At 35.9% G+C, this 72,089-nt stretch overlaps 1 protein-coding gene across 2 annotated transcripts; it reads left to right on the plus strand.

Moving 5' to 3' along the window:
- The first annotated feature begins 8,110 nt into the window (after nucleotides 1-8,110).
- LOC149550371 (sorting nexin 2B-like) lies at nucleotides 8,111-53,023 on the plus strand. Of its 2 annotated transcripts, XM_089793399.1 has the most exons (7): nucleotides 8,111-8,304; nucleotides 8,423-8,622; nucleotides 9,039-10,263; nucleotides 11,714-11,923; nucleotides 12,088-12,348; nucleotides 24,542-24,628; nucleotides 52,472-53,023. In XM_089793399.1, the coding sequence occupies exons 3-7, from the start codon at nucleotides 9,232-9,234 to the stop codon at nucleotides 52,577-52,579; spliced, it is 1,698 nt and encodes a 565-aa protein (XP_089649525.1). In that variant the 5' UTR covers nucleotides 8,111-8,304; nucleotides 8,423-8,622; nucleotides 9,039-9,231; the 3' UTR covers nucleotides 52,580-53,023. The 2 variants fall into 2 exon arrangements, with proteins under 2 accessions (XP_089649525.1, XP_089649524.1); XM_089793398.1 differs by lacking the exon at nucleotides 8,111-8,304 and having other exon boundaries at nucleotides 8,342-8,622.
- The last annotated feature ends 19,066 nt before the right edge of the window (nucleotides 53,024-72,089 follow it).

The raw sequence follows: 72,089 nt of genomic DNA on the forward strand, positions 1-72,089 counted from the left end.
TCTTTTGAATCTCATAATATAATTTTTCATATTTTCAGAGCAAAACCCTTACCTCTTATAATTTGTCTTTTCTTCTTTATGATAGGTTCTTGCATGCAGGTGTTCTTTGGGTTTAGTGGATTTGTATTTCTCAAATATTTCATAGATTTTCACTCCAATAGGTCCAAAAATATCCATATGAACCATCTCTAAAATAACATCAAAAGAATAGATCTTGCTCTTGAAACTAGACTTTATCATTTTTCCCAATTCGCAATGTTTACACATCACATTATCAGGTTTCTTCAATCTTAGTAATCCTCTTACTTTCTTAATCATACTAATGCTTACCAAATTGTCAAAGTTCACATGACCTAACCTCCTATGCCATACCCAAATGTCATCACATTGTGCAAACAAGCATGCATTATTGGATAGGTCTAGATAGAACAAGTTACCTCTTCTTTGGTCTCCACTTCCAATCAGTTCACTAGAACTATCATATATTTTAGCTTTATTGTGCTCAAATTCAACTTTGTAGCTTGAATTATTCAATTTTACCACAACTCAAAAAATTATAGTTAAGTCCTTTAACCCAATAAGCACCATCACATCTAATCTTACCAGTCAATCTTATTGATCCTTTACCTTTCATAAGACATGGTGCATCATTACAAAACTTAACACTACCTCCTTTATAATGTTCTAAGGTTTCAAACTTACTTTTATCACCAGTCACGTGATGTGAGAAACCACTATCAATTATCCATTTATCACCTTTACTCACATATGAAATAAGTACAATTTTTTCATCTTCATAAGAATCATCTTTCATAGCAACATAAACAACTTCTTCATCATGACTATCAAAATCATCATCAACCTCTTCTTCAACAATATAACAAGACTTCTTACCTTTTCCCTTGTAGTCTTTGTATCCTTTGTTGTCTTTTCCATCTCTTCTTCCTTTGAACTTTTTGTCTTTCCTTTCATACTCATCATCCCTACCAGGACACCTTGCATCAATATAACCAACTTTATTGCATGAAAAATAGATTACAGGAAGTTTATTTTGAAATTTCCTTTACCTCTTGGTAGTCTCCTAGTCATTAATGCTTCAAGGTCCTCCAGATTAGCATCAAAAGATTCACTCTCACTATCCTCATACTTCCCTTTCTTCTTCTTAGACTTACGTAAAACCAACTGTGACTTGAAAGAAGATTCAATAATAGGGGCGATAAAATTATCAAAATTTGACAATTCAAAAGCAGCAAGTCTACCACTCAGACTATCCAAGGTTAAGTCATTACTAGGAGTACATCTCATTTCTTGTATTGCAAAAACTCTAATAATATAAATAGGAAGTAAAGTTCTTAGTACCTTGTTGATCATAGTCTCATCACTGGTCTTTCCTTTAGATCCTCTAGTAACATTCAAAACTTCTTTCATTCTTCCAACATATTGACCAATGTTCTCACCTTCTACCATCTTCATGTCATCAAAATTTCCTCTCAATCTTTTTGATTTGGCTCTTAGTACATTCTTATCTCCTCCATGGATCTTGACCAACTCTTCCCACATCTATTTTTGTAGTTTTTCTATTATATATTCATTTTCTAAGTAGTATATTGTTGAATCTCTAATTCCAACAATGTGTAGCCTCATCAAGCTTTGCCATGCAGGGAAGTTCTCCTTATTCAACTTGTGTACCTCTTTCTATACATCTTGATCTTTAGCTTTAAGTCCCTTCAAAATTTTCCTTACAATCAATTATCCTCAAGTCCTAATGTACAAATTAAACTTTTGAATACTTCAAACAACTTAGATCTATTCTTTAATCCACTCAGTCTCTATAGTAACTAACCAATAACATAAAGTTGTAGTCCACTAACTCAATAATAACTAACTTGCCAAATGTAAAACTTTAAATAATAAAACATCTCAAACATTGTTCGCACAAGTATAACACCAGGATTTAATGTGGAAACCCAATTTAGGAAAAACCACTAGTAACATGTCACCCATTTTTCACTCTTTTGAAGTGAGCTCTATTAGGAGCCAACCATGTTAAAGGTTACTATACACACTGCTAGGTGTGACCCTGTTAAAGGATTTAAACACCATGTTAAGAGTGGCCTTGTTAGAGGATTTAAGAAAAATTGATTAGAATGTCACCTTTATTAAAGTATTTTAAAATGATTGGCAAGTCAACCTTGATTAAAGGATTTTAATTGAAACAATGGTTAGAAAGTAACAAGAAGTTGATCTCATAAATACAAATCACTTTGCAAATACAAATGACAATGTAGCTCACTTGCTAACTCATTGATTGAACCCCATTCATGTCTCCATCATTGTCTATGATCTACTTGGAAAATCCTTCAAGTAATCACTCTTTACTTCAACTTTTATCCTTCTTCACAACCTTCTTCTCAAGTTTGCCAGTCAACAAAATTAACAACTTCTTACCTCTTCTAGGTTAATTGTTATGCCTCCTTAAATAGGTAGCTTTTATCTTTGACTACTTAAACACCACCATTGATCTTAAGGTTAGGCCAGATTCATCGAATCCTTCCATCATTTCATTTCTTCTTTCTCCCTCTAGAAACTTCTCAAAACCTCTCTTAGAATCCATGTCTAGAAACACTCAAACAAAGTTTCTCAAACATTAAATTCTTCAGCTCATCAATATTTATCCTTCATACACTTTGACCAATATGAAAAATTCAACTATTTCAGCTAGGAATCTCAATTCCTTCACAAAGTAACAAATGTTGACACTTGGTCAAAACTGTGTTCCTTGGCCTCGGTCATCATTAGATAACTTGGTCATAACTAGCTTTCTTGCTCAACTTCTACTATCTTTGCTCAGTTTGATACTCAATCTTTACTGGTGCTCAATCAATATTATATTTTCTTGGATTTTACCATTCACTTGGTCAACACTAGCACAACTTGACTTCAACTATAAACTCCTCAATCTTCTTCTTTGTAGCTTGGTTTAGCCTACACATTTGGTCCTTCATTGATCATCTCTTCTAGGCTTTAACTCAACTATCTTCTCCACTTAGTGTTATGATTAAACAACACATTATCTTATCAAGATCTAACTGATCAAGTGCCCATTGAAATTCCATATAACTCAACCTTTCCACTAGGTCTTCTTGTTATTTAATCTTTTCAAATTCTCTTCATCAATCATCTTGATATGACACTCTACTCAGGTAGCAACTGTCTCACTAGTAAGGTTTGACATTAATGACAATATTGTTAGAAAGTAAAGTCCACCAAGATAATTGAGAGGGAGGGGGATGAATTAGTTATCTAACTATTAAAACATTTATCAACCTCATTAATCCTCGACCATGTGAACAATATAACAAACAACCATAAGAAGACATACACAGACAATAACACCATATATGTTAACTACAAAAACCCTTGATCATAGGGAAAACTCAGGTGGGGATGGTACCCACAAAATGATGTACTAATATAAAAGTTCCTTATAAGAGGATGAACTCTGTTAGGAGCCAATAAAATGCATTTGGTATACATTAGTCCCTTTTAGGATACTTTGAATCCCTGTTAGGAGATTCTAACCCTATTAGGAGTTGTGCCAACCTTGTTATGATTTGTAGAAGGTAGATGGACCCACTATCCAAAAAGCTTCATAGGAAAGATTACCAAACTCATTGTCCATCTAGTCAGAATAATGGAAATCAAATAACTTGAACTCCTTCTCTGTCCTCTTGAACAAACCAAACCTCTTCAAATCTCAATACTAGATTGACAACTTTATATCCAATAATCCCTTGAATCGCTTACATGTATTTACCAACTTTGTATATCACTTGTTCACATACAATAAATCTCACACACACACTTCATCACAAGGAAAATAACTTTCTTTTATACCATATCCTCAAAATAATTCCTTCATTCAGCCTTGAGGCTTTCCTAATTAATTATAATAGGACCTCATTAAGATATTACAATTCTTTGCATCTTTTCAAAATTAAAATGCACTGTCACCTCATTGTAAATACAACTTCTCATACGTGTGACCTCGAACCTTGTGCACTCACTGACATCATCATTAGGTTGTCTACTGTCATTATCTAACTTTTCTCATCATGATTCTATACTTGTTAAGAGATACAATCCAAACATAAAAAACCACTTATCACATACTTTGTCTCCACATTATCCTTTATAATCCTTGAATAATTCTTGCATGTCTTTGACTCTCTATAGACACACTTGTCCACTTCATCAGGACACATTGTAGAACATATCCTCAACTATGCTTGAACTAATCATCAATACATGGTCCGTATGACCTCATTATTTGTTTGCTACTTTGCCAATCTTTATAGAAATAATACTATGTTGACTCAATGACAAATACACTCGTGAATGCAGCATGTCAATCATGCTAATAAACTCTCCAATGCTTAGGATACTCCCCCAAAGGAATACCATCAACACTCATGCTATCATACATAACAATTGTTCCTATTGTAGTTCCCAATAGAAAAGTATTACATAATAATAATTTTGATTTTATTTCAGGAATGGTTACTCAATTACTTAAGAGTGTTCGAGTCCTACACAATGATGAAGATGGACTTCTTGGACTTGAGAAAGTTGGAATTTTCCACCCCAAATATCAACAGATCGAGTAGGAAAAAAGGAGCATTCGTCCTACTAGGACAACCAAAGGTTGATCTAGATAAGGCATAGGACTATATTATGATCTATAAGAAGGAGGACCCCTAAGTAAGCTAATTTAGACTTGCCAAAATTTGGGATGTATTAATCAATTATGTAAATTAAATTATGCCATTATCTGGTTTCACTCCTTTTTTCTTTTAGACTTCCTTAGCTTTGGTTAGCTCCTTGGCGGTCTCTTGGTTAAGGCAATTTTGTTAGTTTTGGTTCTAGCTTTAGTTTTCTAATTTGGTCCCTTATAGGTTTCCCATGTTTTCTAATTTTTTCATTTTTGTCTCTGTCTTATTTTCCCAACTTAGCCTTTTTTGGCTCGTAACCGTGTTTGAAGATTTTTCCTTGGGAACTATATAGGTCTCTCCTTTTGCTCTCGGACTTGGTGCTCTATCTAAACAAAGGAGATTATATAATGTAACTATACAGATATTAATGAAATTAAATATTAAGAAATATGATTTGGTGTCTATCTCAAATGAATGAATGAAGTAAATCTCATCTTCACTTATCTTTATGCTCTATTCAAAGTGATTTCTACTGAGTTTAAATGAGGTGACAAAATATTTAGATACTTTTCAATAATTTACAATTTGAGATAATAACTAATATTTACACTGATTGTTTTAATTTAACAAAAACTCTCACTCAAATTAGCATTAACAACAATTGTATAACATAAGGAAGTTCTTCGAAAAATGATGGAAGGCTAGTATATTATCATATTTTCAATCTTTCTCCCACTAGACTTGTACCCTTATTTGACCTCTCTCTAACCAAGTAAATCACCATCCTAACATTAATTGAAGTAATCTTATTCATATTATGACATTATAAATTTGTGCCACTCAAATCATAGGACCAACTCTTGAGGGCAGTTAATTGTGAGGCTTTCCCTTGGGTTGATAACAAGAAACTATGATTCTCCTCAATTTCCTTCAAATGTACACTCTACTATCTAGAAGTTTAGTTCAAAAGATTGTAAAATGAGTAGATTATGACTCTCCCCTATTTTTGACATACTTTCTATGCATAACCAAGAAGACCAAATTAATAAGGTTGTTAAAATAATAAGATAATCGATGCATAACTAATTCCTAAATAGTATATTTCAGATTCTTCTTCATTTGTTGGATAAATCAAATAGTTAAACTACGGTATTAGTTTCAAATTATGGTGACAAAAGCTAGGACTTTTCATACAAGATAAAAGCAACATACATCATCAACCCATTGGAATCTTAGACTGTAAAATGCCTAAGGAATAATGAGGATCAAAACCTAATCCCAAACTTGAGTATTAATCCCTCACTTGGATCAACGCATAACAAGGTATACTTTAAACTCTCTAGAGCATTAGTAGCATTTTATTAGACTTAGCTATTAAACTAGAGATTAAGAACTTCTAGTCACCCAAATATCCTTTACTAGGATTTCCTCTCTCACATCTTATTATGTATTTTAAAAAAATGAACATTAGCTTTCAACAAATATCAAAACTTAAGTTGGGAAATCATGTAAATTATAGCCAGATTTTGTAATAAATTGTCACTTCTATCCTAAATTGTATTCTCAGCCCTATAATAATAGACAACAATAATCTCTATACTTTAATTAAATTTAATAATACAAAGGTATATCAATAAGTTAAGAAAGATACAATTAAATAAACAAAAGAATATCGTTAGACTAACCTTTAAAAAGGGCCCTCTTTATTTAAAGACTAAATCACTAACTCTTTTCTCGAAAATAATCATATCTAACAAATTGAATTTTGAGACTACTAATTTTGAATGAGTATGAAGTTTTGTTGAGAGATGCAGAGTTGCAAGGGAGTGCTTTGAAACCAACACAAATATCTGCAAAAGGCTCTTTACAATGCAAACTTGACTTAAGATTCAAATGATAACTGACTAAACCTAAGAAGCATGTAAAGGAAGGAATGACTTCCTAAGTCCCCAAACATGAAAGGAACAAGTGTCAATAATTATTCCAAACTTAAAAGAACCCAATGTTTGCAAGATACCAACAATGTAATACTTGGGTATGCCCCTTTTATTTATTTTATCTGTATAGGACTACTGTCCCAGGCAAGACTGAAGATTTTTCTTCTTCAATCTTTCCTACTGGTGCCCATTTGAACGAAGAATTTTGTAAAATTTTATTGTTTTAATGAAATTTATATGGCTTTGGCCTTTTACCAACCATAAAAAAATACTGATTTAATTTAATTTAATTTTTGAAAAAAGTTTTAGTTTTCCTTGTCACTTAATGTCTAGCTTTAACAATTCTAATATAACTTATTTGTATGTTAAATGTTTTATTCTAAGCACAGTTATAATGTTAATTATATTTTCACTTTATTTTATAATTTGAATCAATCTAAAATATTTTTGTAATATATAGGCATATAAAGAAGAACATGGGAAAAGAGAGAGGAAGAGATGAAGTAGAGAAAATCAACATGAGATAAAAGAGAAAGTAATGAGAGGGAAAGGAGAGGCGATGCTAGAAAGGAGAGGTGGATAAGAAGAAGATATAGAAAATTAAAATGAGAGAAACAAGAAAGGAATGAGAGAGGTGGGGAAGAACAAATATGTGTGTGTGTGTGTGTGTGTGTGTGAGAGAGAGAGAGAGAGAGAGAGAGAGAGAGAGAGAGAGAGATTCTACCCCCCTTTCTTTCTATTCTCATTTGTCTCTCTCTCCCCTCTTCCTCTCTCCATTTATTCAACTTTTTATATATCTCTATCTCTCCTTCTTCTCTATTTTTATATGTTTACTTCTATCTATTTGTCTTCTACTCCATCTCTCTATCTCCCTTGCTCTCTTTATATATCCTTTTGTTTCTATTTCTGTATCATGCCATTGCACCATCTCTCCTCCTACCTTTTCTCTATATCTCAATAATTTCCTCTCCATCTCCCATATTCTTGTTTTGATCTCCCTCTCTCCCTATCTCTATCTATTTCTATCCTTCTTCTCTTTCTCCCTTTACCTATACCTCCATATCTTTCTATGTATGTCTCTCTTGCATTATTTCTTCATATTTTTTCTTTTATGCCTCCATCTCTATGTTTGCATTACTTTGTCTCTCTCTTAACTTATCTCTCTCTACCTCAAGATATATCACTTTCCATCCCTCCTTTATCCATATTGTAAATATACCATGAATTTATGGATAATAGAACCTCATTATGTTCTTAATAACTTCATTACAAAAACCACTTCATTTATTGTACAAATATTTTTACACATTGTACACTAAAATACCATTGCTAGTAAGAACATCACAATCTATCAATAGATAATATCTCAGTACTTCTCAATAAGCAATAAAAGTAATATAATTACTATATTTATCTTTAAAAAACTTTCCCCATAAATACCTCAATAAAGACTAAATATTTAATTGTATACTAATTTATAAAAATGAATAAAGTCATACTTCCACGATGGCCCCGAGTGAGAAAGCTCCTTTCCCAACAAATGAAGCAACTAATTACTTACTACGGATTTAAAAAAATTCAGGCTAACAGTCAACCTTATCGATAACAGAAAACTTAATAATAATACACTCTCAAACAAAGTTCTGAAAAGATTGGTCAGTATAAATCTATTTTACCTCTGTTTATCACCACGTGCTTTGCAAATGTATTGCTTGATAAAAAACTGATTAAGCACAGAGGGTTTGATATCATTAGTTATATATTTGGCTGCAGATTTTGTCTTAGAGACCAGTGCATGGCCGCGGAAACAAATTCTCATTCAGAATGTCTACAGAACGAGCCCAGATATCTCGAGTTTGGCGAAAATTTGAGCTTTTCCTGGCCTGAATTAGAATATTTGTGCCCTTTTTAAAATTCAAGCTGTGCGAGGTTCGAATCTTCGTGAGGAATACTAGTGAGCCCTAAAATTTAAGGTTCGGGAGTTCATTTTCGATTTTTATCATCCTATTCTCTGGATTGTGTGTGAGAACTCATTATCTTGGGGTTTGGTTTGGAATTTATTTTATTGGAGTATCTGTGTGTTGAATTATGCTTATTGTTTTATTGAAGTTAATGAAGAAGGGATAAATATTAGTTTTATGAAACGGGAGGTGAAGTTGAGATGCTTTCTGCCACAAATTTTGAAGTCATTGAATTACTGAACCTTCAGAATTGTTGTTTAGCCTAATTCCCAGATGAAGTGGATTTCTAGAGCTGTGTATAATTAAAAGGGCATCTGCTTGGAAAAATATGAACTTTTTGACTTTTGCTTGTTCTAATCTTAATCAAGACTTCAATTTCTTTTTTATCTGTATTTTAATATTGTGCAATTATTTCAATCTTTTGCCAGAAATTTGGTGCACAGTAGCGGCAGTCTTGACAAATGTTGTCTATGTTACGCCAGCTCTCCTCTTTACTCAGTCTATTTGAGATTATAGGAAGCTAAATAGAAATTGGTCTCCGAATTGTAAATAACTGTGACACCATAAATTGTAAGTAGGTAATTGTATAATTCTGCCGAATCATCTTACTAACTGAGCAGAATGATGGGCTCTGAGAACGACGAAGCTCAAGAAACTCATTTGTTTACATCGCCGGATGTAATGGAAAGTCTCATTTTAGACCAATCTCCGCAGACATTTATGTCCATTAACAGTGATTACAGGAGTGCAATGACATCTCAGGATGATGTTCATTCATTCCCTCCCGAAGATCCCATGCTTTCAAGCCTAAAGAATTCTAATGGCTTGGATCGTAGAAGTTTCAGGGATGAAGCCTATGTTGAGCCTCCTTCATATGCGGATGTTGTGTTTACTCCTTTCGGGGAAGAGTCTGTTATTGGAAATGGCAACAGCACGAGAGATACGTGTGACTCGTTTTTCTCACAGTTGGACTCATCGAGTTGTTCCGAGTACTTGACAATAACAGTATCTCAACCTCAGAAGGAGCAAGAAATTACGAACACTCTTGTTCCAGGGGGGAACACGTATGTGACTTATTTGATTGTAACTCATACCAATATGTCCGAGTTTGGTGAATCAGTATTTAGTGTCAGACGGAGGTTTCGAGATGTAGTAACACTGGCTGATAGGCTTGCAGAATCCTATAGAGGATTCTTCATTCCTCCCCGTCCTGATAAGAGTGTAGTTGAAAGCCAGGTAATGCAGAAGCAGGAATTCATTGAACAGCGAAGATTAGCACTGGAGAAATATCTTTGCAGATTGGCTGCACACCCATTAATCAAGAAGAGTGATGAGTTGAGGTTGTTTCTCAAGGTTGAAGGAAAGCTAACATTAATCACCACCACAGATATGGCTTCACGAATGCTGGACGGTGCTGTCAACCTACCTCGACAGCTATTTGGAGAAGGTATTCCAACAATTTCTGCTCAGGATGTTGCTCAACCAGCAAAGGGAGGGAGGGATCTCATTCGAATATTCAAGGAATTAAAGCAGTCTGTCACTAATGACTGGGGTGGAGTAAAGCCTCTTTTTGTTGAGGAAGACAAAGAATTTTCAGAAAAGAAAGAAAAATTGCAGGATTTGGAACATGAGCTAATGGATGCATCTCAGCAGGTAGGAAGCTATCCTCGCATAAATTTTCATTTCTTTTATGTATTCATGACTATGACTGTCCTATTTTGTTTACATCATCACAATAGAATCATGGTCATATCCAAATCTTTTTTATGTGTAACAAAGGTAATGTGTTATGAATTCTTGTTGCATTTGCTTTATAGTTGTTATCATGTTTTCTGACAGCTCATCTTTAGATCTGGATAAAGTCAATGTGGGTTTTATTGACACAAATGGTTTCCGTTGCTGTGAAATGTCTACATTTAGTTTATTCCTTCTCTCATTTTTACTGTGGAACTTTACAACTTTACTCGAAGAAGCAATGCCTGATTCAGAAAGCTGTGGCAATTTAAAGATGTCTTCATGATTATTACACTTATTTTCATCCACTGTATTTCTATGTGAACTTGTTCTATTCTTTTCTTGAAAATTTGCAAGATCTTGACTTGCAGAATTCTTAGTGCATGTTGCAAGAGTGAAAACTTGTGTATTTTGTGCCTATTGTTTGGTTTCATGTGTTTAACAACTTCCTTGGTACTGTTACTAATTCATTGCCAATAAGCTTGTTTTCATCAGCTTTGTAGTCTGAGTTATTACGCCATTATTGGCAAAGCCTGTTGCTAACTTTTCTCCGTTTCCCCGACACTTCTTGCTTTTGTCCATTTATAAACATGACTGAACTGTCTGTCTTAAAAGGTAACAAGTTGAAAAATAGCTTGTACAAAAACTATAATTTGTAACTTGATTATTCCTTAGATTTCTCTATACTATTTTTCTTGTGTACAATTTCAATAACTATTTTGAGTTTGTTTAGGAGCTGACTAAACACGTCCATAAAAAGCATGAGCTTGAACAAAAAATTGAAATTTAGATCTTTCCAAACCCTGAGATTTCAGTACATCATTGTACTTATTAGCTAGTTTGCCTTTGCCTAGCAGCTGACTAAAGTAATTGACAAATATACCAAGCTCTAAAAGCAGAAACATTAGTGAAATATATGCATGAAATTTGTGAACAAAATACTAATAATTAGTTATGCAAAATGAACAAAACTAATTTATGATTTTCTGGTTTTATGATTGTAAGTCAAGTCATTTTTGACTAAATTCTACACTTGATGAGTGCATATGATCATTCCTGAAGAAAATTTATACATTTGTTTTGTATGAGGTTGTTAGCGATAAATATTAAATTGTCAAACTGCAAATGCTCATATTGTCCAAAGTAGGTCTATTACAGTCTTTTGCTATAGGAAAAAGAGTGGGACTAACACATTTCAGACAGGCTTTTTAACTACCTTTTAAAAAGGTTTGTTCTTGTAACAACATTATGCTTTTTTGTATTGCATGGGATTCAGTAGACTGGGATATATGTAGTCTACTTGTGAGTTGCTCTAAGCTTTGACTTATTGATATAAAACCAATTTTTTTTGTTGTTGTCATATGTGCAGGCTGAGATATTTGTAAAAGCTCAGCAGGAGATTGGAGAAACAATGGGAGAACTTGGTCTAGCCTTCATCAAACTTTCAAAGTTTGAAACTGAGGAGGCTACTTTTAATGCACAGAGAATTCGCGCTGCAGATTGCAAACGTGTGGCCACTGCTGCCGTGAAAGCAAGCCGATTTTATCGAGAGGCAAATGCACAATCAGTTAAACACTTGGTATTTGCTTCTATGACTACCCTGTTATTATTTCATTATTTAACCAATGTAGACTGTAGCCTCTTGAGCATTCAAAATTAGTTTCCTTTCTGAAAGCACCGATGCTTCTTCTTTGTTGCTATTCCAAAGATGCAATGACTTTGAAAATTGCATTTTCACTTCAGGATAAGCTGCACGAGTACCTCAGCTTGATGCAGGCTGTACACACAGCATTCTCGGACAGATCAAATGCTTTATTGACTGTACAAACTCTCTTATCTGACCTTACTTCAATGAATGCCCGAGCTGAAAAGTTGGCTGTTGCTTCCTCAAGAATCTTTGGAGGTGATAAAACTAGGAATCGTAAGATAGAAGAACTAAAGGACACAATAAAAGTAACAGAAGAGGCGCGAGACTGTGCGGTGAAGGAATATGAGCGCATCAAGGTTTTTCTGTTTCATCATAAATGCCCTTTTGTCACATAGTGCATATATTTAATTGTTTTAATCTTTTGAGCTTTCGCATGTTAATGTTTTTTGATTCAACAGAAAAGACAAAACTAGGTTGAGAGATCCAAGGAAATTGGTAATTTATAAAAAAATATATTTATAGGTTTGCCTCTCTCTTGAAACTCTGAAGCTGGGATTAGAAGTAAATCAATAAATGGCGGCATGTATGTTGGAACTAGTGCAGGGAATGATGAAATACTAATGCATAATGCATTAAAATTTCCTTCTTAGATCTATATATATATATATATATTTCTTGGCGAAACTTTATATTTATATTAATAGTAAAACTGGCTCAAAAAAGCTCCCCGAGAAAAGAACCAGAAAGAAAAACTCCGGCCATTGCCAAGTACAAATGGATGCTGAACATCCCAAAGTAGCAGATTATATCCCCCAGCCTAAAACCCAAATAACAATTTGGATTGAAGAGACCCCATTCCAAGAACTAAAATCCAGCCCATTAAGGAAAAATACAAGTTTAACAATACAATACAATGGCATTAAAGATCCAATCTCAAATAATATGATATAAATGTCAAAGTAAACTCAAACCGCTGAAATAAACAATTCGCGAGGGGAAGACAAAAACTGCCAATATTGCCTTGAAAGTCATTATCCATGATGTAGAATATGAGGACAGCAAAAAATCATAAGTAGAATAACCAGTCCAGTCCGTAACCCTGAACTAAAAATAACACAAAAAAACTCCAAGAGACCGGTGAGATCAAAATAGCAGCATATAAGAAAAATTATGAATAGAGCATTAAATATCAAAACTTTCCATTGAAAGTAAATGAAGGCTGACTTAACATAACAGGATGCAAAATCAGAAACAAATATAAACTACTTGTAATGCCCATTCAAATTACAATAAAAACTCATCCAAATGAAAGAAAATGCAGATAGATCATTAAGAAACCATAAGTCAACCTGAATCAAAAAATGAAGTAACTGAAAGGGGTTTATGGGTGTTCCATTGCATATGCAAACGTGTTCTCCAAAATGAGATCACACACATAAACATAGAGAAAAAGTAAAAGACAATGACTAAAACGAGGACACAAAGATGTCCATAAGATCTTCCAAATTACCATATACGAAGGCCTTCAGTGGAGTGGAGGGCACATTCAAGTAGGATTCCCACTCGGAGTCCGATACAGAAACAGGAGGGAAGAAAGTCTTATGCAACCAGGAATGCTCCACAAATTACAGGATGGCACCATCTGAACAGCTAAATGCCCCAAAGCATCCTCAAACTCATCCTTTTGAAGAACATTCACCAGGGGCACTAAATTAAACCACTTCACAAGACAACTCAATGGGTTTGATAATCATGAAGAGGCAACCAAAATAAACGAAGTAGAGATATCGTGCAGATCTGCCACGCCATTAGAATGCCCAAGGAAAAAAGAGATTTTGCCGCAACACACTAACCCACGGATGCAATATGTGGTAGATTAATGACACATCATAACTTTGAACACTACCATATAAGCCCGATATTAATGAAAGATCAAAGAACATGAAATCAAATAAGCCTCTTACAAGAATCCAAGACTAAAAAGTGCACAAGGGAAATAAAATAATTTTCCTAACAAAGCTTAAAAGACCAATACTAAACAACATAGAAAATGGGACGTGTAATGCCTTGCCCGGAGATCCTTGGAACAAGGATAAATAAAAGCTAATATATATATATATATATATTTAAAACATGGAATTAAATAACATCAATATGCAACCGATCATAAGATCGCAATGAAAGACTTAACCAACCAATCCAGGCTTCCAACGAATCTCCAAGCGACACTAAAACCAAAAACGACAATGCTATTGAGGTTATCAATCACAAACGAACCTGGAAGACCCACTAGAGTTCAAGAACTCCATAAAGGGTAGCCAAGTCACCTCTCAAAAAGTTCCAGTCAAGTGAAAAAGTGCCCGCTGGTCGCCCGAGCAAGTTTTCTTACAGACCCATGCGATACTTTGCACTATAGCCATGCGATATTTCTCACAATAGCCAGGCGATATTTTAATACAGCCATGTGATACTTGTCCTGTATCTTACGAGATATCTCACCACTACTGTGCAACACTATTAGGGGTCACGCAATAGAGTTGGCTATAGTCGTGTGATACTCTTCCACTCAACATTGCTGTGTGATACTTTCTAGTATTGTACGACATTTCTCCTTAAGGCGTGCGATATTTTATCAATATCGCCCAATGCTGAAGCACTGTCACCCAGGAATACAAGGAAACATTCCGAGGAAAAGAATAGAGTTAGAACCTCCACACCAGGGATTATTTGATCCAGAAACTCGAGGCAAGGACACTCGAAAGCATGAAACACCAGACGGAAACACAACTATCCATCTAAACCATAGTAGCATAAGAAAACATGCGGAAAGCAACATCACAATGGACATAAACAACTAAACTCGTGCATGGTTCCTCCCAACTGTAATAGCTTCATGAGACCTCAAAGGCCCTAGCCATCCCCCGCGCGTACCATCCCAAATTGCCAACTAGATAGTTAGAGTTGTCTTATGAGGGCATCACTACTACAACGTAATAACATCACAAACCAAGAGGATCTAACATGCTAATCCAACAAAGCATAGATACTCCAACTAATAGTGAATCACATCATCTAACCATATGCTAAAACATCATAATAAAGGAATGCATCAATGAAACTAACATCATCTAAACATGATATCCAAGCATTCCAATTAAAGCATAATTCACAAGGAAACATACCTCAAAAACCCTGATAAACCAAGTGAAACATCAAGCATCGGTCGCAAATGGAAATAGACCATCTCTGTACATCGGTCCGGAGCAGTGGTATAGATAGCTACGTCTCCCAATCACATGGAACCTGTAGGCCCACTCCCACTGTGCTAATGGAGATAGTGATCCAACCACAAACGCACATAAAGCAAACATTCATGGCTAACACTCATGCCAGACAGTAAAGAGGACTACAACCAAGATCATGAGACAATGCAAGTACAATAGGTCTTGGTCAAACACTCTATGGGTCAACTATGTAGGGACTCTAGTGTAGTGTAAGTTGCTTGGCATTGGAAAGCTCAAGCTAAAATTGATGCGGAATGAATCCCTCAGGAAACCATCACACCGGCGTGGAACGAATCCCTTGGGAAAATCATGCCATGCCTTTGGAGACACCGTACAGGCATTCACTTATCTAAGTTATGTTTTATTACCCATTTATTAATTTAGTTATCACTTGTTAGAACTTCCTCATGTTACCTTGTCGGGAAACAACCGGGATAACCAGAGAAGCCACTCCACATGCCTACCCTACATACCCATGCTCATATCACAATGAGTGCTCAAAGGCAATGCAAGTTCCCAACCCAACCCTAAATGAAACAATCCCTCAACCGGCCTATATCTGGGAGTTTGGGTCTCGCAAGATCTCGTCAAACACACGCCCACGTGCTCGTGTGTGGGCACAACCAACTATACGAAATAATCAAGACTATACAAGGGTTGAATGAGAATAAGAGACACAAGTGACAAATCACTCAACATAATACAAGATCGGGAGTACAGATGTAGCACGCATCCCAATGCAACATAAAAGTGCAATGGTGGTCGGATTGACATCCTACGAATAATCTACATCCACGACCAACACCATGCCAAGAAAACTCAAGAAAACTGGGGGATACACAAATCGAGGTGAAAACCTCCAAAATCCCAACGTTGACGAAAATAAAAAATAAAACCCATTCAACCCAAGGATGAATGAGCCAAAAAAATTCAATAAAAAATTGGTTAGAACACTGTATGCAAAAACGACCAACATAATGGTGCGAAACCCCAAACCCCCATCATGAAAATCAGGGAAATGCTCCCAACTGGGTAGAGCTAGCACTCAGAATACGGAGGGGAACACTAGTTCTCAACCTCCTAATAAACAACTACCAAAAATGGAAGCAGAAACGGAGCTGAAACAGGGAAACAGGAGAGCCCTACTTGACAACCAAAAGGGAAAAAATGAGATTTTGAACAATAAAATAAATATCACGCAAAAGCTGCTGAGAATACAGCAATCCAAGGTCTCCTTGAGCTGGATCCAATGAGACCGATCTTGTTATGAACCCACGCCTGTAGCTCCTACAACGAACATAAACGCAATCCTACAGAAGAGGATTTAGAAATTGCTCTCAAATTTCTTATTTTAAAAAGTGAGAAGTTAGGAATAAAATTCCTTTTTGGATACTTATTCACGTTTCAAGTGAATAAAGGATTAGGGTAAATAACCAGGTCACCTAGTTAAACCAAATGAAAACACGCTATTCCAAGTAATTGAAATTCATCTATGACAAAGCTATTGGGAATTAAATTAAATAAAATAAGGCCCGAAATTCCCTTAAACCAAAATCAAAGAATTCCTTAATAACTTTCGCGACAAATGCGAACCTCCTAATGCACGAACACATTCACAAGTCTAATCACATAATACAAATGAGTCCAGATTTATTAAATCACTGGAGGGTTTAATTTAAACAATTAAATAGGATACGTCGACCATACAGGGACGACATTGGTTAGATATGAACAACTGAATCACTAACTCCATGTGCCACTGCCAGGGACATAAATCCTACACACTAAAACACACGATCAAGTGCAATTGCATATAGTAACATAGCCGAATCAATAAATGCATTAAATGACTTTTTAACCATTTATTTAATTATGCTGAAATAATCCATTTACATCACTCACTTTCGCATAAAGCATCACAAAGCAAGAATGAAGTAAATAATTATAGCATCAAATCCAACATATAAACGTAATCAGAGGATATGTCCAAATACTAGATAACCAGATATCATCATAAAACATACTGTCATCTCAAAAAGGCATTATCATGCAAATATGATCAATTGAACAACATAGTAATCTAACATCTATGATACTGGAAATCAAAATATTAACATCTGACCATTAAGTCATCTCAAATGTAAAATAACATGGAGTATCAAAGTATCTCGCAAACCAAAACTAGATCTAGGCACAAAATGCAAACACAGGAGGCACTACAGGACGAGGAAGCACATATTAATGGGCTTGAATACTTTATGATGTGATGATATCCAAAAGAGTCGGGTAGAGGTGAGGGTAGAACAGGGTAATTGAGGCCTCAATAATAATATCATCCGCTCCTAAATTTGCCAAACCATCCACAAGTGAGTTCCCTTCGGGATATGTATGAGATATATAGCACTCAGGAATGCTATCCAGAATAGGCCAGATTTGTTGAAGAACATAATGAATTGACCAATGTGATATACAACGATTGATACACGCATTGATGGTAATTGCGGAATCACCCTCAATATGGAGAGGTGAAAGTTTCAAAGATTTAACTAGTACTAATCCATTGAGAAGGGCTAAAGCTTCAGCCATATTGTTTGTGCTTGATTGAATAGGGGATGCCTTGACTGCTAAAATCATCCCTTTATGATCCCTAATAACCATACCTATCCCAGATTTTCCTAGGTTCCCTCGGGAAGCTCCATCAAAATTTAGCTTAAACCGACCAATTACTGGAGGGATCCATTGAATGCTGGACCTATTTGAAGTAACCCTAGATGGACTTAATGTTGTAGGTAGACAGGGAAACAAGAGACCTTTCCATTGTGCAATTAAATTAATCTGACGGTGTCAAAACATGATGACTTGTGAACTTATGAACATTAGCATTAACCAATTCAATAATGCTCTTCTCAAGAAGATTGAGCACATTGTTTATATTGTAGGCAACTTTTCTGAAAATTCTCCTATTCCTCTCCCACCAAATAGCCCTGACAACTGAAGCAGGAATGCATTTCCATAAAGAGGAGAACATTGATTTTGGAAGAGGGGTTGGCCAGGACTGAAACAAATCTCAAAGAGAATTTGGTAAGGGCATAGGGAAGCTGAGTTTATTAAGCACAAACTGCCAACATGTCTGAGCAAATTCACAACTTAGAAGGAGATGATCAACAGATTCTAATTCTTTGTGACATAAGACACACTGAAAAGCAGCTGCAATATTAAGTGTTTGCAATCTATCACTAGATGATAAGTAGGAGATGATTTCCACAGCTAGTCAAATTGTGATGTGAATATCAGGATTTAACTGTGTGATTTTGAGTCAAACTCGATGACCCATGTTTCATGAGTAGTGATTCAACATGAATCCATCTCTCATGAGAATAAATGGAACACTTAGCACTCATTGGATCTAGGTGATGCTCACAGGGGTGAAGCACCGGGATCAATTGATGAGCTTAAGGGGCTTTCTAATGAATGGTTCATAAGGCACAACACTTGGTGAAGGTTTTGCAAATGGGGTTGCAAGCTTTGGGTTTAACTGTGGAGGAAACTCTGTAGTTAAGCGCGCTCAGGCTGGAGTAGTACTGGGATGGGTGACCTCCCGGGAAGTCCCGGTGCTTCACCCCTGTGAGCATCACCTAGATCCAATGAGTGCTAAGTGTTCCATTTATTCTCATGAGAGATGGATTCATGTTGAATCACTACTCATGAAACATGGGTCATCGAGTTTGACTCAAAATCACACAGTTAAATCCTGATATTCACATCACAATTTGACTAGCTGTGGAAATCATCTCCTACTTATCAATTGATGAGCTTAAGGGGCTTTCTAATGAATGGTTCATAAGGCACAACACTTGGTGAAGGTTTTGCAAATGGGGTTGCAAGCTTTGGGTTTAACTGTGGAGGAAACTCTGTAGTTAAGCGCGCTCAGGCTGGAGTAGTACTGGGATGGGTGACCTCCCGGGAAGTCCCGGTGCTTCACCCCTGTGAGCATCACCTAGATCCAATGAGTGCTAAGTGTTCCATTTATTCTCATGAGAGATGGATTCATGTTGAATCACTACTCATGAAACATGGGTCATCGAGTTTGACTCAAAATCACACAGTTAAATCCTGATATTCACATCACAATTTGACTAGCTGTGGAAATCATCTCCTACTTATCAATTGATGAGCTTAAGGGGCTTTCTAATGAATGGTTCATAAGGCACAACACTTGGTGAAGGTTTTGCAAATGGGGTTGCAAGCTTTGGGTTTAACTGTGGAGGAAACTCTGTAGTTAAGCGCGCTCAGGCTGGAGTAGTACTGGGATGGGTGACCTCCCGGGAAGTCCCGGTGCTTCACCCCTGTGAGCATCACCTAGATCCAATGAGTGCTAAGTGTTCCATTTATTCTCATGAGAGATGGATTCATGTTGAATCACTACTCATGAAACATGGGTCATCGAGTTTGACTCAAAATCACACAGTTAAATCCTGATATTCACATCACAATTTGACTAGCTGTGGAAATCATCTCCTACTTATCAATTGATGAGCTTAAGGGGCTTTCTAATGAATGGTTCATAAGGCACAACACTTGGTGAAGGTTTTGCAAATGGGGTTGCAAGCTTTGGGTTTAACTGTGGAGGAAACTCTGTAGTTAAGCGCGCTCAGGCTGGAGTAGTACTGGGATGGGTGACCTCCCGGGAAGTCCCGGTGCTTCACCCCTGTGAGCATCACCTAGATCCAATGAGTGCTAAGTGTTCCATTTATTCTCATGAGAGATGGATTCATGTTGAATCACTACTCATGAAACATGGGTCATCGAGTTTGACTCAAAATCACACAGTTAAATCCTGATATTCACATCACAATTTGACTAGCTGTGGAAATCATCTCCTACTTATCAATTGATGAGCTTAAGGGGCTTTCTAATGAATGGTTCATAAGGCACAACACTTGGTGAAGGTTTTGCAAATGGGGTTGCAAGCTTTGGGTTTAACTGTGGAGGAAACTCTGTAGTTAAGCGCGCTCAGGCTGGAGTAGTACTGGGATGGGTGACCTCCCGGGAAGTCCCGGTGCTTCACCCCTGTGAGCATCACCTAGATCCAATGAGTGCTAAGTGTTCCATTTATTCTCATGAGAGATGGATTCATGTTGAATCACTACTCATGAAACATGGGTCATCGAGTTTGACTCAAAATCACACAGTTAAATCCTGATATTCACATCACAATTTGACTAGCTGTGGAAATCATCTCCTACTTATCAATTGATGAGCTTAAGGGGCTTTCTAATGAATGGTTCATAAGGCACAACACTTGGTGAAGGTTTTGCAAATGGGGTTGCAAGCTTTGGGTTTAACTGTGGAGGAAACTCTGTAGTTAAGCGCGCTCAGGCTGGAGTAGTACTGGGATGGGTGACCTCCCGGGAAGTCCCGGTGCTTCACCCCTGTGAGCATCACCTAGATCCAATGAGTGCTAAGTGTTCCATTTATTCTCATGAGAGATGGATTCATGTTGAATCACTACTCATGAAACATGGGTCATCGAGTTTGACTCAAAATCACACAGTTAAATCCTGATATTCACATCACAATTTGACTAGCTGTGGAAATCATCTCCTACTTATCAATTGATGAGCTTAAGGGGCTTTCTAATGAATGGTTCATAAGGCACAACACTTGGTGAAGGTTTTGCAAATGGGGTTGCAAGCTTTGGGTTTAACTGTGGAGGAAACTCTGTAGTTAAGCGCGCTCAGGCTGGAGTAGTACTGGGATGGGTGACCTCCCGGGAAGTCCCGGTGCTTCACCCCTGTGAGCATCACCTAGATCCAATGAGTGCTAAGTGTTCCATTTATTCTCATGAGAGATGGATTCATGTTGAATCACTACTCATGAAACATGGGTCATCGAGTTTGACTCAAAATCACACAGTTAAATCCTGATATTCACATCACAATTTGACTAGCTGTGGAAATCATCTCCTACTTATCAATTGATGAGCTTAAGGGGCTTTCTAATGAATGGTTCATAAGGCACAACACTTGGTGAAGGTTTTGCAAATGGGGTTGCAAGCTTTGGGTTTAACTGTGGAGGAAACTCTGTAGTTAAGCGCGCTCAGGCTGGAGTAGTACTGGGATGGGTGACCTCCCGGGAAGTCCCGGTGCTTCACCCCTGTGAGCATCACCTAGATCCAATGAGTGCTAAGTGTTCCATTTATTCTCATGAGAGATGGATTCATGTTGAATCACTACTCATGAAACATGGGTCATCGAGTTTGACTCAAAATCACACAGTTAAATCCTGATATTCACATCACAATTTGACTAGCTGTGGAAATCATCTCCTACTTATCAATTGATGAGCTTAAGGGGCTTTCTAATGAATGGTTCATAAGGCACAACACTTGGTGAAGGTTTTGCAAATGGGGTTGCAAGCTTTGGGTTTAACTGTGGAGGAAACTCTGTAGTTAAGCGCGCTCAGGCTGGAGTAGTACTGGGATGGGTGACCTCCCGGGAAGTCCCGGTGCTTCACCCCTGTGAGCATCACCTAGATCCAATGAGTGCTAAGTGTTCCATTTATTCTCATGAGAGATGGATTCATGTTGAATCACTACTCATGAAACATGGGTCATCGAGTTTGACTCAAAATCACACAGTTAAATCCTGATATTCACATCACAATTTGACTAGCTGTGGAAATCATCTCCTACTTATCAATTGATGAGCTTAAGGGGCTTTCTAATGAATGGTTCATAAGGCACAACACTTGGTGAAGGTTTTGCAAATGGGGTTGCAAGCTTTGGGTTTAACTGTGGAGGAAACTCTGTAGTTAAGCGCGCTCAGGCTGGAGTAGTACTGGGATGGGTGACCTCCCGGGAAGTCCCGGTGCTTCACCCCTGTGAGCATCACCTAGATCCAATGAGTGCTAAGTGTTCCATTTATTCTCATGAGAGATGGATTCATGTTGAATCACTACTCATGAAACATGGGTCATCGAGTTTGACTCAAAATCACACAGTTAAATCCTGATATTCACATCACAATTTGACTAGCTGTGGAAATCATCTCCTACTTATCAATTGATGAGCTTAAGGGGCTTTCTAATGAATGGTTCATAAGGCACAACACTTGGTGAAGGTTTTGCAAATGGGGTTGCAAGCTTTGGGTTTAACTGTGGAGGAAACTCTGTAGTTAAGCGCGCTCAGGCTGGAGTAGTACTGGGATGGGTGACCTCCCGGGAAGTCCCGGTGCTTCACCCCTGTGAGCATCACCTAGATCCAATGAGTGCTAAGTGTTCCATTTATTCTCATGAGAGATGGATTCATGTTGAATCACTACTCATGAAACATGGGTCATCGAGTTTGACTCAAAATCACACAGTTAAATCCTGATATTCACATCACAATTTGACTAGCTGTGGAAATCATCTCCTACTTATCAATTGATGAGCTTAAGGGGCTTTCTAATGAATGGTTCATAAGGCACAACACTTGGTGAAGGTTTTGCAAATGGGGTTGCAAGCTTTGGGTTTAACTGTGGAGGAAACTCTGTAGTTAAGCGCGCTCAGGCTGGAGTAGTACTGGGATGGGTGACCTCCCGGGAAGTCCCGGTGCTTCACCCCTGTGAGCATCACCTAGATCCAATGAGTGCTAAGTGTTCCATTTATTCTCATGAGAGATGGATTCATGTTGAATCACTACTCATGAAACATGGGTCATCGAGTTTGACTCAAAATCACACAGTTAAATCCTGATATTCACATCACAATTTGACTAGCTGTGGAAATCATCTCCTACTTATCAATTGATGAGCTTAAGGGGCTTTCTAATGAATGGTTCATAAGGCACAACACTTGGTGAAGGTTTTGCAAATGGGGTTGCAAGCTTTGGGTTTAACTGTGGAGGAAACTCTGTAGTTAAGCGCGCTCAGGCTGGAGTAGTACTGGGATGGGTGACCTCCCGGGAAGTCCCGGTGCTTCACCCCTGTGAGCATCACCTAGATCCAATGAGTGCTAAGTGTTCCATTTATTCTCATGAGAGATGGATTCATGTTGAATCACTACTCATGAAACATGGGTCATCGAGTTTGACTCAAAATCACACAGTTAAATCCTGATATTCACATCACAATCTATCACTAGTTAGGATCCCTTTTTTCAGGGTCAGCCAAACAAAACAACGAGCCTTAGGCAAAACAGAATTCTTCCAGCAGAAATTAAATGCTCAATGCTCTTCTTGATTACACTCTCAAAATTGAAGTACTCTGCACCCTTGCTTGATTGAGAATGCCCCATCATTTTATGGAGCCCAGAAGAGACAATCAGGTTTGTTAGATAAAAAAACTTCCCTTTGTGACAAAATTTGGTTAAACCTATTTGCAGAATCAGGGGAAATATGGAGAGAGGCTGAGTCCTTCCATATGACTTTTCCTGGATGAATAGAAACAGCCAAGACATAATCAAGGAAGGATGATCCCCTAAAACCTAGTAGGATATTCATGATAGGTTGCAATGATTCGTGAGACGCAAGGGGAGGAAATCCATTCCATGAATCGAACCAGAAGTTAATTCTTTCACCATTCTTAACTTCCCATGAAACAAATGATGTAATAAGATCCCTAGAACTCATCATAAAATCCCAAATAACAGACCCTTTAGGAGGATCAAGAACAGTAAGAGTCCTTGAAGGAGCCAAATTATCCAGATACTTTTCTTGAAGCAATCGACACCATTTCGACATTGGCTTCACATACATCTGCCATTCCAATTTGGCTCCAAAAGCCTTATTCCGATTAGAGAGATTGTGCAAGCCCACCCCACCAAAGCTAAATGGGACCAACATATCTGATAATGAGACCAAAGGCAACTTCTTTTCACCACTCATATTTGCAGACCATAAAAAGCCCCTAAGTAATGATTCAATTTGCTTAATAACTCCTTTAGGAGCCTGCAATATGGATAAATAATAATTGGGGATGGTCTTAGATCTAAATATTAATGTTTGACTGTGTGGTCAATTAGTGTTGTCTGGATAGATCATTTAGATAAGAATTTTCCATAGAATTTAAGTATCAGATGGCAAAGTCTGTATGACATGATGCTTCACCAGGTAATATAAATTGGAAACCCTGCTGGTTTTAGACTTTAGTTGAATTTTTTACATAATGCATTCAATGTCTTGTCATACAATATTTTGTACAATATCTATCTCATTTTTTGAATTTTTAGTAAAAGGATTTTATTTGATGTTACTTATGATAAACTCAAACCCTTGTTCTTGCAGGAAAATAATAAGAATGAACTTGAAAGATTTGAACAAGAAAGACATAACGACTTCTTTAACATGCTGAAAGGATTTGTTTATAATCAGGTATGTTGGATGTTTAGCACTGCTGCAACTGGATATATTTTCCTGCATGATTAAAAGTTGGGTTCTCGTTGTCATTGAAAAGGTGATTTTATCGTGGAACTTATGTATGCAATAAGTAACAGACATATTAATTTACTCTTGCAGTTAACTTTAGGGCATTGTTCGTAGTAGTACTGTTGGTGATTTTGTTTGGCTACAATTTACAACTAGTTAACACACTTCATTGAGACTCTCTGATTTTAGTCAAGGACTTATGGATCTGATTCCAAGTCAGGCTTGGCAAGTTTGTAGTTGAAACATGCAGACCTTGCCGAATCCACATAAAAAATAGAAAGATAATTCAAAAACTGAAAATCCATTAAACAAATTATTCAATATATTATAATAATTTATATATTTTAAATTTTAATTGCCAAGTTTTGGTCATGTTCAAGTCTAGTCAGAAAACAACTTTTGGAATTTTCACGGTGTCTGAATCTCAACACTGTGATTCAATTAACCTCTTAGTGTGCAAAATGCTCCATCATGGCACATGGTTTTCAACGTGTATACAATCTAGCATGTATACCATTAACAGGTGCAATACATGTGCCCTTATAATTGACAGGCATACCCATATCATATGAATGTAAAATCATGGTAGATTGAATGCAGTATTCAAGATTTATTTACTTTTCTGCATGAGAACTTAATCCACAGTGAAAAGCCTATTAGTCAATGACGTATGTTGCATAGATTTGCATTTTGTATATATTTTGGTTTTCTAGCTATTCAGTCGGCATCAATTTGCAGATATAACTGGTCATCTGACATCTGTGGTAAGTCCTTGGATATCTCCCATTTTTGACGATGTTTATGAAAGAAATAAGTTACAACAAACACATTATACTAATGTGTTAATGAGACTGTAAGCTATGACCAATCAAGATACTCTGAAATTTATGAGAATATCTTTATTAAAGATAAAAAAGAAACTAAAATAGATGTAATATAGAAACAGCTAGTTTGGCAAGATATCTAAATCTGAAAATAAATGCCGAGAGACATTCTACAATGGCAGAAAGGATGGATGTGAGTGTGTTAATGTTAACATTTATCTTTTCAGGTTAAATTTGACAATCATCTACACCTCAAAAATTTAATAGTGAGAATAAACAGAATATAGTTTTAAAAATAATTTAATAAACACTAAATAAAATATTTGGCAAAATTGCAAGCTCTGGAGATATATCATATAAATAATCATTTTGTTTAGAAATTAAAATAAAAAACTTAAGTGAGTGCAAGATTTTTTTGGGTGCAGTAAACTAAATTTTAATTATTTTATAATGGATATCCCTCGGCATTTCTTTAGATAGATTTATTTAAGATATATATACTAGTTTAAAAAAAAAGAAAAATTACAACAATAGATCGTCTTGGCTAGAAAACCATACTAGAAGATACAAAAGAGGTACTAATAATTAGGATTTTGATAGCAAGTAGTCTTTATTTTGTTGATGAGTGTTTTGTGACACCAACACAGAATAAAATACTAAGTAGTCTATTCTCTTTTGAACAAGGAAACCTCATGTTCTAAACAATATGACAATTACTCCAAGGTTTACATTGTGAACATGCAGCCTTGTGTTGGATATAACTCAGTGAATTGATGTGATTTCTGGTAACATACACAGGGACTTATACAATTGATCTTGGACTTGATCATTTCTTTTCCCTCGAAGCAGCTAGAACTTGAATGCTAAACTAACAGGGATTTCAAATAAAGACAAAGGAGGGTAAGGGTTTAGAGAATCTAATCTACTTCTACACCAAAGGACAATGATGATAATAGATTACACTTTGATAAATGAATTCCTTAAACCTAGCTTTGCTTCTCCACAAGGAAACAAGTACACAAAACTTGGTGCAATCTCCAAAGGTATCAAAGGGTTTTCATATTATAAATCTTCATTCAAATATCTGATGCTAGCAAAATTCACGTGGACATCCACAATTGAATTAGTGCTTAAGTGGGCTCAAACTAACTATACATTGCAATTTGCAATCAACAAACTACAAATGTATGAATTATGAACCAATGAATTCACCACTTATCTCTACTTAAATCAATGAACTTCAACCAAAACTTTGAGAATTAGATACCATGCAAAATGCCAAAAAAACACACAAAGATCCACCATATCTTCAATGAAAATTGTATATCAAATTTAACATAATCTTGGCAACATTTGCTGATCTCCTCCTCCTACTGCTACTTCTAATACTAAATGTCCTATGAATTTACAAATGGGAAGGTCAAGCCTTAGCTAGACCTCCCAATTATAGACCTCCCAATTACAAGTGAAGGGCCTAAATTTCCTCCCAATTACAAGTGAAGGGCCTAAATTTATTCTAAATCAACAACCAAGATAATTCAATGAAACCTTAATTAGGGTAGTTACAACTTACCATCTAATGAGAAGATTACAAATCTTTAAGTATATATTCTTTCAAGGGTGTTCCTATGAGAAAATTGATTGTAGTATATCATTAAATGCCTTTTGCAGATTAACTTGTGAATGAGTCATGTTGGATGAACTTGGACATGTCGACTTGGACTCCTTTGATTGGTTGAAGACAAGTAGGCACCACGTCAGCATTTGTATCTTGTAATCTTTCATGATGGCTTATGTTCCCAAATTGCTTCATCTTCATGAGTGTTCTTCTTCCTTTAGACTCCATTGTTCTTGGAACTCTTCATCATCTTCTTGAATCTCTTATCCTGGGATATCTTGATTTTATTGTAGCAATTTTTCTCGGAAATCCGAGATTGTGATAGCATTCTTTATTTGTAGAATTATTCACTTCCTTATACATCTTGTATTCCTTCTTAAAGTGTGAGACTCGTCTTGAGCTTCTTTCTTGGAACTTGTCTTCCATCTTCCTTTGCTCAAGCTTGATCATTATCTTTCCTTGAACATGTTAATCTTGCATTCTTTTGTATATCCGATTCTTCATTCTCCACCATTCCACACACTCATTCCTTGCATCACCTAAAAAAGAAGAATCCCTTGAATCATAATTAATAATGAAATCCCATGTAAACAAAATGCATGAAGATTGAGAATTCAAGGTCTTGGATTCTTGATTGATATTGAAGAAGGTTAAAAAGTAAAGTCATAATAATCAATCTTCACTAAAAACTTTAGAAACAACATCAACAATATCATTGACAGTTCATAAAAAATGCTCCTCAAAATCCTTCCTACAGTTTGGAAATGGAATTTTTCCATTTGGAAAATGAAGTTTTAAGTCTGGAAAATACCCAAAATGATGAACAAATAGCTCAGATCTCTAGGTGAATTTGTTTTTCCCTATTCTCTATCGAGTTTTAGGGATGGGAAAATTTTAGAGGACGATGATGTGTTCCCGGTACAGGTACAGTTCAGGGCCATTTTTTAGGGAATGGCAGGGAACATCTATTTAAAAAAAGGGATTTTTTATATAGAGAGATTCTAAACGTGTATATGATAACATTGATAAATCATTCACCATAGACATTTTAGAAGCTCAATACATAGCAAAAAAACAAAATTCAAATACTTCCATTATAAAAATATGGCTTACATACAGCAAAAATGCCCAGAGGGAAGTTTCATGCTTGAAATGACATAAAGAGAAGTCCAACTAAAATACTAAACAATAAACAATAACATAGGAGTCCAACTCTACAATCAATTGCTTATAATAATCAAAATCGATATTTTATCTGCAAATATATGGCTGTCCATAAACAACAGATTGTAGGTTTAGGTGTCTAAATCCAAATCATCATTAGAGTTAGCCTTTGAATCACTGGTTGACCAAGGGTCTTCCTCCTCCAATGGAACAACAAGCAATATTGGAGTTGTGTCATCCTCCTCCACTTGCATAGCATCAACAAATTTCCTAGTTCAAGGTGTTGTTCAATGCATGTACTCAACACGGGGTCCAAAAAATGTGCTTATAAGCACCCTTTACAACTGATCTAATTAACTTACGTACTTGAGATGAACTGGTGACTATATGCACAACATTAGCTGGTGCAACCTCTTCAATAGCATCTTTCAAAATCTGAAATTGGAAGGTTGCATCCTTCCTTTTCCTTGAACAATCTATACCTCTAATAAAATAAGAGCTCATTGTGCTAGTGACAATAAGATTGATGAGTGGCCGATGTTTGATATCAGTCCTCCCATCCATGATGATGGAGCACCCATCCCTCAACCAGGTCTATCCCATATCCTCCATCAAAATGCCCACTTTTGAGTACTCTCTATCAAGAATGGTGGTGTGTAGTTTTGTTTCCCTAGGTGGTACAAGTGAGGGACCAACAAAATAGATATCTTTGCACATTTGTTTACAATATGAGGAAAGCAACACAAAGAATGTCATACCATGAGCAAAAAGAAACCTACCAATAGATGATTCAACCACCTCTTTTTCTTACAAATTAAACAAATCAGCAACATTTGTTTCTCTTTCAGTCTTCTTTCCCTTTCCTTGACTACAACAAGGAGTAGGTGAGGCACTTTCTGCCTTATGAGAATGATGACTCAAAGGCATACTAGCTTGCACATTCTCTACTGAAGTCCCTGATTTCAATGCTTCCCCCTCCATTTGCATCTAGTTGCCTCAATTTTTTTTGTTTGTGTTATTTTTTTGCAACCTTTGACCTCTTGACCACCCATCCACAAAAGATGACAATAGACTCTAGCTTAGCTCCCAAAATAGTGTTTGTGGCAAATGGCACTCCCATTCCCAACTACCCCCCGATTGTTTTTTCTTATCCTTGTCTACTATTTTAGAAAATTGTAGGAGAGGTTTCTTGGGGTTAAATGGGTCATTTGCAATTTTTTTGAGGGTTTGGGAAGGGCACTCAAATGGGTTAGAGATTGTTGCCTTTCCTCCATGAACATTCACATCAGTTAAAGATTCCCCATGACTGCCCTAATACCAGGTCTTTTTCTTTGTGATGTTTGTGTTTCTTGCATTGCAATATCCATGCTATGACTATCATGTATTTCACCCACTCCAACCGCTGCTCATGATTATGCAATGTAATATAGTGCTGCAACATTTAAAAAATAAATTTCATTCAAAATGCCCTCCCTATGTGTTGCAAAACAAATGAAAAATGGAAAAAATAACCACAGTGGAAACAAGCAAATGGAAAATGAAAAACATACCTGAAATGAACAATAGTTGATGGCAAAACATCTTCTTGCAACTCAAAAATGAAAACCTTCTTTCAAGCTTGGAATTCTTTATTTTTCTTCACTTTAGCAAAAAGTTGAATTTTCATTTCCACCTAGCATTTTACCCATTTCAGATTCGACATCTTGTTTCCCAACCTTGATAACATTTGCAATCACTTTGACAACTTTGATGAAATTTCACAACTTTTTGACAACTTTTATGCTTAGTGAAATTTTTGTGCCCTCATTTTCCAACTTTGGCAACTTTTACTTCAACAACTCTTCAACTTTGGATTTCATACCCGAACATGGATTTCCAAAATAGTCATCATCTCAACCTATGTCAGGATTATGGGGGAACCTTGAACTGGAGGCTAATTACCTTAACAAAATCCCCCTTAAACCTGGATTTTTTTTTACAATTGATATTTAATTCTTAGTGAATTCTTCATCGCAAACCTCAATCCTGGAATTCCTGACTTGACTCGCCCTTCCCTTAAGAGCTAGGAGACTAAGAAATGCAAAAAGAGTTGTCCTAAGCTAAGAACAGCACAGCTAAACAGTTAGGTAGAAAGCGAAAAGGAGGTTCCCATTTTCAATGGGGTGTGTGACAAGTTGACAACACAACATATTGGTTATTTAGTTATGGGCGGATTTCACCTACAAGTAGTTGTAAAGTGAATAGTAACAACTAACAAACAAATATGCAATTTTGAATAACTATTAACAGAGGCCACACTGTGGCACTTGAAAGTTGAGGTAGAGATCAGAGTCCAGACATATGCTAGTGTTGCAAATAAGGAGAATGTTCTGTAGCTAACAATCTGACAATTATTTTTAGCAGTACAATGTTAGAGCTTTTTTTTGTAATAGGAGGTATAGGATGTTAGTATGGGTTTCTGGAAAACCTGTGTATGTTTTGTTAAAGTCAGTGTTTGAGTCACTCCAATCCACTGTGAAAACAAAAGAAAAAGGTAATAGGATTGCAGAAGTAGTCAGATACAAAGAGCTAGGGATGACAAGGATGACATGAAATCCAGAGAGAAAAATGAGGATGGGAAAATGCTAATTATTTAATAATTCAACAAAGGAAAAGAGCTGAGAAGAAGTTAACAGGTCTACGAGATTAATGGCATAGGGTTTAAAAATGAAATCATATATAGGAATTTTAACAACCAAGAATGTTATCCATTTCATATAAAAAAAAATGTATTGCTCTCTAGCACAGTACAGTAAAAATAACATTTTGAAAGAACTATTATTTATAGAACAAATGCATAGTATTTTTGATTGTTAACATTATTAGATGTTATCTCATTTTCAAACTCTATAATTAGTTTCAACAGTCAGCATTAAGCTTATGGAGCTGTTAACTTCCGAGCTCATTTCCTTGATTGAATCACCTGGTGCTTAATTTGTGACTATTTGTATGTACTACTTTAATTTACTTTCATCCTAATAATAGATCATGGAATGTGATTTCAGATGTTGATGTAAACAAACATATACTTTTCTTTTATTAGTTCTTACTCACATTACTGAGGATTTGGACTTGTATGTTCTCCGGATTAACTCCGCCTTTTATCTGTCCTAGTTTTCTTTTGATGATTTATCAAAGGCCCAATTTACAGTCACTTTGGAGGGGTTTTTAACATCGCGGTATTGCCTTATAACTGCTTTGGAGATGCCTGACTCTGAACTAATTCTGCTGTGCATTGACTAGAGGAATCTCCCTGAAATTTGATGAGTTTCTATTGATACGAGAAGCTTTTTCTTGTTATTGGTCTGCATGATATTAAGAGTATATTCTAAGCTTGGATATCCTTTGGGATACTTGTATTTTCATTCTAGTCTGATATGCTATGCCATGAAGAAAATAAAATTTCAAAGCAGTGAAAGATCAGCCCAAAATATTTTATCCCATTGGTATTGGATTTGTTTTATGCTCTATGGTTTTCGTAATGCATTAGAAACTGAAACTCATATTTTATGTCTAGAAAGCAATTTTGCATTGGAGGTAAAGTATTGTGTTTTTTGGGCTTTTGTTGTTATATAATATATTAGTTGGTTCCATTTGTCTATTTTATTAGAATTAGGCCTGTTTTGGAATTTTTGATATTTTTCTGTTTTCAGTCACGCTGAATAGTCACTCGTGTTTTCACCCTTTTTGTTATGAAATACTGGAGCATTATATGCATTAATAACACATCCTTTCTATAAATTGTGTACTATTACCTATAGATGGAAAAATCTCACTCGGCAAAAACTTGCCAAACCCAAACAAAAATTGGGGAAAATTTGGCCAGTTTTTAAAAAACTTGGGGAAAAACTTGGGAACCTAAAAAACAGCTTAAATTTATTTAAAAATGCAATTTTTTTTTTGTTTGTTGCAAAATTCAGAGAGAAGATGCATTCAATGAGTTAATTAATGAGAACACGAAAGAAACAAGCAGAGTTTAGATGTATATAAATGAAAAGTGGGTACAAAATCGTATTCTCATGTGGAATGCTGATGGCAGGAAGCAAAATAGTAAATAGTTTCTACAAAACTAGAAGTAAATACATCATTGCAGTTAGTCTCTATAAAACTAGAAGTAAACACATCATATTTAATAGTTTATTTAAAAATAGAATTAAACAAGTCATATTTAATAATTTATATAAAACAAGAAGTAAATACATCGTAGCAAAACAGCCTAAGAGTGAGTTTGAGCAATTTTTGCTTGCTGGAAACTAATTCTTGTCTTGGGTGTGAGCAAGTGGTTGAGCCAAGTCTATGAGGACTTAGGAATATAGAATTGAAACCAAGTTATTTTTGAGAAAATGAGTTAGAATCAATAGAAAATCCTTGTTCCAACTTCAAGTTGACCTCAAATAGCCAGGATAGGTTGTGGGAGATAACACTGCTGAAGGCATGTTGGAATTTGAAATTTGGCTAAGAGTGATTTTTTTTGAAACCCCCAAAATCTAGAATCTACATTTTAACTCCTATGACACTGAAACCTATCTCAAACCTCCTTCCCTTGAGCTGAAAAAATGACTAAATCCTCCTACAAATAAGAAATGAGCTTCAAAAATGACTTTTTTTTTTCTTTTAGACACTAAAAGAAACGCCGGTGAGAGTTTTTGGCAAGTTTTTCTAAAAAATCAACGGTTTATTTCTCTGAATTTTTCCTAGGAAAACTTGCCAAGCAAAAAACTTAGCAATTTTTCCATCTATGCTATTATCTTTGTCATCCCACAAGATTTGTCTATACAATTGACAAAATGAACTTGGGATATTTCTATGAGGATTTAACTGTGTAGTTTTCGATTCAAACTCATTGACCCATGTTTCATGAGTAGTGATCCACATGAATCCATCTCTCATGAGAATAAATGGAACACTTAGCACTCATTGGATCTAGGTGATGCTCACAGAGGTGAAGCACCAGGACTTCTTGAGAGGTCACCTATTCCAATACTACTCCATCTCAAGTGCGCTTAACTATGAAGTTTCCTCCATGGTTAAATCCACTCTGCTTGCAACCCCATTTGCAAAACCTTCACCAAGTGTTGTGCCTTATGAACCATTCATTAGAAATCCCCTTAAGCTCATCAGTTGATAAGTAGGAGATATTATCCACAAAAAGTCAAGTTGTGATATTGCTATTAGGATTTAACTGTGTACTTATTGAGTCAAACTCATTGATCCATGTTACATGAGTGGTGATTCACATGAATTCATTTCTCATGAGAATAGATGGATCACTTAGCATTCATTGGATCTAGGTGATGCTCAAGCTAGAGCAATATTGGGATGGATGACCTCCCAGGAAGTCCCAATGCTTCACCTTTGTGAGCATCACCTTGATCCAATGAGTGCTAAGTGTTCCATTTATTTAATGATGGATTCGTGTGAATCACTAATGAAACACGGGTCAATGAGTTTGACTCAAAAACTACATAGTTAAATTCTGATAGCAATATCACAATTTGCCTTGTTGTGGAAAATATCTCCTACTTATCAATTGATGAGCTTAAGGGGATTTCATAAGGCACAACACTCGGTGAAGGCTTTGCAAATGGGGTTGCGAGCAGAGTGGGTTTAACCATGGAGGAAACTCCATAGTTGAGCACTCTCAAGTTGGAGTAGTATTGGGATGGGTGACCTCCCAGGAAGTCCCTTTTCTTCACCTCTGTGAGCATCACTCAAACCCAATGAGTGCTAAGTGTTCCATTTATTCTTATGAGAGATGGATTCGTGTGAATCACTACTCATGAAACATGGTCAATGAGTTTGACTCAAAAAATACACAGTTAAATCCTAATAGCAATATCACAATTTGACTTGCTGTGGAAAATATCTCTTACTTATCAAAATGAATTTGGCAGTCTTTAAGATCTGCTTGATTGAATCTCTCTCTTATTCAAGGCATCTTTAAATTGTTTAAGGAGGTGGAATCTCCAAATATAGTTTGATGGCATTTCTCCTTGGCCTAGGATATAAGTTAAAACTATATGTATGCATGAAGTGATTTCTGTCTTCTTTGGAGTTGCTGCTGTATTTTTATCCAAGGCTTGTTCTTTTTGAGAAACTAGTTTTTATTTTTGTCCAATCACCTTACAAATAAAAGGACTACATTTATCAGGCTGGAAAAGTACATTGATTTAGATCATTCAAACAATGAAGTGCAGGTCAACATCAGCTCCATATATCTTTAAGCAAGAATCTGAACAACATTGTTTCTTCTGGTAGGAGGAGGATGCATAGATGCATATAATCAGTCTTGCACTATAGCATATCTCTTAAACTGGCCTGAAGATGCTTGAGGTTGTGGCCATTTCTTGTAGCATGCTCACCTGTATAACACTATGAAGTGGTCATTTTGGTGGCTTCAGTCATTTTAAACTTAGTTTTAGGATTTTGTAAAAATATTACGAAAACATGGACTAGGTGAAAATTTGGCAGCTGAAAACTTTGACTTGGGCCTCACAAACAAACAAATTACATAAATGCATGAATGAAGCTTAAATAATGCATAATACCATAAAGAATGAATTTAGAGAAGCTAACTTTGATCATAGTAGCATTATTGGGAATATAATTAACTTTTCAAGCCAAAAGTGTAAATGGATTTTAAATTTTAAATTACTCACATCTTTACTGGGAGGCTAATAATTGCTGGGAAATCCATAAAATGGGAGAAAGAAACTCTATTTCGTATTTTGCATATTATGGTAAAATAATGAATGTGGTATTAAACAGAGATCATAAATGATCTATATATATATAAGTATACGCAAGAATGTTTCTATAATGACCAAAGAGAGAAATAAAAACATTCAAAAGAGAGAAATATAAAGCTTCCATATTGAACAAAGAGAGAATATGGAAACATAGAAGAGTGACCACTAGAAATAGATGTAAATCTACAGAAGAGAGAAACAAAATTAGAGGGATTTAATTCTAATACCCTCCCTTAATGGTCAATCTAATTTCAAAACAAAAATTTGCAAGGGAATCGACTATGTATGTTCAGCAATAGTGGTTTGTGGCAGCATAGACTCTGGTAGGACGAGTGTCAGTTACTACAACAAGCACCTCAAGGCGACAGTACTTGAAGATCGTCATCATTCTTTTCTTCTAGGTGTAGTAATTCTTTTCGTTGAATCGCTGACCTCCTTCTAAGAGAAGATTGGTGAGAGATGTCATGACATGTTTTTAATGCAAAAAAAAACACAAATATCTGAAAAGGATGAACTTTGAGGCAGATTGACGGAAGGTCCCGAAAAAATGAAAGGAGACCTAGAAGAGAGCTCTAAAATCCTAGAAAGAATCTGAAATTAGATTTTGTATCCGGTTGCTTGAAAATTGAGGCACCTAGAAAAAATGGAGTTCGATTGAGTTGAGATTTGCAAAAATCCACCAAGAATCTGTAAAATGTTTTTCAAAACAATAAATAATCTAAGAGTTTCGCAGGAAACCCTAATCATTTATGAAAATTCCAAAAAATGGCATATTTGACTATAAAAAAGTGGTGGAAAATTAAACTGCTCGACAAAAATCGGAGACAGAGGGTTTAAAACACCCTAGATGCCACCCTTTGCAGAAGATGTGCAGAAAAAAAACAGGTTGAAAATGCCCAAAAAGAAGGCCACGAAACTGTAGAAAAATGGACTCAAAAAAAAAAGAAACCAAATTCTTGCATAAAAAAAAAAATGAATACACCCAGACAAAGATTTCAAAAATCTATGAGCCTAAAAGTTTCATGAAGAAATTATAGATATTCAAAACCTCTTTCGAAGAATAAATTAGAAAATATCGATAATGAAATTATTTTTAAATTTTTTTAAAGCTTTGATACCATATTATGGTAAAATAATGAATGCATTATTAAACAGATATCATAAATGATCTCTATATACAAGTATACACAAGAATGTTTCTATAACAAACAAAGAGAGAAATAGAAACTTTGTGAAAAGAGAAAGAGATGGTTTCCATATTGAACAGAGAGAGAATATAGAAACATAGAAGAAGAGTGACCATTATAAATAGAAGTAAATCTATGGAAGAGAGACAAAACTAGAGAGGTTTTAACTCTAATATTGCAATCCTACTAATGGGAATAACTTTGCTTTACCATACATTCTGAAGAGAGATAGAGAAAGTTCCCATATTGAACAAAGAGAGAATATGGAAACATAGAAGAAGAGTGACCGTTGTAAATACAAGTAGATCTACGGAAGAGAGACAAAATTAGAGAGATTTTAACTCTAATATTGCAATCCTACTAATGGGAATAACTTTGCTTTACCATTCAGTGCAGCCCAAAACTATCTTTTTGTTTTGCATTTTTAAAACATACTAGGGGTTTTGAGGTGGCACCTTTATGGGGGTCAAGGGGCAGCGCCATTCATGGGGTCCAGGGCAGTGTCTCAGGTATGTTTTTCCTATCATAATATATGATATGGGGTGGAGCCCCTGCCACTAGGCTCAATCAAGGCCATCAAAGCTACAGAGACCCTTGTGATGCATGCCATTCTTCATATTTTATTACACTAACCCAACTTCTGATAAATCTCACAATCACTTGACAATTCACACTGCTGAGAACCTAAAAGCTTAAGATGTAAACAACAAAACACAAGAAGGCATGTTCTACATACTGCACATTTTTTTCACCAGTATGTTCTCTGAAAAATGTTAAAATGTAAAGTCAGCAAGTTTGCCAAGAGACTTAATGGAAATTCAAATGTTCCTTGCACTGACTCAGCCTCTTAGAGAGTTAATTGCCAGGTGGAGAAGCACATGGATCCAACAAGAACTCACTGAGTTTGTGAACAATGTTTGCAAGTTTGCAACTACTATTGCCAACAAACTGCATAGTTTTTTCCAGCAGCTTTTCTCATTCACTAGCATGCACTGAAAATCTCATGTTTGTGATTACTAGGCTTATACATTTATCAAAATAAGTACTGCTATAAAGTAAGGGCCCTTCATCACTTCTTTTTTGTATTAAGAAAATAAAAAGCAACAATTCTTTTTTTGTGGAATAAAAGGGGCTATAAATGAGGGACCTGCCCATTAAATAAAAGTAAAACGAAGTAGAGATGTAACACAATGCACAACAGTGATAAGGAAACCTACCACGAGGATAAAAGGAGCATATAGGATCATATTAATTGTATGAGGGAAGTAAAGTATAAATTCTATAGCTGCTATTAATAGACTTAATATCAGAGGTATTCCATGCCTGAAGATTCAAATAAGATATACCAGATTATTATCTATACATTGGAACTGAAGCATCTGAACATGAATACATATGTGCATCAGTGGTTTCCATTCACTTTTGCAAATCTGACAAGGTGATCTTGTCATCAAGGGGCTTTCACCATGAACAAACTATACCTGCCAATGCTAAAAGCTCAAAAATGCTTATCTATAATTATCCCTGAGGATAATTGTTCAGATGGAAAACACAACACAAAAGATTGTTATGCAAAGTTCACTGTAATGTTATGGTGAAGTTACACGTGTTTTGGTGCATGTTGTGGATGTAAGAATTGATGTGAGCCCCTGTTTTGCAGTGATGCTTTCCTGCAATTTATCTGTTGAGGCTATGTTTAGGCGTGCATGCTCTCTTTTCATGGGCATTGCAATGTACAGAATCCACTGCAAGTGTATGATGAAGCTGAGGTTTTGTTGCAAGTTGTTGAGGCAGGGAGTCATGTATGCCTTTAAATATCAGTATTGCTCTCCTGCAAGTTATTTTCTCCATCAGCTTTCAGGAATTGATTCTGTTTTCTCAAGGGGATATTCCCATCTAGTATCTGTGTTAGTGGTGAGGCAAGAGGTTGATATGCTAACTGTGCCAGTGCTGATGATGAAAATCCTTTATCTGGTTGGACACCAACTTTGAGCTTGGAACATTTAGTATATCCATACAAACATACATTTACCCCAAAAAGAAATCCCTTTCACTAAACACAGAGAATAATCTTATTTTAGTTGTATGGTGAAGTTGTTGTGGAGGTAGGAATTGATGCGAGCCTCTGTTAGCACTGTAACTTTACTGCAATTTATTTTCTGACACTATTTTCAGACACATAGGCTTTCGTTTCATGGGCATATGCAATATACAAAGCCCACTGCAAGTGCGTGATGAGAAGATGGCGTTGTGGTTGTCGGTGCTGATGCAAGCCTTTTATATCAGTGTATTTCTCCTGCAAGTCTTTCGTCATGAAAGTTGTGTGAGGCATAGAGGCTCTTTTCTCATGGGGATTTTCCCATCTGGTATCTGTATCAGTGCCAGTGCAAGAGCTTATTATGCTAACTGTGACAAGGGTTGCTGATGAAAACCTTTAATCTGGTCGGGCACTGAATTTGAGCTTCATGCTCCTTGAAATATTTAATAAATTCATACATACATTTTCTCCAATAAGTAGTAGCCTTCACTAAACTCAGATAACAGTCTTATCTGTATGATTGGAAAAATGCTACTAGTGCAAAAAAGAATCATAAACAGGTTGATGAAGATAGTTAACATGAACAAAGCAATCCAGAATAGTTGTCTCTTAAAAAGGTCTCTCCAAAGAGAGCACTTGATCTATCATTGATAAAAAGCAACAACCAAGACGATGAGACCAAAGGATATATCAATAGGACCAGTGCAATGTTCCTTATTGACTCGAACACATTTTTCTATGACATCTGTAGCACAGAGACTCTAAGCAATATATAAGTCTTACATCAACTGCCTCTGATAAAAGGAAATAGTAAAGTTTTTTTAATGCGGCTTTGACTAGGAGAGTTACTTGAGGATGCATTTTTATCAACTTTTATTTTACTGGCTTTGCTCCTGGTTTCAGTGGCATGTGATGAAGATCTGATTCAGGATCTACCCCCGGCATGTGTGCATAAGACTAGGAGAAGTTGATCTGTCTTTCTGGAAAGAATCTGACAAAACTCATCCTTTTCTTCTTTTGACAATGAGGCTGCAAAGTGTATGATCGGAGGATTGTTTGGTGTTCCTAGATTTATTTCTTATATTGAAGACTATTCTTTCCATTTGCTTGCGTAAGCAGCATCAAACCTTGTTGGTGGGAGGATTTTGGGTAATCAATGCAGAGTTGTTAGATACCTAATAAGGGCTAGGAATATTTGACGATCTAGCTGTAAATTTATTATATATATAAATAAACCAATGTTTCTTTAAGTAATGTTTTCATCTCGCATATGTGTTGGGAACATGATGTTCATGATCTGTCATGATTCTTAGGAGATTTAACTTTGTAATCAGAAAATGTTAGAAAACAGCAAAATATTGTGAATAGCGTTGGTGTTAGAGTAAATAATTAATTATTAATTATTTATTCTATTACTTAAGCTTACTTAGGTAAATGCATTTTATTAATTAATTGTAGTCTAGCAGTTTGTATAAGTTGTTGACAACATGGGAGTTTGTTCTCTCCTAAGTCATACTTATCCTCTCACATTGTTCGAGGACTTTCCACCTTATGTGGATGTATGCTTAGTTGTCACACTTATCTCCTAGCATCTTCTAGCTTGTTCTAGAAGATTCCTGGAGCTCTTTATAAGCGGGCTCCCTCTTTGTATTTTCATAACACATAACATATCACATTTCATTGTAAATACATTTCTTATTGTGTTTGCATATTTTCTCTCTCATGTCCGTTTAGGGTTTTTCCCTTGCTCCATGCTCTTCCTCTTCTTGGCTTCTCTTTGATAAGTTCTCGCATGCAGGTGATCTTGGGCGTCTTCGGAGTTGGCTTTCATCAACTCCAACATGGTATCAGAGCCTTCCCGCTGCTGCTTGGTTGAAGATTTTTGAATCCATGATTTGAAGTCACAAACCCTAGTTTGTTTGTGCATTTTTTCTTCAAATCAGGGAATCAGCAATTTTTCGGAGCACTTTCAGCCCAAACGGACACTGCCATTGGATTCGGAAGGCCGTTTGCAGTCAGGAGTCATATAAAGCTTGTTGTTTTTGGAGACAGAGCTCCAGGAGACAATTTTTTTGCCCACAGGCCTTGCCGTACGGATGTATGGACGATTTCGGCATTAAAAATTAAAAAAAAAGGTTTTAGGGCGCGCCGCCTAGCGGCCACCGCCGCACCGCCGTCGTGCGGCCCGCGCACCACCTGAGCGCGGTCCACACCGGCAGTCGTGGGCAACGCCACCCGTCTGCCGTGGCGCTTCTCTCTGCGCCGCCTCCACCATCGTCCGCTGCTCCGCGGCCCCCGCCGCTTGGCCAGCGGGCCACCTCCTCCCAGTGGCGACGCCCATTTCCACCGCTCTGCCGGGGCCAGGCCTGTATTCGCCGCTTGTTTGCCGCTCTGCCTTTGCTCGATAGGCGTCAGCCTTTGTACCACGCCACGTGGAAGCTACATCAACTGCTCGCATGGTATTCTGAGCATAGTCAGCACATTTGAGCGCTTGACACGTGGCAAGTTTTCCACATGGCCCCTGCCACGTCATCTGCTCTGCCACTTTTTTGCTGCGATGGTTGACGTGGCCATCAAATTTAAGATAGTGAACTGCTGACGTCAGCATGACGTCATCCTTGCATCAGCAGACCTTCTTGCACCTCTCCTTCAGGGTAATGGCCGTCAAATTTAAGATAGTGAACTGCTGACGTCAACATGACGTCATCCTTGCATCAGCAGACCTTCTTGCACCTCTCCTTCAGGGTCATTTTGGACCTACCTTCGGTTTTTTGGCCATAACTTGAGCATATAGAGGTATTTTTTCTGATCCGAAAGAAGTGCCGGAAAGCTGGTTCTGAGACGGAGACTTTGGTGTAGGTATTTTTAGGTTTTGATGCTTTTTTATAGCCCGTTTTTTCAGTTGAAGTCCGAAGTCCTGTTTTTGACTCCGACATGCATATCTTTTGCGTCCTATGCCCGTTTTTTGAAAACTTTATATTTCTGGAAAGCTGGTTCTGTGTACTTTTCAGAAATGTGGTCATTTTCTTGATTTTTTGGCCCATGCTCTTTCTATCATAGTTTTGGCATTTTTGCTATATGGTGGATATCTTGAGTATTTTAGGCCCGAGGATCGTTTTCCTGGCATGGTTTCCTTTGTTTTTAGCTGTACTTTGTTTTGTATCAGCTTGTTTTCCGTTTTGATCATTGTAGCTATCATTTTGAAGCACTTTTATGTATCGCACTGAGGTAAAGTGTCCCTTTTGCATTCCGGGGATCATGAACGTTGTTTTGAATCAGTTGTACATGCACTATTTTCATAAAGCACCATGGGGGAGATAGTTGTTTGTTGTTTTAGGCATTCTCCCTTTGTCAAGTGAGTGTCCCTTCCACGACATTAGCCCATGCAGAGTCAGTTTGACTGTGTCTTTATAGGTGTCTGTACCTCTCTTCCTCTCTCGTCATTCTTGGTTCGTCTGCAAGAGACTTTGGCCCACCTTGAAGACGCTTGTCATCTCACCCTGTCTGCATTAAGGGGGGGTTATGCTGTTGTTCTAATGCATCCGTGGTTTGATGGTTTGATAGTGTGAACTATGTATTCAGTGGTTGATCCTATGTACAAGGCGATTACAGTGGCTGGCTACCTATGCATTTCAGTGAGATGGATCATCTACCATATAGACATGCTCAGTTCGTGCCTTCTTCTTCCATGGAGGTTTTTTCAGATTAGCAGTTTGGCAGATTTGCGACTTCTTCATGCTTCAGTGATGCTTCTTCATGATCACTCCTTGTTCTTGTTTTAGGGGACATTTCCCTAGTTGGAGGCTTCTTCAGTTCTTCACTAGGTTCTTACCTCTTTTTGGGAGAGGGTTTTTCCCACGTGGTTTTCTCTCTTTCCCCGTTTTTAGAGGTTGCATTTTTTAGCATTGTACTTGGGTACCTAACATGGCCTCGTTGTCGATATCCATTCTGCATTTCATCTTAGTTTTGTGAGCTTAAGGCATTTCCCTAAGTTGCACTTAAGGGGGGGTGTTAGAGTAAATAATTAATTATTAATTATTTATTCTATTACTTAAGCTTACTTAGGTAAATGCATTTTATTAATTAATTGTAGTCTAGGAGTTTGTATAAGTTGTTGATAATACGGGAGTTTGTTCTCTCCTAAGTCATACTTATCCTCTCACATTGTTCGAGGACTTTCCACCTTATGTGGATGTATGCTTAGTTGTCACATTTATCTCCTAGCATCTTCTAGCTTGTTCTAGAAGATTCTTGGAGCTCTTTATAAGTGGGCTCCCTCTTTGTATTTTCATAACACATAACATATCACATTTCATTGTAAATACATTTCTTATTGTGTTTGCATATTTTCTTTCTCATGTCCGTTTAGGGTTTTTCCCTTGCTCCATGCTCTTCCTCTTCTTGGCTTCTCTTTGACAGGTTCTCGCATGCAAGTGATCTTGGGCATCTTCGGAGTTGACTTTCATCAACTCTAACAGTTGGCAGAGAAGCTGATGGTAGATATTAAATAGCAATTGAATTGACAGGTAGAGTATTGAGGTAGGATTTGAGATGTATTTATATGGTTATGCTCAATTAGGTTACATAGGACGAGAGATGATCCTTTTTTGACTCTCCCAAATTTGTACTTTTCATAACTGCATTTCTTTGTTGAATTTCACCACATTATAAATATGAAAGTTTAACCATATTGATAAAGTGTATCTAATTTAAAACACTTCGGATCTTTTCGGCCTGTTGCTAATTTCCCTGACACTAGCTATTTTTAATCTCAAATAAGGGTCATCTACATAACTCACAGTAAAAAATTAAAATCAATTTAGGATTGCAAAATAATAAATAAAGAGATACGCTAAATAATTTTAGCCAAGGCAAGGCATACACTACAATTGTTATGGAATATATATTTAGCTGTTATTCATGACCTTGAGTGGGCTTGCTAAGTTCCAATTTTCTACAGACTCCATTGTACTAATTATTAAGAATTTCAAATTTTCATTGCCTCAACGAGTGTCTGATTTGTTTGACTGGGTGTTCATGAATCTTGTGAAGTGGTTATATTTGGAACTTTGAAAAGCCTGATTATTCATTGAGAATGGGTCTGCTTGGAAATGACATTCAAATAAATTCCTATGGAAGTAAACCACTGTAGTAGCCATATACGATATGGTACCTGGATTAATATGCAGAACAATATAAGACATGCAAGGGAATTCTACGACAATTTGTGAGATAGAGTTTTCTGCAAACTTTTTTTTCAAGATGTATATTTCTTTTGCATTTTAACAGTGTTATCAAACAATATAAGACATGCAAGGGAATTCTACGACAATTTGTAGAGTTTTCTGCAAACTGTTTTTTCAAGATGTATATTTCTTTTGCATTTTAACAGTGTTATCAATTTGATTGGTTCAAAATTGAGATCAATTTAAATAATTTAATCTATTAGGCACCAAAATGATCATATGTGAACTTATGAAGCTTCTAAATATTTCTGGGATACAAAGTACGGGTAAAAAATGGTTGATGTTCATATCAATTGATTGTAATGTGCATCATTATTATGATTTCAAACATTTGATTGTAATGCTCACTATTATTATTTCATACACTATGCTGCACTAAACCATGCACCATTATTGAGGACACTATATTGAGATGTTGGGACTTAAAATTGAAGCACTGATTTTGAGTACCACTCTGAAAATTGAGTCTAATTCAGCCCTTATAAGAACTTTTCATGCATATGTACTTGGCTGTCATTTTGAGGCCTAAGATGTGTTTCATGTGTTTAACACCTTTCGTTCAATACATGCATGCGTCCTATGATGATAAATTGCGATTCCAAGTCATTCCGTAAAGCGTCATTTTTAGCATTGCTCAAATCTGCATTTTTGCTCAAGTGTCAAATAGCGACAGGAAGCCTAGTTTGCAATTGAATATCTTGCACCCGGTAAAGTTTCATGACTCGCATATCAGAGAACCTATGTTTCAGATTTTGAGTCATTTCGATATGTTTTGACCAGGTTTTGAATCCTTCAAAGTTGATAAGTAGGAGATAATTTCCACAGCAAGTCAAATTGTGATATTGCTATCAAAATTTAACTGTGTAATTTTGAGTCAAACTCATTGACCCATGTTTAATAAGTAGTGATTCAACATGAATCCATCTCTCATGAGAATAAATGGAACACTTAGCACTCATTGGATCTAGGTGATGCTCACAGGGGTGAAGCACTGGGACTTCCCGGGAGGTCACCCATCCCAATACTACTCTAGCTTGAGCGCGCTTAACTATGGAGTTTCCTCCATGGTTAAACCCAAAGCTTGCAATCCCATTTGCAAAACCTTCACCAAGTGTTGTGCCTTATGAACCATTCATTAGAAAGCCCATTAAGCTCATCAATTGATAAGTAGGAGATAATTTCCACAAGAAGTCAAATTGTGATATTGCTATCAGGATTTAATTGTGTAATTTTGAGTCAAACTCATTGACCCATGTTTCATAAGTAGTGCTTCAACATGAATCCACCTCTCATGAGAATAAATGGAACATTTAGCACTGATTGGATCTAGGTGATGCTCATAGGGGTCGAGCACCGAGACTTCCTTGGAGGTCACCCATCCCAGTACTACTTCAGCCTGAGCGCGCTTAACTACGGGGTTTCCTCCTTGGTTAAACCCAAACCTTGCAACCCCATTTGCAAAACCTTCACAAGTGTTGTGCCTTATGAACCATTCATTAGAAAGCCCCTTAAGCTCATCAATTGATAAGTAGGAGATAATTTCCACAGCAAGTCAAATTGTGATATTGCTATCAGGATTTAACTGTGTAATTTTGAGTCAAACTCATTGACCCATCTTTCATGAGTAATGATTCAACATGAATCCATCTCTCATGAGAATAAATGAAACACATAGCACTCATTGGATCGAGGTGATGCTCACAGGGGTGAAGCACCAGGACTTCCCGGGAGGTCACCCCATCCTAGTACTACTCTAGCCTGAGCGTGCTTAACTATGGAGTTTCCTCCATGGTTAAACTTGAAGCATGCAACCCCATTTACAAAACCTTCACCAAGTGTTGTGCCTTATGAACCATTCATTAAAAAGCCCCTTAAGCTCATCAATTGATAAGTAGGAGATAATTTTCACAACAAGTCAAATTGTGATATTGCTATTAGGATTTAACTTTGTAATTTTGAGTCAAACTCATTGACTCATGTTTCATGAGTAGTGATTCAACATGAATCCATCTCTCATGAGAATAAATGGAACACTTAGCACTCATTGGATCTAGGTGATGCTCACAGGGTGAAGCACCGAGACTTCCCAGGAGGTTACCCATCCCAGTACTACTCCAGCCTGAGCGCGCCTAAGTATGAAGTTTCCTCCATGGTTAAACCTAAAGCTTGCAACCCCATTTGCAAAACCTTCACCAAGTGTTGTGCCTTATGAGCCATTCATTAGAAAGCCCCTTAAGCTCATCAATTGATAAGTAGGAGATAATTTCCAAAGCAAGTCAAATTGTGATATTGCTATCAGGATTTAATTGTGTAATTTTGAGTCAAACTCATTGACCCATGTTTCACAAGTGGTGATTCAACATGAATCCATCTCTCATGAGAATAAATGGAACACTTAGCACTCATTAGATCTAGGTGATGCTCATTGTTTAGAATTCTGGGAAGTCCTATTTGACCAGTTTTAATTTTGACCCAATTGACCTTATTGAGAAAATTCTTTTTGCATTGCATTCTAGGGGTCAAAGACATGCTATGTTCCAGATTGGAGCTTATGACAAATTCGTTTGACTAGTTTTCAAACGCGATTTCAAATGTAATTTTTAAAGTCTTACTGGTAGCTGAATATGCAGATTGATCGGTAGTTGTGTTAGAGAGGTCACACTTTTGAAACCATGATCGATCGAGCCTAATGGATTGTACCATTGTGTTCTACTCTGAAAATACTTCAAGTGTGTCCATTTTCAAGTCTTGACAAATCCATACGCATACTTTCCTATGTCCATTCTGTTTGCAAAAATTGTTATTCTACTAGTGTTCCCAGTGTTGTAATTCCAAAGTACCCAACTTTGACCGCCTACCAAATTTGCCCAGTTATTCGTCATGAGCTCAAAATGTTTATTCATACTCTCCATGTGGCAGTGAACCAATGCCCCAGATCTCAAGTCTCCATGTGATCATTTGACTCATTTTCCAAGCCAAATCCAAATGCACTTTTATGCTTCTAACATGCTTGCTCACATGATAGTTCAGAGAAGGTAACTTTGACAGTTAATAACTTTTAATTTTGATGTCGTTATGAGGCAAAATATGACAGGGTGGGAGTATGTGGACCACAAAACAGATATGCCAAGTGTCGGACTTCGATTACTTGATTCAGTGAGTTTTTAAAGCTAGCTCAAAGACCTCCCAACATGAAAGTAACAGGTTTGCAAAGGAATGAAAATGAGTTTTAATTGATTAAGCCAGTGATCCAGTTCGTTTCTAATCATTAAAGGGTTAGTCAGTGGATTCTATAAGGTTCAAGTGTTTGAGATGCAAATTTTTTTTAGTTGGACCTGTTTTTGGGCCTGGTTGTTTCCATCAGACTGCTAGAGCATTGTGGGGTTTTGAAAGTTTTTGAAAGATGTCATAATGATTTAGATCATTATGATGTGTCATAGAAGGCATTTTTCATCCTTTGTTATCAAATATGTGTGAGGTTATGATAATATGTATGTGGTCTCCTGTTATGGAATGTTTGTGAGGGAAATACATTTTGAAGTTATTTCTTCTATTGGTGTTAGTAGAAGCCAATTAAAGATGGTTCAGATTGCAAATGAATGAGGACCATTCTCATGCAAGAAAATGCGATTTGGGGGAGTAATGTTGTTTGATAGTTTTAATCCATTTTTTCTGTTGTCCATAGAACATTTTTCTTTTACAAATTTATTTCTCAATCTGCGTAGCAAGACATAACAAATGGAACTTTTTGCAGCCCCATTTAAGTTAAGGAAGATAATTAATGACTCCAAAGGAGAGATGCGACACACTGTTGATACTTTTTAGTGACAATAAAGAAGGGAACTTGTGTACTGAAAGCAATCAGTCTTGATTGATAATGAAACTCGAGAGCCTCCATCATCATCTCCTCTCTAATCGGTTAAAATACGCTAGGAAGAACAAACAACAATGGATAGTTTCAAATGTCCTTTGCCTTGTTTTCCCCCACTTGCCATTTGCGAACTCTAATATGCAAAAATTATGGTGTGACATCTCTAGCAAGCATTGAAAGAGGCATGGGATTATATCTTGGTCTAAGAGATGTATGTGTCAAAGGGCTTGTTATACACGACTCATACTTTCCCATTTTCAGTGCCAGACTCTCGATTTATGCCATTGGAACATAAAAAACAGTTAAGAGTCTTCCAAATGATCAAGCAGGAGGAGATTGATTGTCAAGTCATTCTTGGAAATGCTGGATTGCAACCCACTCATAGGGCTAGTGATTATGAAGTCATTGTCAGTGCGATGGGTGTTGTTTGTAGTGTTTTATTGACTCATTAATGAGAACATAGATATGAGGTTGCTATGAATTATTTTTCTCATGCGTTGGTGCATTTGGGAGTTCTTCATCAACATAATGCACATGTACTTAGAGTCTTACACTTGCCAAAATTTTCCTAGAAGTTTCTTGTTCTTTGAAACTGCGATTTAAAAGGTTTCTCATGTGATAATGTGCAATGAACACTTCATCAAATGGAATGGATCTTAAAATCCACGAGATAGCGATGTCATGTTCAAAAACAGGGCTCAGTGCAAAGTTTTGAATCCTCTCACCAGTATACATGTTGAGGAAAAACACAAGGAGTTAGATTGCCCAAAGCATCCTCTGTCCAAGCTACTAGATGCATTCATAAAGGGCATTTGAAGAAACACAAATGGGATGGGATAAATGAGCAAAGGGGCATTGAAGTGGAGAGCATATAGTTCAAAGTCTGCAGGCAAAACACAGAAAAATATCAAATGATTAAGGCACTGGTTGCATAAAAGAAAAAAGAGGGAAATACAAAAAGACATTATCCCACATTGATAGTGGGAGGGAATTTTTGATATTTTTATACACCAACGCAATATATGTTAGTATCTTAAAGACACAATCCTATTGAGGCAGACAATGCACGTGCGTGGGCCTTGGGCCAATTCTGCGTATGAATGAAGAAATTTTGAACCAAAATGTAGGTGACAGAGATAACGTCAGCAATCTGACTGACCAATGTAGACATGCCACCTAGTAGGCAGTTCGAGGTAGACAAATGAATGGGAGTGTGACAAGTGGCATGCATCTCGAGGTGGGCCCAGTGGTCGTGCCATTGCACATCCAGTTGGCGGTTGTGAAGCCACGAAACGGTCAAATGATAGTTAATGTGTGGTCGACAGTTAGTGTTGCAGTTAGCATAAAATGGTTGCGAAATGGTTAAGTTTGTGGTTAGTCGCGTGGTTGTCGGTTAAGCTTGACAGTTAATGCTAAAAGTTGTGAAGCCGCGAAATGTTGACATGTGGCACCGGGGGCCTTGTGAGAAGATGAGGTGGTAGTTCATGGGTGAATTAGGTGGTGACACGTGGCAAAGTGCTCTGAGGGATGCTAATGACATTTGTGACCGTACAAAAATGGACCAATCTGGGAGTGCCACATGGCAAGGCTGTTCAACCAGGTTTGACTCGAAATAAGAAAGGGTAAATTTCCAAAGGTTTCAAAAATATTAATTTTTTAATAGTTTCCTCTGAACATGCATACCTCATTTTAAATAAAGTTGGATTTTATCATATAGTTCAAACTTGGGGAATTTTTGCAAATGGAATGGTTTGTCAATCAGTTTTCAACTTGCAACTTCTTTTAGACACCTTGGGCATGCTTTTGAGGTCAATATTGGCTTATCATATATCGACAGAAAGCCCTTGGAGTCTACTTTCCAGATTTGTCATTAGTTTTTGCACATGTATCATTGGGAAGCAGTTATGATGAAATTTTTTCGAGGCACTCAGATTTCAACTGCATTCTGGTATGGGTAGTTCAAATTCAATTTGTGGTCAAATGGTGAAGTGGGTATTCACCAAACTTGGAGAGGATCTTGTTACTGATGTTATTTTTCCTCCAAATTAGTTTGGTAGGCGTTTTGGCAACATTTGATATCAGATCAGATATTTTATTAGAAAGGGGCTTTTCTCATCATTCCTGGAGATATTTTCAGAGTTGGTTATGCACAATGATGGAATTTGGTTTGGTTTTCAGTTGAAGAGAGAAGAGAGAGGTTTGGCTTCAGTCGATGGAAGAATTTCAAGTGAACAAATGACATCATCAGATCAGATCCAAGAATTCTTCCTCTGCTACTTATTCTCTTCTCTTTTCTTTCTCTAGGGTTGGATGTTGTTGGTTCCAGACTATTGAGCAGAGCTCTAGCTATGATTTTTCCATCTTTCTTTAGCATTTCTCTCTTGTATGAATAGTAGCAATGAAATTCAAGTGTATAGTTATGGTTTATTGTGTGTTTTATGAGTCTTTCATGCATCTTGAATGTACTTGTTTCAAAGAAATGAATATGAAGAGCAGAAAATTACTTAGTTTCATTCTGATTCTTGTCTCCTGTCTCTGCCGTTTGCAATCTTTTGTGACCTGTGGACAAAGAACATAGATCCGATTGCATGTCGTTTTGAGTTGTATATCTTGATGTATTTTTCTTTTGATTCAAAGAATCAAGTAAATGCTTGATATATTTTGATAGGGTTGTAGATTTCATGGAAGGATTTTGATGATTATGAGGTTTAGTTTTGAGCATTGATATTTGATTCACAAAGTGATAGGATAGATTTGATATCTTGTATGTATGTTGTGATTTATAGAATACCCAATGGATAGGGCATTGATCAGCTACATGATCAATTTAGTTTGTTGTTGCATATGTGGGTTATGCTGATTAAAAAATCAAATATCAATTATCCATTTTCCCTTTCATGTTGTAGAGTTAAACAGGTTACCCGCACTTAGCTTGTGAATTTCATAGATCATGTCATGTCTTTGCCATTGTACGAGCATAGAAGGTTTTGGGGTTTTCATTTGCTTAATACAGATTCAAATTTATGTTTACTACTACATAGTTACATTGCCCTAGGGGACAGGAGGATGGCGGAACAGGGGGACAAGTTTTCGGGATGGGGGGACAAAGGGGCCTTAATTTGGGGATGGTGGGGGGACGAAAGTGGGGTACAGGAGAGGGGGTATATATATGCATATGGTACTTAAAATGCTAGTTAAATTAGATAATATTGTAGATATAACTCATAAAATACATCCATTCCTAGTGGTTAGAATATCTGTGTGTATAGACACACACAAATAATCTTAGTGATTAATCGGAGCTCAACCATAACAAGGGTTGTGTTGGAGAGATGATGAGGTGCCTAAAATATCCTCTACCCTAGGCGCAACAGTAGGACCTTATCCTCCATGTTCTCATGTGGTCCTTGGACCTTAACCTATGGTCCATAACCATTATTGAACATTAAACATAAATAGTTGAATCTGCAAATTGTCAACATTGGGATGTCCCCCATCCTCGGTGGTGGTGGAATTTGGTGGTGTCGCTAGGGACAGGGGGACAGAGTCCCCAAGTCCCTGGTGCATTGAAGTCTTTGGGATGTGGGGCAAAAAGGGGGGTGACGCGTCTCCATGTTACTATGTGTTTTGGGGACTGGTACCATATAGATGAATCTGAGGTCTACCCGCCTAGGTTTTGTAGAGCCTGAAGTGAAGGAGTTCAGCCTTATACTTGGCCCGGGTTCTTGACAAATTGTGTCCATCATAGGAGATAGCTGCCCTTAGATGCAATCTTGTCTTGGCTACCTGGTAGTTGAAATCTCTGTTAAATTAGGAGCCAACAAAGAGTTCACTACATATAGCTGCATGTAACGAACCATACTCTCAATAATGATGACTTTTCAATTCTCCCATTGGATGTGCAAATCTGGGATAGTAATTCAAGTCACACTCATGAAATTCTTGGCCCCACCTCTATAGGTTATGCTGCATTTTGACCGTGTTAACAATTTATAAGTTTCAATAGGATTGGACAAACATTGAGATAAATAACTCGGCGATAAAACTCCAAAATGTCCATATATTTGAACTTACAGATCATCTAAATATTTCTGGGATGGATTAGCTTGAAAGTGAAATACAGAGGAACTAATATGGAGTAAACTATGCCGTTAGCTATAGAGGATGGTGCTAGTAGGTGGAGCTGTAAATGACTTGCATGGTAATTCTTTGACAAGTTGCCATATGTATTGTTTCACCGAAATTTTCTTCAATATGTATGGATCTACACTAATTTAGCTGCACTACAGATCTGCACATTCCAAATTAATAGGACAGAACTTAAGGTAAATGAAATGTTTTCAACAAAATAATATGGAGTAAACCATGCCAAAAGACATATATGATACCAGTGCGTGGCGTATTCTGAAAATGATTTGAAGGGTGATTCTTTTACAAGTTGCAACTTATTTCTTCCACTAAATTGGTCTTCAAACTCTATGGAAATTCGTTATTTTGACTGTACTACAAGTTTAAGATCCCTAGTGGATTGGACATAACATGAGATAAACATAAATAAATTTATCCAGCACGCACCTAAAATGAACAAACAATTGTTTGCACACTATAATGCTATGTGGCCTTAAATTTTCTAAATTCTTTTCTTATAGAAATACATGAGAGATCCATCCATGCTTCAATTTAGGTCTTTACCTTGCTAATAATTGAAATCAGCAGTATATCACTTGTGCAAGTTATCAGCTTATGTTGGATAGAACTTAATGCAAATATTCTATTGCCTGCTCAAAGAAACTTTATTCACCATAAAATACAGATGATATTATATGTTATTTATCTATGAAGAGAGTTACTGTTAATGCTAATCTTAAGCTCAAATCTTGTAATCACTAAAATTTTATAAGAACACCAACAAAAATTTCTTCTGACTGATTTTACTATCATCCATTTCTCGATATATGATGTAGATTTAGAGTCTCATAGTTAGTGATTTAAATATTTAAGGATTACTATTATCTGCTGTCATTTAGGAGGGTACTCATATGCTGATTTGCAGGTAGGATATGCAGAGAAGATTGCCAGTGTCTGGGAAAAGGTTGCACAAGAAACTAGTGGTTATGCATGCAGATCTGAAGATTCTCTTCCCTATGGCACTTCTATCTAGGGTTTCAGTAATTGCTGTAAGTATGATTTACAACTCTTTGAAGAAGCTTCATTCATTTCAAATGGAAAGAGTAACAGAAGTTTCAGGAAAGATGAATGTATGTTCATTTGACTCTGAACCTTGAAGATCAATCTTTTTAGAAACTCTGAGTTCCTTCGCAATTTATGGCATACAACGTAATAAGTTGCGAATATGTAAAATTTTAAAATATGTCAAAATGGAAGGATAATTGGAGGCATTTATCTTGTAGATCTATGCACTACAGGACATTCTTAAAATGGCATTAAATTCATGGAAGTCATATTTCATGGAGGTGTTAATTCAACTTAATATTTATTGTTCCATTCTATATAGAGTTTGTAATGGAGTCTCTTGTAAAGAAAGACGACTCATATTATTTTTGATAGCCATCTATATATAGTTGAGAATATAGATTTGGTTTCATGTTGCAGACTCTATATAGAGATTTTAGTCTTCAGATTGCATATTTTTCTTTCAAATTCATTAGTGCTTATTATTATTTAAAAGGCATTTGCCCAAAAACACTACTCAACTATAGCCAAGTACTAAGATTTTACCTCTTGCTGCGCCAGTGTTTCCCATTTTTTTATCTGTTATATACTTTCATGGATGACCTCTAGAATTTGCTTCAGACTTGTGGGGACAAAACTGGTGCAATTTTACCATTTTTTAATGTGTTTGTATGTTCTCTTCTATAAATAACATGCTTTCTTTTCATGCTATAAAATGTTTGTGTAATCAGGTCATATCAATGTATTTGCCATAAAATTTTGATGGGTATATTTTGATACCAATGTGATTGGATTTCAATCTATCTGCTTGTTTTAAAGTTCATGGAGGGTCATTTGCACATGCTAGTAAATTCAAACAAATTTTGAGGGGAATTGTTTTTTGTTGTTGGGTATTTGTAAGTAATAATTTTAACCTTAAAGTTCCATGTGAACTAATTTATGTCATTTTGGTGACAATCATAAATGTTAATTTTACTTGGAGGTGGTCGTTAGTGTGAACTCACCCAAGACTATTTTTGAATTTTTTTTTTACTGATTTCCATCGCTAATAAAGTTTTGAGGGTTTAGGACAGATATTGAGTTTATATTTTGCTGATTGCACTTTCTTGAAGACTCAAGCATAATGACCATTTTAAACTTGAACCCCTTGTCTGGCGTTTTATCCATTTATCACTATAAATTTGAATATTGAGTCTTAGATGAGAATTCATTTCGTGGGAGCCAAAATGCTAATTCATGTCATTTTGCAAAAAGTCATTCATGCAAAATTTACTTGGAGATGGTTGTCACTGTGAACTGTCCCAAAACCATTATTGAGACTTATGATATCAATTTATGTGTCTGATAACTTGTCGAGGGCATTAAGACAGGCATTTTATTTCCTTTTTTTTTTTGGCTGATAGAAATTTTTTATTGTTCACTTTCTTGGAACACTCTGGTATAATGGCCATCTTATAATTTAAATTAAATCCCTTGAATTACTATTTTACCACTTCCCATGCTAAAAATAAATCTTACATGCTCTTCGATTTTAATGGTAGACTAGACGTTAATATTTATCATTTTCTAAATGCCATTTGTAATAATTTTACAGACTGCACCAAAATTATCATTGAGATTTTTGATATCGATAACAGTGTCGAAATAAATTGCTGGAGTGTTAGCAGAGACGTTCCATTTCTTGTTTTTCTGGTATGCAAAACATGTAACTCACTTTCTTGCAACAATTCCATTTCGTGTTTGCTCTTTGCAGAGTCACTGAAACACATGAGAGATTTATCTCAAGATGAAGGACTATTTCAGATTATCACATCCCGGCCCTTAATTTAATTACACATGGCAATGAAGAATCCTTTTATGCAAGGATCAAGGAATGCTTTCTCCTTTAGATAAGGCTTCCAAGTTTTTGTGACCTGAGTGCTAAAATCCACCAAACCCAGCCATATTCTTTGAGAACTGCAAACTTGAGCATTTTTTTGAGGTATTCTTCTATTTCCAATGCGGCCTCTTCAAAATCCAAACTTTGTAGAGGCTTTGCTGAATCCCCATCATTGGAAAGAGAGATTCTAACCCTACTAGGGATAAAAAGATTACTATTGATGGGACATTTTGGAGCATCAGTACAACATTGTCCTTTGGCTGCAAAAGATTTAGTAAATTGGAATTCAAAGCAAGGAAATCAGTTTGCAAAGAATGCATGTAGTCACCCACGAAAGGTTGAAGGGGACAAACTGAATCGAGAACTATTGGTAGCAAGTCCAAGTTAAGCTAAATTATTTTTCATGGGAGTGCCACCCACCACAATAGATTGCCCATCAAACACAATGTGGAATGGCTCTATTTGGTAGAAAGATAGAATACATGCAAAGCAACAAAAGCTCATTCAATATTATAGTAAAAGTTCTGACTGACACACATTATGGTTTTTAAATATTCAATTGCATTTGTTTAGAGTCAAAGTTTTTGATTAAGAAAGAAAGTTTTGAAGGGCCTTTGAAACCCCGTTGCTGGAAACTTTAAAGAATAAACGTTACGCCCATTAGGCAAAACATGACAAAAAATGCAGAGGCAGTAGATGAAAAAATTAGCTACAAGAGGACAACAAACCAGCCAACAAACAAAAAACACAAAAGACACAAATCACACCATCACACCAAAAGGAACTTATCCCATATTCTTTAAAAGCTTAGTAGCTTGTATCTTGAGCTGGTCCATCTTCTTTGCAGTATCCTTAATTTGACAAAGATCTGGAGAGACAACCATCTTCCTAGTACGTTCTTTGGTCTTTTTACCTGGCCAATTCTTGCTGTCAGTTGTATCACCTTGGTCCTTAGGAACAGTAATGATAGCCTTCTCCCCTGTAATATTCTTTAGCTTACTGATGAGAATCTTAATATGCTCATTGGAGGCTTTAAGGATTTTATCGCTTTGATTAACAATGCTTCTCAGTGTTAAATCTATAATTTGGATCCTCATACTGGTCTAACTGTGCAGATCGCACAATCCTCATCTTTCAGATAATATTGTTTTGAAGGCTATTAATACATTGCCCCTTGGTTAGGCATGATCGTCGATCTTTGGTGATGACCTTGTGTTAGCATTAACATCAACTTAAATTAGTTATGTTTAATTGTTAAACTGATTCTCCTGCAAGGTGCCGATTATGAGAAGGCATTGTGGGTTGACTTAGGTAGGGTCACGTGCCCTTTGGTTATGGTATATGAGGAGGGTGTAGTTGTTGTTAAAGGACACACAATAGAACAAGTCTTGTCCTTTAAGGAACTTCGCCACAAGTACTTGCTATGATAAAAATATATTTTAGAAGGACAATTAATATTGTCATCTCATTTCAAGAGAACAAAGAAGGAAGATTAGAACAACAAGTTTCAAAGGTATTATCTCAGATTTGATAATTTAGAATTTGTAGAACTTTACATGGTATCAGAGCTCTGGTAGTCAAACCTAGGCTTTGCAAATTAAATAATCAGACAATATATATCTAGCACCATTCTTCTATCTTCAATGGCCTACACAATTAGACCCGAGGATATGTTTGATGGGAAATAACACTTTGATGCTTAGAAATTTAGAATCATGACGATTCTTGAAGAAAATGATGTAAAACAATTTGTTGATTCAATATCCAAACAACTTGCTGTTTGACTTCATAAAACTATTTGGAGTAAAGGAAATAGGAAAGCCACACAGATCATATTAGATGGAGTTAAAAATGAATTAGTACCCATGCTAATGAAACATCAAACAACATTTGATATGATGAATGCATTATTAAATGCATATAAGGTTAACAATGCAACTAGATTTCTTGCGCTAAAAAGGCAAGTAAATCATATACAAACAAAGAAGGGAGAATTGATGAATTCTTACTTCTTAAGGGTTGCTAGTCTAAGAAATGAACCTGCAAGTATAGGAACCATAATTAATGACACGAAACTAACACTGATGGCTATAGATGGATTACCAGATTCATGAGAAACATTCACACAAGGAGTAAGTGCCAGAGACGATCTTTCTGACTTCAATAGACTTAAGGGAGATTGTCTTCAGGAAGAATCCAAAAAACTTAAGAAAGAAGGAAAGTTGAAAATTGAAGACGAAGAACTTCATGTTCTTAACACAAATTCCTATAAAGGTAAGAAAAAACATTTCAAGAAGAAGAAGGGTAATCAAAAGAATGACAAACCTAAGAAAGATCTAACCAAAGTAAAATGCTTCAAATGCGAAAAATTTGGAGACCAGATCTAATTGCCCTGAGAATTCTAAAAAATAAGTAAATTGTACAAACATTACCAAAGAAGATAACTACGATCTTGTATTCGACACTATCAAATGAAGTATCAAGCAAGACATGGGGGATTGATAATGGATCATCCCGACATATTACAAGATACAAAGAAGCACTAGACTCTATATCAGAAAAAAGTTAATGGTGAAGTCACCGTTGGTGATAATTCAACACATTTTGTCAAAGAAATTGGACATTGCACCTTGAAACTAAAGTCGGGTAGTTCTCTTCTTCTCAAAGGAGTACTCTATGTACCAGGAATAAAAATGAATCTAATCTTAGTTACAACACTTGAAGATGATGGACATAATGGTGCATTCATGGAGGTAAAGTAATGACCTAGGCTAAGAACTCCTCAATTAAGAAAGCAAAATTGATTGGTCAAAGAAAGGGGTACTTGTATGAATTAAATTCAGAACATAGTTGACCTATTCAAGTCTTAATTCATGAAGCTGCTGATATAAATGAAATATGGCACAGAAGGTTAGGACATTTGAATTTCAAAACTTTATCAATTATGGAGAAGATGGTTACTGGTTTACCTAAATTGAATAAAGATCACTCAAGCATATGCAAAGGATGCGTTCTGAGTAAAAACACCAAAAGTCCATTTCATGATAGCACTAGAAAAGCTAACAATGTTTTGGAATCAATCCACTTAGATTTATGTGGATATATGTTTGTTCCTTCTCTTGGAGGATTTTGGTATTATATACTTTTTATAGACTTCTCTAGAAAAACTTGGATTTACTTCTTAAAAGGTAAAGAATCTGAAGAAATCCTTAAGAGATCTAAAGAATTTAAAATCTTGATTGAAAACTTATCAGGACATAAATTTAAAACTCTTAGGATTGATAATGGAGGGGAATATATGTTAGATTTGTTGAAAGAGTTTTGCAAATAAACAAGAATTAAGAGGGAGTATCCTATTCCTTATACCCCACAACAAAACGGGGTAGCAGAAAGGAAAGAATAGGACAATTACAGAAGCTGCAAGAGCTATGACATTTGATCAGAATCTAGAATATTATCTTTGGTCAGAAGTCTCTTGTAGTGCTGTCTATATTCAAAATAGAAGTCCTCACTCCTACCTTAGAGATAAAACTCCTGAAAAAGTCTTTACTAAGGTTACACCTAATATAAGTCAGCGTAGGATTTTTGGGCGTCCAGTATATGTACATGTTCCAAAAGAAAAGAGAACTAAGTTAGAACCCTCCGAGAGGAAAGGTATTTTTGTTGGGTATAGTGAAACATCTAAAGCATATGGGATTTTCATACCTGGTCAAAAAAATATTGAACTTAGTAGGGATGTAATTTTTGAAGAAGATTTAGCATTCAAAAGAGCTTTAAGCTCTGAACAAGCCTCTCCCTTACCTAGTTCTGAAGAAAATACTGAATTCGAGTCTCAGAGGGAGAACATTGAAGAAATTGAAGATGAAATTCAAAATCCTAATCTTGAAGAAACTCAAAATTCTTAGAAAAGACCACTTTGGGCCATTAAGATAGTAGAGGAAGCACAAGACTTCGCTGCACCATCCAGAATAGTTAGAGAAAGAAAAAGACCCAAAAGATTTTCTAGTTATGCAATAAATATGAATGATTTTTCTAAATTAGAACCAACCAATGTTTTATATGTTATTAAGCATACAACTTGGAAGGGTATTATGACGAAAGAATACCAATCCATTATGAAGAATGATGCTTGGGAAATTGTTCCAAGAGCTGAAGGAAAATTTGTTGTTTCTTTCAAGTGGACATTTAAAATAAAGCATGTTGTTGATGGTAGCATTGAAAAATATAAAGCTACATTCGTAACTAGGGGATTCTCTAAAAAAGGAGGGATTGATTATGAAGAAACTTTTGTATCTGTTGCTAGATACACCTCTATAAGAGCAGTCCTAGCTATTGCAACATCGAAGAGATGGAACATACATCAAAAGGATGTAAAAGCAACATTTTTGAATTGAAAGATTACATAAGAGGTATATTTGGAGAAACCTGAAGGATTTCAATCTCATAACCCTAAAATTTTTATTTGTAGGCTCAAAAAAGGTCTCTGTGGGCTTAAATAGGCTCCAAGGGCATGGTATGAAAGAATTGATAAGTATCTCACCGGCTTAGGATTCTCCAAGAATGAAGTTGATCCAAATCTATATTATAAAAAGGATAAAGATGATATGGTAATTTTAATATTGTATGTTAATGGTTTACTAATAAGAAGTAATGATAATCTCATAGATCAATGCAAGAAAGATCTAATCAGAGAATTTGAGATGAAATATTTAGGATGACTTCATTACAACATCATACTCAATCAAGGAAAGTATACATTAGACATCTTGAAGAGATTTGGAATGTGGAACTACAGGCCTATGTCTTCTCCCATAGAGACTAATTTATATAAACTTCCTTCCATAGATTCTACTCTTTACAAACAGATGATTGGGTCCCTTATGTACTTGGTAAATACAAGACCTGACATTTGCTATGTTGTTAATGCATTAAGTTAGTTTATGTGTGAGCCAAAGGAGATTCACCTAGTTACAATCAAACACATCATGAGATACAAGGCACTCTTAACCTTGGGCTAAGTATGAGAAAATTGAATTGGATCTACATGGATACATAGACTCAAATTGGGCTAGAACTGTTACTAACAGGAAAATCACTTCAGGATGTTGTTTTAGTTTAGGATCAACGATGATATCATGAATATGTAGAAAGCAGTGTTTAGTAGTACAAAGTTCCACAAAAGTCGAATACATTGCAACAATGATAACCTCTTGGGAAGCAGCTTGGCTTAGAAAGTTACTTGTGGGATTATTTGGTCAAGCCATTAATCCTGCAATTATTCATTGTGATAATCAGAATTCAATCAAGCTTTTTGTGAATCCAATTTTTTATGACAGGTCTAAACATATCGAAATTCCTTACCATTATGTAAGAGATATGGTAGACATGAATATTGTAAAATTAGAATACATTTGCACTACAGATCAGACAAAAGATATTCTCACCAAACCTCTCTCTCGAGTGAACATATATCACTTTAGGAAAAGACTTGGTATGGTTGAATTGTAATTCATTTGTATTCTTTAAATTATTAATTTTTTTTTTTTGTCAGGCTATTGATTATTATGGGCTCCACCATTTGTATTCTTTATTTTAGAGGTGACAATCTCTGAGATAATGAACACTTGTATGAAAAACATTATGAGAGATGACGATCTCTTATATAATGTGCTAATCAATAGAGATTTGCTATAAAATCTAGATGAGTCAAGATCACATTGTGATGTAGACATTGTTATGCCTAGAAGTCACAATTTGGATAAAAGAATTTTTTATTATTCTTCGGAGTTTATCTTATGTTCTGGTAGATCTAAACTCAGGATCATGTTGTGATATGGGAATGCCAGTACCTATGAGTCACAACTTGGATAAATGAAGAATTTAATTATTCTCCGAATGTTATCTTGTATATTGTATTCATTGCAATACTGTTATCACTAGTATAAGTGATGTGTCATATCACAAATATAGTAATATGACATAGGATCATGTGTTCAATAATACCACATGCTAAGAAGAAGATTCACATAGATATAGAGTATCATTATATGCTTATTCATCGTAATTGATGATGCTAGATATGTTATCTCTTAGTATGATTATCAAGTTAAGAGGGAGTGTGAAAACCATAACTTCGATCCTCATACTGGTCTGATTGTGCAGATCTCACAATCTTCATCTTTTAGATAATACCGTTTTGAAGGCTATTAATACATTGCCCCTTGGTTAGGCATGATTGGCTATCTTTGGTGATGATCTTGTGTTAACATTAACATAAACTTAAATTAGTTATGTTTAATTGTTAAACTAATTCTCCTTCTAGGTGTTGATTATGAGAAGGCATTGTGGGTTGACCTAGGTAGGGTCATGTCCCTTTAAGGGACATGTCCTTTGGTTATGGTATATCAGGAGGGTGTAGTTGCAGTTAAAGGACACACAATAGAACAACAAGTCTTGTCCTTTAAGGAACTCTGCCACAAATACTTAATGTCATAAATATATATTTCAGAAGGACAATTAATATTGTCATCTCATTTCAAGAGAACAAAGAAGGAAGATCAGAACAAGAAGTTTTAAAGGTATTATCTTAGATCTGATAATTCAAAATTTGTAGAACGTTACACTCAGAGTACTTTCAATTCCATTAACCTTATTGTCCAACTCCAACACCTTGGCCTCCAATCTGTAAAAGGCTGCTGTATTAGTCAAAGTGCCCAACATAGGGTTCTCCTTCTTGGCAATATCCAGATTCCTATGGTTGTTAATCCTTCCCTCCAGGGAACCCACCACATCCATTAAATCCATGACTCAATGAAACAAACACTTGGTGGATATGAAATTATCCAACAAGTTGTTTCTGGCATATTTAGCACATCCATGTTCTCTTCCTTGCTATAGTTAGTAAGGATAGTCATTGTTGGGTCAATAAGTTCCTGGAGATCAACTTTACCTAGCTCTACCTCGCCAACCATAAGATCAATTTTCTCTTAGGCTATGTCGAGCCTTACCGAATTCATACTCATTTTCTTCTATACCATTCTCCCACCCTTTGAAGGAGCAAAGGAAACTTAAGCAAGAACCTTAAACTAAGTAGTCTGAGTAACACTAATTTCCTAGTTGACCTCTTGAATAGGAGAATCATCCCCATACTAGTCTTTCATAAGATTCATAGGGGAATCTAAGCCCTTGTTGACTTCATCACCACCTTTCCCAACTTTATGTTTTTTCCTTAAGGGCTTCATGTTTTTGTTAGTTCCCTCTTGAATATCCATTTCCATATAATCACCCTCCTCCTCGTAATCATTAAACAAAATAACTTTGGCTTGTTTCTTGGCCACAAGGGTTCTGAGATTTTTCATAGTTGGGCTATCCTTCTTTTGTTTCTTTTCTAGTCCCTTCCCATGCTTTTTCCTACTATAACCCACCTCCTCAACTTTAGTCTCCAAATCTTCATCCTCTTCGAGGTAGTCATCATCAAAGCCCACAACCTTCTTGGCCTGCTTCTTGCTCGAGAAAACTTTAATTTTTTTCTTAGGTGACTTCACAGGGGCCTTAGAAGCAAACTCATTTCCCTTTCCTTTGTTTTAGAAGCCACATCACCATCCTCTAAATGTTGGCCCTCGCTATCTTTAGTTTTAGAGAAACCCTGCGATTCCTTTGACTCCTCTTCATCCTCCGCTATGCTCTTCACCTCAATAAATTTCCCCACATAATGAATTTTAATGTGCTTGTAGACAAGCAACATTAAGCCATCATGAAGGGGAGGGTTTGTGAGAATTTTCTCTCTCAAACCATTAATACTAGCATTCATTGAGGAATAAAGATAAAAAGGAATGTAAATCTTAATGCCATGCCTAAAATGGTTTAGAATGGAAAAATGGTGTGAGAAAACACTTGAAAATCTACTATCTAAAGTAATGTAGTATACAATAGCATGCAAAACAAAACACCAAAGATTTTTGATACATTTGGGTTGGAAATAGGTTTTACCGTCTTGCTTGACCAAGGCCTCATTCTCACTCGACACCTTGGGAAACTCTTCAATAGCAGCATTCAAGAACGTGCGGTACTTGTAGATTTTTTTGCCCACATCTAGAATACCACTCACTTTGAAGATAAGTTCCTTAGTGATGGTAATATTTTGATCACCCACATCCAATGTGGCCTTGTTCGACTTTCTCAGAAACAATTGAGTGACTTGAGGATTCACACTATGGAGTCTTTCCATGAATGTGGTCAAATCGCCTCTCTCTAAGATCTCCCAAACCTTGGTGTGCAGTCTCCACTTATCACATTTAGGGGGTTCCCATTCTTGCACTGGTCGCCCATGTTCTTGTTTTGATTTTTGCTAACTAGAGAACTATAGTAGAAAGTATTCACACAAAGAACAAGAGTTTGATAACAATAAAACACAATGGCTCTCAAAGACACCTAGAAAGCATACGAGAAAAAATAGATATAATTACAAATGCCATCCTTTCTCTCCTTCCAATGTCTTGTAATCAACAAACCATCACTTCTAAGTACATCTATTCCCATTAATAATTTTTCCTTCCTTCCCGTTAATAATGTCATAATCAATGCTTGACATGACGTTCTTACGTAAGTTCGTATTTTCCTGCCAGATCAACTTTTGGTCACACCTTGCCGCCACATTGGCAAATGGATTTGCAACCATATTCTATTCTCGGTACACATGAGCTATGTGATATTTTTTTTTTTATAGATTTAAGGATATTAATAGTCTCCCTAATAATATTTTCAATAGTCCATGAAGGACTAGAGGAGCCATTTGGACCCTTAACTATACTAATTGAATCACCCTCCAATGAAAGCTTAAAGACTCCATTATTCTTAGCCAATTCGGTAATTTGAAGGGCAACCATTGCCTTAGCATAGTGGTTTGTTTGAGTTCCCAAGGGAAGTACCATCACAACCAGACAAACGTTTAGAGTCAAAGTTGGTGATGACTTCATAATTTGATACTCTATAAAATACCTCCTATTCATCACATACACAATAGTTGGATTGATAAATGTCATATCAAAAATGTAGAGATTGTCTCTCTCAACCAGTAAATTGAAATGTAAAACAATGAAAGACAAGTTTGAAAAGAGTAGTGTTCCCCTTGGTAAGATATGTGTTTTAGATTTATGTTTAGACATTGCCCTTTCAATTAGTGTTGAATTAGAAGCATCATTGCCATGATATACACAAAAGGATACCAAATTTTTATCAAGGAAATTTGTTGGGAAAACCCATAGAGAGGGTTACCTCTCAGTACAGTATAACTAGTTACAATATATTACAAAAGTTGTTTAATGTTGGAGGGCTCACTACCTAAAAGGTAATGTTTACTAGCAGATGTTTTAGTGCCCAAAAGAAGTAATAAAATGAACTATTATAATTGCATCTCACATGCATGAATCTAGTTCATTTTAGGCTCATTAAATAGTCTTCACATCATTAGTTCTTTTGTAACTCATGTTTGGGGGGGCGACTCGAAGCATGATCCACAACAATGTACACATGAGGACACTAGTTTTTTAAAATTTTTTTTTAATAAATTTCTGTGGAAACTTGTTAGAAAAAAACTATAAAGAGGGTCAACTCTCAATATAGTATAACTAATTATAATATATTACAAAATTTGTTCAATGTTGGAGGTCTCACTTCCCAAAAGTTAAGGTTCCCTACTAGAGGACCTAGTGCCTAGAAGAAGTAAACAAAACAAATTGTTACAATTTCATCTCACATGCTTATGATTTTTGTTTTAGACCCAATAAACACAATTTAACACACTTTTTAAGTTATTTTATAACTCACATTTAACCCCTAGTCACATATTGTATGTTTCCATCACACTTCATTATCAAAGGAGTATGTTATATATATATATATATATCTAATTGTATTTGAGGTTGGCCATACATGCTTCAACCAATAGACCAGCTCCTAAAATACTTCACACATGTCCTAAAATATATGTCATATGTTTTACCAAATAAGTTGGCCAAAGTATAATGAAAGATAGTGCTAGTTGAGAAACACGTTACATGTAACACCTAATCTTAACCCAAAACTATAGGACCAAAGATGACAATTTGATGAATTGTGAATATTTTGATAATATGTTCTAATTTGACAAAAACATGACAAATTTTTAAACTAAACATTTGAATCAAATATTTCCCATTCTATAGATCCATAACACGTTAACTTGAATATACGTAAACCTAATATCTATAAACATTCTATCCAAACCACGAAATCATATTTGTAATGGAAAAAAGATACAAACCAAAACAAGAAGAGAAAAATCACAATTGCTAAAGCACTCACAACATAAGTTGCAAAAGTATCTTGACATTAATGACAATGTATAAAGTCTACGCACAACATTCTCCTCCTCATATTACCAATAAATCATCAGTGACAAAAATATAACGAACTCCCCTTTTCTAATTGATGAGAACTTGCCAAAAATAATAGCTCTTCTCATACTGATTCTCAAAAACTATTCTCCTTCAAATGTAAAAATTGCTCTTCCCCAAAATTCTTCTTCTTCCAACACTCCTCTCTATTTCTGGAATTACTCTCCTCCTTTGCCATAAGGAAAAAATGTATAAAAAAGTTTACCTTCACATAACTCCTACTATTAGCACTTATGTAAAACGAAAAAGACTTAGTTACCATTTTGAGGCAAAAGTTTGCGTAGAAAAGAATTTCAAGAACTAACTACAAATAACACCATTGCATGTTGAGTATTGCAGTGTACAAGCAAGTCAATAGCATCAACTAGGTTACCCAACATAATGAGGCTCGATTCCACTTATCTACATCATCTAGTAATTTGGAAAATCTCTAGAATTGTTAGACAAAATTATCTCTTTCTTTTTGTACTAAAGACAATTCCAAATTTAGTGAATTAATCTTCCCCCTTTCAAAACCATCTTTGCCTTTGAATATATCAAATGATTGAACATATTTGTTCAATTTTGACTTAATAGAATCAATATTTTCTTTGTGATTCATAATAGTGGTACGCTACCTTAGACAATACTTGTATGTCAAGGAACAACACCGATAAAGTTTCTCATGGTTTTAATACACTCAGTCAATTTATTCTATGCAACAATAAATTTCCTTCTCATAACAGTTCATCTTCAAGAACATTTTCTTCCTTTTTAGTGGTTTTCATAGTTAAATGTTCATTTAGAAGCTCAACCAAGAGATATGGGAGTAAATTTCCAATAAAATTAGGGACAAGATTGTTCTAGAGAAAATAAATAACCAGTGCTTCTTAATTCTTTCCTTGTCATAAGATGGTCATGATGAAATACATCTCTTATAATTTTTTATAATTAGGTTGCTCAAGCATCTTTAATATATTGTTAGTTTTAGATGGATTGGTATTAAAGTACCAAAGTGTTCCTTAGGTCTATTGTCTTATTTAACAATTATCTTCTTTTGTTTGACATCAACTTGAACATGTTCACCATCATCAATGTTAATTACCCCAATCTTTTTCTTTATTCTGTCTATATTTTTCCTTGAATTGGATACTTGATTAAGAGGTTTCTCTCCATACAACATGCATTCCTTCACTTTAATTTCATATCCAAGGCTAGTCAATCAAAACTTTCAGGGTATTATTGCTTCATGAAGCAATTGTCAATATCAACCAAGAAGTCAATTTTATCCCTATGAATATCAACACAATTCTTGGAAATCCTAAATCTTGAAAACATACCCTTTTAGACCTTAGTGAAATATTGTTTGCAAGCATCATCCTTGTCTTGTAGTTCATCCAAGTATCTTTTGATTGTTTTTTCTATAGGCAAGTCCTCACTCCATACAACATTCTTCTTCAAAAGTAACAAATTCAAGAAGCATAATACAAGGCACACTGGAAGCGATTCAAAATGAAATGACTATTCATCATTCTTTATCAGCATAAGATTGTTCGATATCTATTTTCTTTACAATTCACACAAGTCATTATTCTTCCTCTCTTTAGCCATTTGATATGGAACACAAAACAATGATAGTAGATGTGGAACATTCTTTGTTTTGAAAGTAATTTTTTAAGCTAATCCCTATAGAAACACATCTTACTAGAGGATCAATGATGGTGTATTCCACAGAGCTCTTTGATTTGAAATTACTCTTGTCAAGCTTCCAATTTCCTTATTTCTTTCAGGTTTCATCACAAGTAGAGTTCTATTTGAACATAACACAATACTAGATTTTACGACTTCCTTAATATTCTGATACAATTTATTTAAACCAGGCACAATCACCGTAAATTATTTTGAAGACAATTTTCACCAATTCTTCATAAAGAATCATAGGAAATTCACTCAAGATGTCTAAATCCTTGTGCCCTAATTTGATTAACAGTTGTAAAAATATCTCGAGAGAGACTTCGAAATTTACTATGTTTGCATTATCATTTTCCTCAACTTGAACATAAAAAAAATTGTGGATATCTTCTAGACACACTACCTTAGCCATCAGTAACAAAAATGTACCGCTAATTCATTATTTACCAGCCCTAACAAAAATTTCTCAAATTCAAGTTGAGGTTCATCTTCACAGCTAACAAAGTTGCTATATCTTAGGAAGGGGAAAATGATTTTCATTTTTGTCCCCCCTAAGCCAAATCAATTGACTTGTTTCCAAAAGAGATTTTTTTACTAGAGCTAGGTGCAACATCATTCTTTGTGATTTCTACTTTCCTTTTTCCTCCAACTTTTTAAAATCTCATTCCTTACTTCTTCCACATCAATCTTTTATAGGTTTATTCTTTCTTACTGAAGTATCCTTCTTTTAATTCTTACTTGTCCAAAATATACCAACATGTTCAACCCTATTGCAATTGTAGCATTTGATATTTTTTTGTCACATGTTCCTTTAAATCATTCCTGATTCACATTAGTATCCATTTTTGTCTAAAACCATTGTAACTATCACAATAACCATGGAAAAGTCCATTTCTTTTATTATCACAACCATTCATAAATGATTTTTGCATTAGCTAGCTTCATGACCAAATCTTTTTCAAGTAGAGCACTGCACATTTTGGTTCATTGTACTTCTACATTCTGTAGCTTTATATCCAAATCTATTTCACACAAAATAATAACTATTAAAAGAAATGTACCTTTGAGCATAGGGTACTTGACTAGCGATTTCTATACTAAACCTTTATGATTCTGGAGTAGTTCCCCTTTTTTCATTTCATTAGTTGGGTAATAATTTTTTGTCATTTTTAGAGGACCAACTTTGCCTTTGTTTACAATAATTTGATCTAAATATTTGTATGTTTTAAACCCTCCACCTTTTTCATTCATATGCTTTTTCTTAGTCAGCATCTCATTGAACATAACAAACTTTTTGTCGAGCTTGTCAAGTTGATTCTTTATTCTTTCCAAATTTGATCTTTGGTTCACTACCTCTTGCTCTAGTTTCTTGCATTCCTATATCTTGTTTTCAAATAAGGAAAAAATAGGTTTTGAAGGGACCCCAAAACCATTTACATTCTTATAGAAAATAAATTTTCAACTTTGCACCAACTAGTGGAATAAATAGACAGAGAGAGAGAGAGAGAAAATGCAACAACCATGACAAGGACTCAAAACCAAAAAAACTACATAATTACCAGTAGAATAGACCAATTGACAAAACATACCCAACACATAGATTGACAAACAAAATGACATAAACCCAACTAGTCAAGTTGCTTGAGAAGGTCAACAATGTCCTCCAATTCTTCCAGCCTTTGGAAAGACTCCTTCATGTTAATGTACTACTTGGGCTTTGTGACATTTTTCTTCTTCATGTTGGCTCTAGTACGCTTGCCCCAACCAATAATGGTACTAGTAGAGGGACTAGATTCATTATCCACATTTATCACTATCTTTGTTTTTGGTTTTCCAACATCACATATAGACTCTTCAGATAGGAAAAAGACACTTTGAGACCTTCATGGATGTGTAGGAGGATGGTTCTAAGCATGATCTCGTTCCTTTCAATCCTTTTAATTATTCTTTGCATCCTAGGATCAACATCCTTTATTTTAAGGTCTATATTGACATTATCATGTCCCATTGAGCATTCTTCCTCCATACCTACCAGAGATTAATTGAGTGGCAAATCTTTGCCATTTGGTGATCCTGTCTCATCGATCGATCATCATTCGGTGAATAGAGCATGTAAAGTCGGTTAGCCGCGTCGCCAAAAATTTAGAAAATTTGGGTCCATAGCCCGTGCTAGTCCCCCATTAGTTTTTACATGATTGGTCAAAAATCTCGGTCCAATCGCCACAAGTATATATGTTTTGGATACAATTCTTTTAAATTTTTTGCCATGCTTTACATATTGTTTTCTTATTGGACAACCTTATTTTGCATTAGTATAAAAAATTAATTTTCCCTTGGGTTGGGCATCGCCTACCACTTTCCCAATGGGTATTACCCACTAGCCTCGTTTAGCCAGTTGTTTTATATTTTGGGCTTACATAGGAAGGTTCATTTCGCCTACATTTGACATTCCCACTTGTTAATCCCGTGCAATTTGCCAACCTAGTTTGGTATATATCATTCATAAGATACTATATTCTACACAAATTGGACATTTCTTATTGCTGCCAAAGTTTCAGAGTGCTGAGTGCATTGCCCATTGAGTAGTTGTGACTTGTGGATCATGGTTTTCATAAAAGGTAAATGATTTTTAATTTATTTTTACGTGGCTTTTTTTACTGTCTGCTAGAAATCTCACATGCTCAAATAGGTTTGTGAATTTTATTGGGTAGTACCACAAATTGTAGTAGGTATACCCTTTTTATGCGAACAAATCATATTATTGTTATTATATGTAGTCTAAGTAGTCTACTATCAATATCTTTGGTTTAAAAAGTTGATTTTTTTTGCAGCCTTTATCAATTTGCAATGTCAAACAAGAGGGGTTCTAGTAGGATCCCTGAAAGAAAAGAGAGGCCACCAAAATGCAAAACCTTATCAACATATTTTGGTGGTGGAAATGTTGGTAACCTACAAGATTCACAAGTTACATCTTTAGTGCATAATGAAAAAGGAGATTCATCACAAGTTGGAGACCATTTTGAAGAAGTTCAAGTAGGCAAACCTAATATCTTTGTCAAGGACGAACTTGAACATGATTTTGAGGCAGTTCCCCTGATTAGGGAGTCACGAAATGATATTAGACTTGGGTGAGAAAACCAAAAGTGATGCCATAAATGGTGTTCATGCACAGAAGGGGAAAAGGAAGTTGGAATTAAAAAAGATCGATCTCACTAGGATCTGTCCAAAAGGAATTTTCAATTAGAATGGGTGGGAAAGTTCCGGTTCATTGAACTAGTGTCCAATCCAATTGATGGTGAGCCTCCTGTAGAATACAGATATAGGATCTGCACAAATATAACAAAGAAAGAAAAGAGGTTGCAACTTAAACTTGATAACACAGAAAAACATGTCTATAAAGTTTACAAAAAGGAAAATATAGATGAAGTTGAAAAATCCTCGCTAACTTGGAAAATGAAGGACGATTGTCTACATATCAAGAATGTCAAACTATATGAGTTACATGAACAATTACGGGAGAAGCGTTCTATAGTAAAAGGTTCTATTAAAGATTTCCTTGGGAAAGCAAAGGAATTGGAAAATGTTGTTAAGTGTCATCTTTTATATTTTGTGTAGAGGGAATTCTATGATGGACTACTCTTCAATTATTGGTTTATTGTACTTTTTTTAAAAGTTCAAAACTATCTAAACAATCACTAGTTAGTAAACAACGGATGGGAATGGGCTAATTGTCTTGCATAGGTTGAAAAAGAAGATACGAAGGAAAAAATAAAACAGTCAAATTTCATTTCATTGTGTCTAGATGAAGTTACAATAATTGATAACACTTCTTGGGTGTGCATGCATGTTTATACTGTAAACGATCTTTGTCCTCAACCCTCTCTACTATCTATTGCTAAATTGAATTGTAGTGTGAAAACAAAAAATTAATATGTTTTATTAAAGAGTGCTCTAATTGATTGTGGAGGTATGGATAACATGGAGATTGCCAAAAAGTTGATGTGTGTTGGAGCAAATGGAGCTTCGGTTATGCAAGGTCATAAAGTGTTGAGATAATGGGTGTTGCACACATTGCATAATATTGTTATTTTATTATTTTATTTTTATTATGTAATGTTATGCCTAGATGGACGTGCAACATGTAAAAGATTCCCATGGAATTGTCTTGATGAGTTGTATTGTAACATTGTGATAATATTTCATGTAATTATTTAATATTGGGAAAAAGAATTAAATGCCCAATATTAAATGTGGGGTCAGTGGGTTAGGTAGCACATGGTTTTAACACATGGTTTATGTAATACCACTTGGTGGTTTTGTGGGACTTGCTACTATATAAGCAGCCACAAGGGTAGTTGTTATAGAGAAGAGAGAGTGACAAGGAGAAGATAAAAGGCAAGAGTCGAGCGGGACAAGGCTTGACAGGTTAGCCATAGTGAAGGTTGAAAGTATGGCATGGGATGTGTGGATTCATGCTTGTTCACATAGTTTGCTTGATTGTGGCTATGGCCATGAAGGCTTCCATGGTTGTATGGCAATGGTATTTTTTACTGAATAATACATGGTGATGGATGCTTTTGGAGGCTGGGTTTTTCCCTCAATGAGGGTTTCCTAGGGTATATCTTGTGTCACAATTTTGTGGGTATGTTGTATATTCTCTTGCATGTGGATTTTAATTCCGTGTTTATTTCAGATCTATTATGGGTTATGTGGAAACGGTTATATTCTTTATTGCCAAGTTTCTTAACAAGTGGTATCAGAGCTATGGTTTTATTATTGTAACCCTAGATTGAATCCATGGGAATGCATGAGAGGATAAAAAAAAAAAAAGGGCAAGATATATGAATGATTTATTGCAGATCTGAGGGTTTTGGATTTGCTATTATGATGGGATGTTAAAATATTTGGGCATGTGAAATTGTTGGACAAAAAGATTTTTTCGGATGTTTCATTTAAATGAGGGTTTTGGGGGGTAGCTTGCAGAAATGACCTCCTGGGTAAAAACAGACCTCACCACTGGATCCGGGTTGACATTTTCATAAATTTTGATATATAATATGCCCTAGTTTGGCCATGTTCAGAGGAAATGAAAGAGTTTTTTGGTTTTAGCCCATGATGGCCGTCAAATTTAATCCCGTCGAAATTTTCGTCACTGAAAAAAATTAAAATTGAAAAATCGTACTGAAAATGGTAAAAAGACTATCTTAGTAAAATGACCATAACTTTCTCTCAGAATATCGGATTTCAAAGTTCTTATAGGCGTTGGAAAGCTAATTCAGAGCACTACAACATGGTATAGGTTTGGTTATGTGATTTTGAGATTTTGTCAGGTTTTAAGAGCCCTAAAGTCAGATGTTATTTATTTTGAGCATGGATTAGGGCATAACTTGGGCATACGGAGTCAGATTTTGGACTTTGAGTAGTCAACAGAAAGCTCTTGGAGAGCTCTACACATTGGTTCAGATTTGGTGCAGGTGTGGCATGATTTATTTGTT

Source organism: Cupressus sempervirens, chromosome 7, assembly GCF_028749045.1.
Source record: "Cupressus sempervirens isolate cs-2001-9-10 chromosome 7, ASM2874904v1, whole genome shotgun sequence".
Lineage (NCBI taxonomy): Eukaryota > Viridiplantae > Streptophyta > Pinopsida > Cupressales > Cupressaceae > Cupressus > Cupressus sempervirens.

Excerpts from the sequence above, each read along its gene's own strand:
- LOC149550371 (XM_089793399.1), top strand. The coding sequence starts at position 9,232 with ATGATGGGCTCTGAGAACGACGAAGCTCAAGAAACTCATTTGTTTACA. Across the intron at positions 12,349-24,541 it reads AGGAATATGAGCGCATCAAG|GAAAATAATAAGAATGAACT; the intron begins GTTTTTCTGTTT and ends TTGTTCTTGCAG. Across the intron at positions 24,629-52,471 it reads AAGGATTTGTTTATAATCAG|GTAGGATATGCAGAGAAGAT; the intron begins GTATGTTGGATG and ends GCTGATTTGCAG.